General features: G+C 33.1%; 2 protein-coding genes across 3 annotated transcripts; both read left to right on the top strand.

The window, feature by feature from the left end:
* The first annotated feature begins 22,838 nt into the window (after positions 1 to 22,838).
* On the top strand, positions 22,839 to 27,470 carry LOC102586714 (stem-specific protein TSJT1-like). Of its 2 annotated transcripts, NM_001288092.1 has the most exon segments (6): positions 22,909 to 23,170; positions 25,370 to 25,610; positions 25,714 to 25,834; positions 25,996 to 26,044; positions 26,046 to 26,105; positions 27,143 to 27,454. In NM_001288092.1, coding segments are annotated over 6 exon segments (759 nt in total). In that variant the 5' UTR covers positions 22,909 to 22,967; the 3' UTR covers positions 27,228 to 27,454.
* A 980-nt stretch (positions 27,471 to 28,450) lies between these two features.
* On the top strand, positions 28,451 to 29,612 carry LOC107060915 (uncharacterized). Its single transcript, XM_015309478.1, has 3 exons — positions 28,451 to 28,792; positions 29,244 to 29,306; positions 29,421 to 29,612. Exons 1-3 carry the CDS (start codon positions 28,451 to 28,453, stop codon positions 29,610 to 29,612), a joined length of 597 nt encoding a protein of 198 aa, XP_015164964.1.
* Positions 29,613 to 59,602: the final 29,990 nt, after the last annotated feature.

The following is a 59,602-nucleotide window of genomic DNA, read 5'->3' as shown; positions in this document are numbered from 1 at the left end:
AAATAAATCTAGATACTTCTATGATACATATGGATGTACATGTATGATGCTCATGTATCTAAGTGTTTAGTTGATTGGATACATCATATATTTATATTTGATAATAGATACATCAAATTGATGGATTCATTATTTTAAGAGTAATAAAATGAAATTAATCAAATTAAATGACTAATATATAAATGTTTTTTTAATCTTTTATTAATAATATTAATAAATTTATTATTTTAAAAAATAATAAAATTAAATTAATTAAACATACCTTGATTTCCGCCTTACATTAAGGGATTTGATTAATTTAAATTTTCAAAAATAATTGTCCATGTATTCTGAAAATCCTTAATTACTTCTATAATTAAGGAAATCAGTTACAACCAATTAATTTAAACAAATAAAATACGTATCTCAGCTTTAAATTTTGACAGATACATGTATCTCACGGATTTCAACTCGTGTATCCTGCATGAAATATGGTAGAGGAAGTAATATTTGAAACTATTGGGAGTCTTAGTAATTAGGACCTAAACTAGTGAGATTTATGTAGTTTGCCCAATAAAAAACAGTGATGGCAAAAACAAATACTAACAATTAATTTCTTTTCTTTTAATTTAGGCTGAACCCATCGATGGCCCCCTAAAGTTGGCATCAACTTTTACCTAGACACTTTAATTGAGCTTTTTTCATTTTAGACACCTTATGGCATGTCCCACTGTCTCATTTTGACACTTCTTTAACAATCAGCAAAAGTTAAAAAATGTGTGTTATCCACTCACGGATGACATGGCATGATGACAAATTAATAGAAGACGTGTCAATTTGGTTAAAAAAGTAAAAATTTAAATTATAAGAAGAAGAAAGAAATACCATTTAAACTTATATTTTAAAAATATTTCAATAAGAAAAGACTTCATTTTCTAGGAAGTCATTTCAATGACTCATATCTAAAAAAATTCGCCGTAAATTGGAGTTTCGCTGGAAAAATTGAGGAGATTTAGATCTAATTTTTTTCAATGACGTCTCATATTTTCTTTTATAACTAATAATTCTAATTCTAAATAAAATATGTTTAAGCAGAAGAGAGGGAAAGAGAGAGAAAGATAGTAACAAAAATGGTGGATCTCCATCTTTTCCGGTGAGGTAGTGATGTTATTTTTTAGCTTTTATTTTATTTTATTTTTAAATAGCTTTTGTAAGTTATTTCAATCAGTTTATGATTCTTTTTTAATCTTTTTCAATGAGTATATGATTCTTTTTGTTTTACTCAAAATCAGTACATACATAATGATGGTGAAAGGTGGAAGGAGAAAGAGGGAAGAAGATGAAGAGAAAAAATATTTTTTTTCACAAAAAAAACTTTCTAAGTGCTTAAAATCAGTGCAACACACGCACTTTGTCAATTTAGTAAAAAGTGTCAAAATGACACAACGAGATATGACATGAGATGTCTAAAATGAACAAAACTTAGTTAAGGTGTCTAAGTGAAAGTTGGTGCCAACTTTAGAAGGCCATCGATGGGTTCAGCCTTAATTTATTTAGATTATTGAGAATTGCAGCACCTTACATCATCATCAGAGTGATAAAAACTAAAAGGAAATAGGAAATTAAAATAAGGAATAGGGATAATTTATTTTTCTACTAATAGAGAATTAAAGTTTGAATATTACAAAATCGAAAAGATAAATCTCAGCATGGTCCCATTTCCCACAATTATTGACATTATGGACCACTTTTGCACAAGAAAAAGCATATTGAATTTTGAGGATATTTCTACATCCATATCCCAATTGTCAATGAAAAAAAATTAAACAAACAAATATTGTGGCTGTCAATTGCCTAACATTATTTATATATTTTAATATAAACATTATTAGTTTTCCCGGTCTCAATCATATCATTGTAATCAGGGCCGGCTCTACGCTTTAAAAAACAAGTCCTTTGCCTTAGGCCCCCAAATTTCGGGGCCCCCAAATATAGAAAAATTAATTATTTATGATAAAAAATATAATTTTTTTAAAAATAACATCTTTTGTGCTTTGTTAAAAATAAGAATTAATAGTGAAAAGTGTTGAACAAAATGAATTACAAATTCTTTTTTATTTCTTTTTAAATTTTAGTTTCAAGCATTACTCTAAGCATATTAAAATGAGGTAAATCAAGTCATCAACTTTTTGAGTCAAATTCTATGGTTCTAACTCTTATCTTTATTTAATATTTATCAACTTATTACTTATATCATTATGTTAACAATACATATAATAATCATCTCACTTAAAGGATGTTTTTTAATGTTGAGTTGATAAAATCTTATCTAAAACTAGTAACTGAAAAAAGAGTATTAAGTACTAATAATTTCATCTAAATAGTGCTATTTTTTATTTTTTTTGAATAAATATGTATATGGAGTGTATTTATATTTGAATTAAAATTTCGCTTTAGGCCCCCAATTACGTTGAGCCGTCCCTGATTGTAATTTTCTATGCCTAAATTCATACTAGAAGCCAATAAGATTTAGACAAGTCCTAGAATTGAGACTTGAGGATTAAGGTAGAGAATATAGGACGTATTGTGAAATGTCAAATCAAATTTGTAAGGTAATGAATGCAGTGGCTCAAGATAATTTTATTATTTTTTTATTTATTTTACAATTGATGAAGGACAAAAATAACATTCTAACACCAAAGAAGGTCCACGAATTAATTAAGTTTAAAAAAAAGAAGTTCAGAGCGATAAAACATAAAAAAAAAAAAAAAAAAAAAAAAAAAATGGGTTGTGTAAAACGGACTTATCAAAGTTTGGCACGTGAGTGTGATGTGAAAGAGTACAAATATCTAACCCAAAAATTATAAGGCAATGCATATAGTAGGCAAAGACGTTCAGAGTGATAGAAAATAAAAAGAGAAAAATAATTATGCAAAATAGACTTATCAAAGTTTGGTACGTGAGTGTGATGTAAAACAGTACGAATATCTAAACCAAAAATTATAAGACAATGCATATAGACGATATAAAATCATTCAAAAACCTTATACAATCTATGAAAGATAAATATAAATTCTCTAACATGTACCCCTGTATTTCAAAATAATTGGGGATTCAGATTACGAGAATAAATACATATAGTTTTTTTTTGTATGTATACAGATATCAATATAAATGTACATGTCTCTTATTTTTGGACGGTTATTATCTTTTGTGTTGCATTATTAATTTAAATAAAATATTTATTTTTATTGTCATTAAAATTTTATTGTATTGTGTAAATTCATCATTAGATAAAAATGAAAAGTCTCATTTTTTGTAACGATCGATCTAGTGTTATTGTGTCGTTTTCTTAAATTTTTCTTTTCACTTTGTCTTTATTATTATTTAATATTAATCCTATTTTTCTCTATCCTACTTTCTTATGATAGCTCTACCTCATACTTTATTTTTCTTGTAAATTTATCCTTCAAATTAATGATGTATAATATTATATAACGACAAAGAATAATATAATATATTCAAACATTTTATTCATTAAATAAAACAATATATATAACACTATACAATATATTCAGAGGTGTATCCAGGATTTTGAGATGATGAGTGCACTGTTATAAAAATGTTGATCTATGATATAAATTTGTTCGGTTCGACATTTAGAATTTTACTACTGAAAATCGTTAAAATTTTAAAATTATAGGTCTAAAATTAATTCTTATATATACCAATTACCACTTAGAGAAGTGTGTTATCTAATTTTAGAAAGAAAAATAAAACAAGATAAATATAAAATTCAAATTTCTAACCTCGCGGACAGAGGTGCACCCAGTCATAATCGCATTATGTGATACTTCAAGTGTGGGTTCACACATTTATATTTCAATATTTTAAAATAAATATAACACTACTATATATGATCTCGGGAGGGGACCATGATTTCACGTGAACCAAGTGACCCCCCTTAGATATGCCACTGAATATATTATGATACATTATAAAATAGAGTAAATTTTAGGAATAACAAATATAATAATCATATTAGTGCTCTATAGCTACAATTTTGCTATTTGCACTCCATAACAAATTATGTTTGCTATGGAACATCTGATTTGTATAAATCGAGCGATAATTCGTCTGTGTCTATGAAAATTGTGTTTGTATATGTATATGTTCTATGTGTTAGGTTTGTCAATTGTATACATAAGTATATGTGGAATCTTTATATAAATTTGAGAGTGGCGAGCGAAATTGGGAGAGAGAGGCGAGCGAGAGAGGGCAGAGAGTGGAGAGATGTGAATTGTATATGTATAGTGGTTAGATAATTGTATATATATAACTACTATGTATATGTATCAGTGATTGTGTTTGTATATCTGCATAAAATTTGAATTCGTATACAACTTAATCGAGTTAAAACATTTGTATTTGTTTATCAAATCTCTCTCTCGCTTTATACAAACACAAATTATATATTCTATTTGTACAAAGTGAGAGAGAGAAAGGCAAAAGAGAATTGGGTAGGGAAAGATTTGTATTTGTTTAATTATAAGTGTATATGACGGAGATATATGTATTTGTATGTATATACATTTATGCTTGTATAAAGTGAGAGAGAGATTGACATAAGAGAATCGAGAGAGAGGCTGGACAAGGAGAGGAGAGAGGCAAGGGATAGATGACTAAAAGAAAGGAGAGTGGCGAGCGAGATTCCCTAGAGATGGGAGAGAGGCGAATGGCAAGAACATCCGAATGACAAGAAAAGTGAAATGTTTGCTGCGAATTGGAATTAAATGAAACTATAGCTCTAACATTTATTTTGAATTAATAATTTGCTATAATGCACAATTTTCCCTATAAAATAATACTCATTTTGTCCATTTTTCCTTGTCCACTATACTATTTTGGAATGTCCAATGACACTTGTCATGTTTATAAAATTAATGAATTACTATTTTGTATCTATTTTACCCTTGCTATTAAATACTATTTATTTTATAATGTTTAGATGACTTATATTTAATAAGGATAATTTGATAAAATTATTCCTATTATTTTATTGTCTCTTATCTCTATATCAAATCAATAGGGAACAACTATTATCGGCGATAACAATATGTAACAATCATCCGAACGTAGTGTAAATTGATTATTACAAAAAGATTGGAGAATATAAAATGGCTTTGGCCATCTTTTTAATTATTATTTTTTTAAAAAGACAAATAGGAGAGAGCACTCAAAATAACCTTGGGCTGTCTCCAAAACCATGGGCGTCTCCCTCACCAACTTGCAAAACAATTTTATTTATTTTTATAGGTAAATAAATTATATCTTACGTAATGAAATTGCACTTTCATCTACTCTATCTCTGTCTACTTTATATTTAATTGCTATTTAATAGTAGTGATTTTTATTGGTAAATTCTATCTCAGATAATGGAATCGCACTTTCATCTTATACTCTGTCTTTGTCAACTTTTTATTTAATTGTATTTAATTAGGTGAATAATGAAAATACAATGTATTACGGTACATAACAATGCTCTCAGATTCTGTGCTTACTTTCCTACTCCATTCTTTGTTCTGCCTTTTCTTTTTAAATAATAATAAATAATATATACCACAAATAAAGAAAGTGTATTACCGTCTGACTTCTCTCCAATAATTATTTTTTTTAATAATATTTTATGATAATAATCATATTTTTTATAAAATAAAATTATTTCATATTACATTACATATTTTATAGCATTTTGTTATGACAGTTGAAAAATATCAAAACAAATAGTAACACGATATTATAGAGAGATATGAATTTGACGAGTCTGACACAAAAACTGACATTTTTTGAACTAAAACACCAAAAGGGACCCTTCCTAAACACATCAAAATGGACAATTAACTCATTTATAGGCGAACTCCTACTACAATCTTTTAACGTCGTAGTTCCCATTAACTCCAAATTTATCCAAATTAATGTTACATAAATTTTAAAGGTAGTTCGCCCACAAATGGGCAAACTACAATTCTTTTTGTTAACTCCTCATCTGAATATATATATATATATATATCTTTCTCAATTTTAAGTGTATTGTAAAACCTTTTTGATTCATTAAATCATGACTTTTTTCAATAATAAAAGCATAAAAACTAGAGTAATTTTATTTATTTGCTTACAACAATACTAAAAAACTACTAAGATCGACGGGGACAACGATTCCTCTTATGACCATTTTCCCAACATAAACTACATTGTTGTGTCATATGATCTGGAGCAATATCCAATTCATTTCTACGATGCCTAGTACTGTTGACTCATAAGTTCTCAAACATGTTCATTTTGTTTTTCTTCTAATACTTTTAGCAATTTCCTTAGAAGATTATCTTTCTTCTACAAATTTCATAGTAATGTGTGAAGTCGTTGTATCACCGTCGAAAGAGGGTCTCCTCACCCGTAAAAGAATGGTGTTAGTTTCATTTATGAGCATGTTTTCTGTCCACCAAAAATAATTCATCCATCATTTTTCTGAAATAACAAAACAAGAAATCAAGTGAATATCCAAATATTTTGAAGTGGACAACTTAATTTTTTTTACCTTTGAATGTGCACAACTCCAAAACTTAAGATCAGAATTTCTTGGAGTCCTCGATGTTTACATTTTACAATACTCTTTACAGTTACAAACATCTAGTTCAACTAAATATACAAACTTTCCGGATTGTTGAGACATGACTATCAAATTTCAAAAATCAAAATATTAAGTATGAAAAAGTAAACGATGAATGAAAAATGTGGAGTGAGTAACTCATATTTATTGTTGAAGAAAGATATATATATATAGATTCACGTGAGTGGAGTTAACAAAAAGAATTATAGTTCTCCCATTTGTGAGCGAACTACTATTAAGATTTGTATAATATTGATTTGGATGAATTTGGAGTTAAAGGAGACTACGACGTAAAAGATGATAATTATAGTTCGCCATAAATGGGCTAACTGTCCGTTTTAGTGTGTTTTTAGAGAGGGTCTCTTTTGATGCTTAAAGTTTAAAAAGTGTCTATTTTAATGTCGAACTCTAAATTTGACTCTCTATATATAGATGTATATATTATTTGAACGATTTGGTAATTCTTTCAAAACGACTATATATAAAAATTGTGTTAGGCCTAGGAAACCAAAAGAAAGCATAAGTTAAAAATGAAAGGAAAAGAAGAAAATGTGTGTGCACTTGTTAAAAATAAAGTGATCAAATAAAAGAGATAATGAATGTCCTAGGTCTAGACTCGCACAACTTATAATTTAAAATGGGATCATGACAATATTGTTTACTTATATACATAATATTTTTTTTGTATTTTATAAAGTGGAACTTCTTATCTTAAATTGTGGTATCAAAAAGTCACTATCAACTTTCACCATAACTTAATACTTTATCATCATCAATTAATCAAATGACCCAAGTTGAATTAGCCAAATAATTAAAGAAAAAGTCGAGGCACTGTATTTTCACTTGTCGTGTGGATTGCAGCAAATAAATCCAAATCCATATAATTGAATCTTTAATTTAAAGAATATTTTACCTGCATCCTAAATCTATGGTATCGTGTAATTAACAAATAATATAACTTGTAATTGTGTTTTCTCATGAATAAGATTGATACTAAGATTAGATTCTACGTCACACTTATAAATGATAAACAACAATACCGACAAAACATAGTTACTACTCTATTTATCAGTTTGTCAGAGTTATTATTACAAGTGTCTAGAATAAACCTTAAAATGTTAATTTAGAATAATTTAGGTTAAATTAAAGTCTCACATGAACTTATTAGTGATTTTTCTATTTTATAGTTGCCAAATTTTAGTTTGAACACTTAAAACCTTGGGTTCATCCAAAGTTTTGAAGGATTAGAAAATTGGAATTTTCTTGGCCGCTAGACAAATGGAATAAAAGAAAAATGCTGAAAAAGACCTATTTTATGGAATAAAATTATTTCTTCAATTTTTTCTGATTTTTTTTATTTAAAATCTTTAAGAGCTAACTAAGAGATTATCGATAATAGATTCAACCCCACAAGTTAGTGGCAAGAAAGATTTCAAATATTCTTTAGTAATAAAACTCTCATGAACCGTAGTTAAAAAAATAAGAAAAATATTATAATTACTTTTTTTATTAGGTAGAAAGTCAAAAAAGACTGATTATTTGTTTTTTCAGTAACCAATAGGGGTGTACAAAATCTAACCGAAAATCGAATTAAACCGCAAATTGAGTCAAATTGGAAAAAAAACTCGACTAGTGATTTGGTTTGACTTGGTTTGGGATTGGAAAAAAAAACCCGACTATATTTGGGTTGGTTTGGTTTTAACTAAAAAAAGTCAACCGGGACCAAACCAACCCGACATTATATATGTAATTTTAAAATTTTATTTTATACATAAAAATATTTACTTTAATATAATTTTAAAATATTTCTTATACTATTTCATAGTTTTTATCTTTTAATATATTATTTCAAGTTTAACACTTAGAATTCGGACTGGTCCAATAAAGATTATAGTTCATAGATGTTGATAATTATAATGAAACTTAAATCAAAATCAAATTAATACTAATGCTAAAAAGAAAATCAATTCAACACTAAAAATGACAATAATATTAAATATTTTTTCTTTAGTTTTACTATTGGTTTAGACAATTAAAATGCATAATCTAATTTTAATTTTTCTTAACTATTTAGTAATGTAACTAATACTTGTTAAACTTATTTTAGCATGATTTAGTACTTTTAAATTATGATCATTTTCATTATGACTTTGCAATATTTATTTTATATGATGATTTCAATATTATTTTTTATTGAATATTTTAGTGTCATCAGTACTCATATCATATTTTGTGTTATTTTCTTAAGAAACACCATAGATAATTGTATTCGGTTGGACTAAAGAAATATTTGAAGCACAAGCTAATTATATGTTTGTATGCAAACTTTATCGTAAAAATTCAAAAATCTGAAAAAATCCGAGGTTTATTAGTTTGGTTTGATTTATAAATTTAATAAAAATTCGACACAATGATTTGGTTTGGTACTTGAAAAACCCGAACCAACCCGAGGTTGATAAACTCGAAAAAATCCGAATTTTATTAGTTTGGTTTGGTTTATAAATTAAATTTTTTTATACAAATGATTTGGTTTGATATTTAAAAAACCCGAACTAACCCGGTCATGTACACCCCTAGTAACCGATATGTAAGTTTTCCACAAGAAAAAAGTTTTCTTAAAGAAGCAAAAACGTATAATAGTTTGTTTTGCCTTTGATTTAAGAAAAATAGTGGATGCTTTTAGGCAAGGTTGAACACATTTTTCGAAAATTCCTCCAAGAGAGTGGACTCCTCTAGATGCTCCAAGAAATCACCACAATTATATTTAACTAGTTAACATGTTCGCACGATCATAACAACGATTTTTAAGACAAAAAAATCTTATAAATTAGCATATACTAAAAAAGAAGAAATATGATCAATACTTAGATCAAAATTTAAAATGTTTATCATATATAATTGTTTCCATTTTTAAGATACAATTTTCTTATTATTTTGTTGGGGGTGAAAAGAACATGTTTTTTATTTTGAAAAAAAAATACTAACTTAATTTTCTGCTTAATTTTCTATTTGCCGTTGATCATCAAATAAAACATAAATAATCAGTCCTCCTCATTTTTTAAAAGAATGGATGCTTATTTAAATGAGAAACTACTGAACATAGACCTTTTATAATATCATTCCTCAATATGATTTTTTTAACAAAAAATCATACTTGTTATGTACGTCTGTATGTAATCTTTTTTAAAAAGTCTTTTATTTTTTTTAAAAAAATTTGTGTAAGTTAAAATATGAAAATTAACAAAAAAGCATGTCAATAGTAATACAAAGGAAAGAACAACTAACTATTTTCTAATCAAATGAAAGAAAAATATATAAAATCGTAATGATAAAATTGAAAAGCAATTAATATTAATGTTTCAATAAACAACTCGAAACAAAATTATATCGTTATTTTTATTTGTTTTAATTATCAAAGAATAATTATACAAATAATATATATATATATATATTTCTCAATTTTAAGTGTATTGTAAAACCTTTTTGATTCATTAAATCATGACTTTTTTCAATAATAAAAGCATAAAAAACTAGAGAATTTTTATTTATTTGCTTACAACAATACTAAAAAACTACTAAGGTCAATGGGGACAACAATTCCTCTTATGACCATTTTTCCAACATAAACTATATTGTTGTGTCATACAATCTGGAGCAATATCCATTTCATTTCTACACCTAGCACTGTTGACTCGTAAGTTCTCAAACATGCTCATTTTGTTTTTCTTCTAATTCTTTTAGCAATTTCCTTAGAAGATTATCTTTCTTCTACAAATTACACATTAATGTGTGAAGTCGTTGTATCACCGTCGAAAGAGGGTCTCCTCACCCGTAAAAGAATGGTGTTAGTTTCATTTATGAGCATGTTTTCTGTCCACCAAAAATAATCCATCCATCATTTTTCTGAAATAACAAAACAAGAAATCAAGTGAATATCCAAATATTTTGTCACGCCCCGAGCCTACACCCTGGATGTGGCCGCCACTCGAGAACCATTGTTGGCCCCAAGTGAAACCTTGGCCTGACTTACTTACTCAATGGAAGACTTTACTCAAGATAAATACTTTTAAAACAAGTAAACTGGACTGCTCAAAATATAACTTAGAATGTATTATAATAACATTCACTACCCAAGTGGTAACTCAAGTCTCAACTTAACTGAAAAGGAAAAGAAAAGACTCATGAACTAACATCACTGACTCTGTCTATAAAGCCTCTAAACAATTGAGATGGACGTCGGGACTAGATCCATGACATCCTAATGAACAAAAATACTAAAAGCAATAAAAGGAACCTCCGGAAAGCTAGGAGACTCACCAACTGACTCTGAGTGCTCAACCTAATCAACGAGGCACTGGATGCTGATCTTGGTTACCTGCGTCTGCATCATAATAAGATGCAGGCCAACTGGCATCAGTACCTTGAATGCACGAGTATGCGAGTTGGAATGCTAAACATAACATAGGCTTGAAAAGATTCTAAAAGAAACACTTACCTTGGCTCTTCTCAACTCAAGTCAACATAACTGAACTCATTTCAATATAAAACAGTTTAAAAACAAGTGCATTATAAGGAAAAGTTGTTTAAAACATGATGTCAACTCTGTGTATTAGAATACAATAATAACTATGTATGTATGCAAAGATACAATATGAACTCTGTTTGTATATAAAAATACAAAATACTGATGTGGGAGTTTCTCTAACCGACAACCATCACTTAAGAGCTATAGTGATGATACAACGTTTTACCTCACGCTGCCAAGGACCGTCCTATACATTGTCGGGGGTATAAAACCTAACTCACTAAATGGATCCACTAGTCTATGCTAAAAGTCACTAAAGGAATCATCTAAAAAGTATGACCATTTTCTACCCATGGTGGCTACATAGTTTATGGGGGGCTGTGAGTTGTCTGAACTCTCCCCCATATCAGTGCTCAATACTACTCCCAAAATATTATATTAGCTCTTATGTTTGAAAACATACTCCTTTCTGTGATTTGAGATTAGTGCTCCAAATTTTACCTTTAAGGCTATCTTGGAAATCAAAGTTTCCTCTCTTGCTTCATTTAGAAAGCGATTACTCTTTACTGAAAACTAGCCCGAAGGCTCCTTGGAAATCGAGGTTTTCTTTCTTGTCTAAATGCAAAAACATTTTAAACCCTTTGGGAATACATAACCTCCATATACTTTGGAAGAAATGAACTTCAACTTTACTCTTTACTGAACTCAAAACTTAAGTCTTAAAACAAAGTTAAAACGTTTGCAAAAGACTTTTGGAAAACTTTATGAACTTCTCTTAACTTGACTCTTGACTTCTCTTGACTTGACTCTTAACTTTTCTTGAATTGAATTTATGGATTCAATGATCGTGATTTGTGATAGGAAAGATCTCATGATGTTTAGGAATGATTTTAGATAGTTAAACATGAGAAAAGACCAAAAATCAATATCTGAGGGTGGGTCCGCGACGCGGAGAAGCATTTAAATATTGATTTTGAAAATAAATTTTGAGCCAGAATGGTCTGTGACTGCTCCGCAATGTGAAATGACTTTTCCCAAATCTGGGGACTAGCTCCACGATGCGGAGGCACTGCTAAATTTCGTCGGATTTCGACCGACGAAATTTCTTCTTCGTTTTCCAGCTCTAAACCCTCTAAACTCCATGGGTTCTTTCCCCAAACACTTAGAATCGATTATATGCTCAAAGTACATCAGATTGTACTCAAAATCAAACCTAAAATCACGGATTCGGATCAAACAACTCCTCAACGATTTCAACGAATCAAGAATTTAATAGAACTTTAACAAACCCACTCAATTTCTAAGCTTTCAAGAACTTAAATTCGCTGAAATAAATCATGATTGGCGCATGGGTGAACTAACCCAACGCTATGTGATCTCACATACCTTGTAGGGATAACCCCCGACGAAATCCACAAGCTAATCTCGACGAATTTTGAACGAATCTTGAACGTTCTTCTCCTTTCTCCAAGCCCTAGCGTAATTTGGTAAAAGCGTAAACTGATCTAATTCTGTTTAGACCCTAACTTAATTACCAAAAACGAAATAAAATAATTGGGCAAGGAAAAGACCAAACTACCCTTTAAAAATCCAGATTGAACTTTCCTTATTCCAACATCCCAACTTCCAAAGGACATATCTTACTCATATGAACTCGGAATCGCGCAAACTCAACGACATTGGAAAGATAATTCCAAGAGATTTCCTACCATAACTAGAAGTGCTCCTAACTCATCCTGAGCTAGAAGTTATGTCCATTTGAAGTTGACTAAAAACTCACTTTTTTCCTAACTTAACAAAATTTCCAGATTTTCCTTCTTCCCAAAAATGACTATTTCAAATTCTTAGCTTCTTCCTAGTTATTTCAAATTGCGAGATTGAAGTGGACAACTTCATTTTTTTTACCTTTGAATGTGCACAACTCCAAAACTTAAGATCAGAATTTCTTGGAGTCCTCGATGTTTACATTTTACAATACTCTTTACAGTTACAAACATCTAGTTCAACTAAATATACAAACTTTCCGGATTGTTGAGACATGACTATCAAATTTCAAAAATCAAAATATTAAGTATGAAAAACTATAAGATGAATGAAAAAATGTGGAGTGAATAACTCATATTTATTGTTGAAGAAAGAGATATAGATTCACATGAGTGGAGTTAACAAAAGGAATTATAGTTTGCCCATTTGTGGGCGAATACTATTAAGATTTGTATATTATTGGTTTGGATGAATTTGGAGTTAAAGGAGACTACGACGTAAAAGATGGTAGTTATAGTTCGCCATGAACTGTCCGTTTTAGTGTGTGTTTTTAGAGAGGGTCTCTTTTGATGCTTAAAGTTTAAAAAGTGTCTATTTTAATATCGAACTCTAAATTTGACTCTATATATATAGATGTATATATTATTTGAACGATTTGGTAATTCTTTCAAAACGACTATATATAAAAATTGTGTTAGGCCTAGGAAACCAAAAGAAAGCATGACTTAAAAATGAAAGGAAAAGAAGAAGATGTGCGTGCACTTGTTAAAAGTAAAGTGATCAAATAAAAGAGATAATGAATGTCCTAGGCCTAGTCTCGCACAACTTATAATTTAAAATGGGGTCATGGCAATATTGTTTACTTATATACGCAATATCTTTTTTATATTTTATAAAATGGAACTTCTTATTTTAAGTTGTGGTATTAAATAGTCGATATCAACTTTCACCATAACTTAATACTTTATCATCATCAATTAATCAAATGACCCAAGTTGAATTAGCCAAATAATTAAAGAAAAAGTCGAGGCACTGTATCTTCACTTGTCGTGTGGCTTGCGGCAAATAAATCCAAATCCATATAATTGAATCTTTAATTTAAAGAATATTTTACCTGCATCCTAAATCTATGGTATCGTGTAATTAACAAAAAATATAACTTGTAATTGTGTTTTCTCATGAATAAGATTGATACTAAAATTAGATTCTACGTCACACTTATAAATGATAAATAACAATATCGACAAAACATAGTTACTACTCTATTTATCAATTTGTCAGAGTTATTATTACAAGTGTCTAGAATAAACCTTAAAATGTTAATTTAGAATAATTTAGGTTAAATTAAAGTCTCACATGAACTTAGTGATTTTTCTATTTTTTATTTGTCAAATTTTAGTTTGAACACTTAAAACCTTGGGTTCATCCACAGTTTTGAAGGATTAGAAAATTGGAATTTTCTTGGCCGCTAGACAAATGGAATAAAAAGAAAATGCTGAAAAAGACCTATTTTATGGAATAAAATTATTTCTTCAATTTTTTCTGATTTTTTTAATTTAAAATCTTTAAGAGCTGACTAAGAGATTATCGATAATAGATTCAATCCGGCAAGTTAGTGGCAAGAAAGATTTCAAATATTCTTTAGTAATAAAACTCTCATGAACCGTAAGTTAAAAAATAAGAAAAATATTATAATTACTTTTTTATTAGGTAGAAAGTCAAAAAAGACTGATTATTTGTTTTTTCAGTAACCAATATGTAAGTTTTCCACAACAAAAAAAGTTTTCTTAAAGAAGCAAAAACGTATAATAGTTTGTTTTGCCTTTGATTTAAGAAAAATAGTGGATGCTTTTAGGCAAGGTTGAACTCATTTTTAGAAAATTCCTCCAAGAGAGTGGACTCCTCTAGATGCACCAAGAAATCACCACAATTATATTTAATTTGAATAATAATGTAGCAAACCTAAAAGAAATGGAGGAAGAGAAAAATAAATTATCTAGGCTTAATTTCATGTATGATAACTATTTTTTATTTATTTACCCATTATATCAATAAAATCACTAAATTTTATTCAATAACAATAACCAAGACAAAAATAGGTTCATGAAAGAAAGCATCTTTCAAATAACATGACATCTTATTTACACTTAACGAATGAGAAGCGCCTTTAACCATTATTGAATTTATAATATTTATATATATATATATATATATTATTTTATTTTGCCATGATGAGATTAGTTTATAAGTGATGGAGTTCACTTTCTTGCAACAATAAGATTTCAAGTGTGATTTAGACAAGACAATCTACCAATCAACCATTGTAGCAATAATACAATTTGGAATGGTTCCTTTCCCAAATCAAAGCCATACAATTAAGGGGTCATTTAGTAGAGTGTACGTCAATAATTTTGTATAAAATTATGCTGAAGTTATTTCTTATGTATTGTTGGTGTGTTAAAATAACATATATTATATAGTTTTTAAGAAAATTATTTGTTTATAAAAATATCCTCCATTAAATACAATGAAAAAAATATGAAATTTTTTTTGAGGGACAATTGTATCTTAAACAACAGTGATAATACATTCATTAATAAAAACAGATGAGGAAATCTGGAATGCACTAAATTCTATTGGAGATGATAAAGCAACTGGAGTAGATGAATATAATGCTTATTTTTATAAGAAGACTTGAAGTATCACCAGTTATGACATGCTCAGGGCTATCAAAAAGTTTTTTCAGTCTGGAAAATTTTATAGACCAGTTAATTGCACTGTGATCACATTGGTCCCTTAAAATTTCAATCCTGTGAATATAAAAGAGCATAGACCCATAGCTTGTTGCACTACCCTTTACAAAATCATTGCCAAAGTCCTAGCTGCTAGGATGCAGAAAATTATGGCACATATTATCAGTGAAGCTCAATCATGATTCATCCCAAGGAGAAAGATTGTTGATAACATCATCCTTGCCACTAAGCTGGTTAAAACATACTCTAGGCGATACATTTCTCTAAGATATATGTTAAAAATTGACCTACAAAAGGCTTATGATTCTGTGGAGTGGTCTTTTTTAGAACAGGTGCTGGAGAACCTATGTTTTCCTCAGAAATTCATCTAATGGATCCCGGACTGTGTGCATACTGTGAATTATATAATCACGATAAATGGAGATACCACACCCCCTTTTTAATGTTGCAAGAGGGCTTAGACAAGGAGACCCTATCTCTTCATACTTATTTGCTATATTAATGGAATATCTAAATAGATGCCTTGCTGAAATTAGAGAAATCTAAGGGTTCAAGTTTCATCCTAAATGTGGCAGATTGAATATAACTCATTTATGTTTTGCAGATGACTTTTTACTTTTTAGTAGAAGGGATCAAAAATCTGTAAAGATCATTTATCAGTGTTTCCAAAAGTTTTCCCAAGCATCAGGACTGCAGGAAAGCATGAATAAAAGCTCCATATATTTTGGTGGTGTCCCTGAGCATGTAAAACTGAATATACTCTAGTAGAGTGGTTTTGGATTAAGTATCTTGGTGTTCCTCTATCTATTAAGAAACTAACTAATAAAATTATTGCTAAAATCTCCTCTTGGACTGCTAAGAGACTCTCATATGCAGGAAGAATTTAATTGGTTTAATCTGTACTCTTTGTTATCCAGGCCTATTGGTCTCAACTCTTCATCATTCCTGCAAAAGTCCTTAAGCTTATTGAGTCATATTGTAGAAGTTTCATTTGGTCAAGAACTAATACCATTAACAAGAGAGAATTGATAGCATGGGACAAAATTTGTCTACCTAAATCAGTTGGAGGCATGAATCTCATTAATATCAGACTGTGGAACCAAGTTGTTATTGCCAAGACCTGTTGGGATCTTGCTCACAAATCTGACAAGTTATGGATTAGATGGATCCATTCATTTTACATAAAGATTCAATATTTCTTTACTGCACCTATTCTAATGCAGGCTTCATGGATGATCAAGAAGATCCTTAATGCTTGATGTGCCGCAAAACCATGGCACATTTGACACTTAATAACTATGAACTAATACTGGAATTAAGTGAAATGTTGGATTATTTGATGGGTTTGTTAAATGTGTAGGCAGAATCTGGGTTGTATAAAAAAGTGGAAAAGAAGAAGAATTGATGTTGACCAAGTGAAGTTCAAGGCCAACTTCACGGACCGTGAACTTCATTACGATCCGTGGTTGAGCTCGTGAACGTGAGGCAGTGCTGGGCCTTGAGAAGATGAAGAGCAGGAATAACCAAGTGAAGACCACGGAGGGTTCTACGGGCCGTAATCCTCATCACGAACCGTGGTGGTGATCGTGATGCTGAACCAGAGAAGAGGTTAATAGATGTTGTTAAGAGATGGGGCAAAGTTAAAGTCATGGGCACCTTTACTGGCCGTGAAGGTCACTACGAACTGTGGTACCCGTCGTGATGATGAACCAGTGGATGGACTTCGAAATGCTGACAGAAGGTTGAAACCCAAGTGAAGACCACGGGCGACATCATGGGCCGTGGTTCTCACTACGGATCGTGGTAGCTCTCGTGGTGCATTTTCCAGTGAAGGAATTGAAGACTCAATCTTTGGAAAACTTGAAGGGAAGATCACAGAGGGCTTCACTGCCTGTGAAGCCCTCTACGAACCGTAAAAGTGGTTGTAGAGCCATCCGACACCTCAGTCCTTGTTTGATTAGGACTCATTTTAAACATTCTATTTTGAATTACTTTAGGTCATTTTTGGATCAGTATTCATTATCTTACGTTTTACGACCAAGAACACATTATTACTCTTAGCTTTTGATTTTTGGATTTTTGATTATTGTTATGAGTTGGACATTCAGATTCAGACTATCAGATTATCAAAGTGATTGTTGATTTGCTAATTATTTTCGCAAGTCTTTCTCAATATGTTTTCATCCCTAATTACTGATTGTTTATGTGAAAGCATGAGTGGCTAAATACCACGACTGGGGTTGTGGGATCTATGATGATATTCTAGTTGCGATTCCGTAAAAGGCAGTCTGTGTTTACAACCTGTAGTTTTTAGCTTTCTATATCATCTTAGTCTAGTGAGTGCACACATTAAACGAGCCTGTATCTGGTATTTGTTCGAGAGAAAAATACCAGTTAGGAAAAAGCTGAATTAAATTAACAAATTAGAGTTAAAGCTTGAGTTCGAGAGAAAAGATCATTAACACCATATCATTTCAAGTAAGGTTCAATGTTAGTAACACTCTAAGGTCGAGAGAACATGAGTGATCACTATCTTATTAGGCTGAGAAGCGTTAGATAAATTTAACTCGCAAGGATTCTCTAAACATTGATTTGCCTAACACCCAAATTACAGGAGAACACTAGAACCAATGTTATGGTGAACACAATCCTGATTTCTCTTAATTAATTGAATCAATCTTACAACGAAATAGTTTGTTAGTCTTGAGCCTGGATTTTGACTGTAGGTTTTGGTAATTATAACAATTCAACCATACCCAATTTACTTTCCATTGTTATTTGTCTAGGAGATAATAATAACATTCGAATAAACGCGACAATGAAACCTTATCTGTAAAGAAATTCTCTGTAGGATCGACCTCAACTCTAGTTGAGTTCTGTAAATTGACATCGACCGTTTACACTTCTAATTTGAAGTGTAAGTTTGGACGTATCAATGCTAGACTGACTTTAGAGCAAACATAAAAGAAAAATGATATGGTTACCATTGGCAGCCTCTACCTGAGTTTAGTTGGAAACAGACCTAGAGTGCCCTGGAAGTGTCTGATGTTTGCCAACTCTGCAAAACCAAAGGCCATTATTACAATGTTGCTCCAAGTACAAAACAAACTATCAACTAGTGATAGGTTGGCTTCACGGGGGATGGATAGAAACCAACAGTGCAAGTTGTGTCAAAATGGACTCGAAACTAGAGATCACTTGTTTGTCTACTACTATGAGTTTACAATAACTATTTGGAGAAAGTTGATGGCATGGATCAAATGGCCAGACTATACCTCAGATGCTTGGGACACACACTTGAAGTGGATCATAGAGAAAGCTAGAGGCAACACTCGATGCCCAGTTTTTCAGACTAATGTATGCAGAGTGTAGTCATGCAGTGTGGATAGAAAGGAATCACAGAATTTTCGAAGGAAAAAAATAGAAATCTTGAACACATTTCTAAAGAGATAGTTTATATGTGTAGTATGAGGGCTCCTAAGGCCATTCAGTGGCGGAGCCACCTTAGAATTAGGGGGTTCGTCCGAACCCCTTTCGACGAAAAATTATATGATTTATACATGGTTAAAATACTTTTTTAGGTATATATAGTAGATGTCGAACCTCCTTCGGCTACTTCGTGTGTCTATTTTTTCATATTTTGAATCCCCATATTGAAAATTCTGGCTTCGCCACTGGTTGCAATAACTTCTCGTTCTATGAAGTTGTGTCTCCTTTGAGTTTTATTTTTCTAGTTAACAAATTGTGATGTAGTTTGTTATGATTTGTAAATACCATTTGGTGATTAATGAAAATACAGTTAATTACCAAAAAAAATAGTTGTATTGTTAATATCATAGTTAGTCATTTATTAGTCATTCATAACATAACACCAAATAGAGTATGAGGGTGTTTGGATTGGCTTAAAAGTTGGTCAAACCTACTTTTAAGTTAGTTTTTTTGCTTCTGGAAGTGTTTGGCAAATATAAAAAATAACTTAAAATAAGTTACGAATAGAGCTATCAAAATGGGCTGGCCTAACCCAACCCAACCCTAACGGGCTAGAGAGTTAAATGGGTTGGGATGGGCTGACCCTTTTAATTAAAGGGCCTATTAAATAGCTGCCCAACCTAGCCCTAAGCGGGCCACAGGTTGGGACGGGTTGGCCCTTCAACCAAAAAATGAACAATATTACTCTCTTAGAAAGAGTATCTAAGAGTATCGAACGTTGACGTCTATGAACACGACATCAATACATACAAATTTTCATTTATGAATCACACACTTCGATGAATACTTACAAAAATACATTTATGAACCACACACTTCGGTGAGTACTTATACATAATAGTCAACATAAGATTTAGCGGAAAAATGTTGATCATTCCACCATATCTCCCACAAAAAACTAGCTAGTTTAAAAGACTTGATTTTTTATTTTTAAAAATATTTATTGATAAAAACTTTACAAATAAAACACTACTAAAATATATATAAAATATATTTTTAAATATTCATAGCCCACGGGCTGGCCTCTGAGACTTGTGGATTGGTCCTACGAGGCTAGCGGGCCAAATGAGGCTGGGCTAAAAAGCCTCGTTCCTAAATGGGCCAAAAAAATTAGGCCCAACCCCACTTAATTCAAGGGTTGGGTTGGGTCGGTCTAGCGGGCCAAGCCCATTTTGACAGCTCTAGTTACAAAGTGTTTGACAAAGTAAAAAATGACTTAAAATAAGTCAGAAACTAAAAGTAGGTCTCTTCCTACTTTTTATTTTTTGACTTAAAAGTCATTTCAGTTTGACTTTTTATTTTTGACTTAAAAACTACTTTTTTAAGTCAATCCAATCCAAACAGGCTCTATATATGCATAGAGGCGAAGATATCTTTTTAAATATATTCTAGAAAACAACCCCTAATTAGGGGATTGAGACAGACTTAAGGTAGGAGATATATAGATGTGTGAGATTCGGTAATAAAGCATAAAATCGATCCATATATTCTTGCAAGTTGTAATTTTGTTCCTTGATTCATGTTCAAGACTAGACTAGATATTTTCACCTTTCCACAAATATAGGAGCTTTATCTACATCTCATAGAGTATCAAAACAATATGCCACATGACATTTAATTTTAACTAGGTGTTGTAACTTGTAAATGGATGAATTGAGTTAAATTCGAACGGATTAAATTGAATCGAAATAATTATGACGTCAAGATTTAATTTATTTAAAATTTACTTGGATCAAGATGAGTTAAGCAATAAATCAGAACTCAATACATTGAATTTCATTCATTAATGTTTCACCACTTTGTAAAAATATCATAATTATTACGATCAACGTAATATGTTGATTATTCTTTGAACGAAGGACCTAATTTACATAGTACATTCCTTTAGGGTTCTAGTTCTAGTTTATATGCAACTATTGACTTTTAACTTCTTTTCCTTGTCCACATTCACACACTTTGAGAAAACATTTATTTTAAAAAAATTTACTTTACTTGTTTGGATTGGATTACATTTTGATTCGGTATGATCCGATTATTCTGATGAATTATTTTGAGGTCAATTCATTTGGTCAACTCAACAAACGGTCATGATTCAATACGTAAAAAAACTATATAAATTAGGCGGGTTAAAATTGACTTTGTCATCCCTAATTTGATTCAAGAAACAATTAAAAGCTCATACACCTTTATTTGAGTTTGTTTGTGACGTTAACTCAATTTTATTTTTGGTTTTAAAAAAATTGACCCATTCTTTTAATTAAATCAAACAAATTAATACATATTTAAAATATAATTTAACACTAAATGCTTTTCTTTTAAATCGATCGGATTCATGAAAATAACTTTTTTACCTCACAAAAATAAAACTAAAATCTGTGTGAATTCTGCACTTGTAAAATCTTAATGTGTATATTGTTATAATGTGTAGTACTCTAGATTCAATCTTAAAAAACAAGGCTATCCACTGATAAAGTTAGAATGAAATGATAGGCAATGTTCCGGGTTCAAAAAGTTGCAAAAGGTTCTGGTGATTTTATTCTATCTATATTATAGGTTTAAAAAGGCAAAGTTACTTAGATGCATATATAAATATTACCGGTGGAATAACAATAACATAAAAATATTTTCATACATATATGGGATACCTTATGTCAGAATCTTTAGTAGTCCCTCCGTCCCATTTAGCAAACATATAATAATATAAACTCGACAATTATAATTTTAATAATTGTGTTTTATAATTATAGTTTTATTTTCTATGAAGGTTACGGCTTGTGTATTTCTACCGGTTGATATATTGCGTTTGCGAATATACAAATATGATAAGTACATAAAAATTTCGTATTTATACATTGAGGAATTTTTCAGAACTCCGTTTGTATATTTCGTTTGCCAATATACAAATATGATAATTTATTATCATTTTTTCATAAGTCATATACAAATAGATAGCGTCATCATGTACAAAATTTTAGATTCATACAATCAGAAACCGAATTATATAAATTATGAATTCTTACAAATCATACAAATTTATACAAATCAGATGAATAGCAAGAATTGGGGTAACTATAGCTGCAAATTACAATTTTCTTAAACTGTAGCTATAGTACCTAATATAGGCTAAATATTTGTTATTCTGCATAATTTTCCCGTTTATATATGTTAGTTTGACTTGGTACGAATTTTATGAATGAAAAAAAGACTTTTAAATTTTTTGATCTAAATAAGTGACAAATACTTGTGTGGTTATAAATTATTTCGTTAAGGATAAAATTGACATTTTAAAGTTAAATTATTATTACTTGATATAGAAATATCAATTTATTTTAGACAAGGAATTATTATTTATTTATTAAGCAATAAATATCATCACTGTGGACGTGGCAGAATCTGCTTTACATCCATAACAGCTACTATGATGGACGCGAATCCACCATATCTTATCCCTCTTTCCTTCGCTTTCGTCTCCATTACTTACCACGTCAGCACATACATCCAAATTAGAGTTCCCTTGGGACCACACAAGGATTATTCCCTACAGAAATCATCGCCTCCTTTACGGGTCCCATTCCACGTATTATCTCATTATCAATTTACTCAATTACCCCAATATCACTTTAAATAACCAAACTATCCTCAGGATCTTGTTTATAAATTTCATCCCCCTCTCTTCATTACTATCTCGTGTTTTATCTTCTAATTCTCAATTTCACACACTTCTAGAGAGAAATAGAGTGATTCTGTAGTTTTTCTTCTCTTTTGTGGTCTATTTTTGATTTTTTGGAAAATGTTGGGTGTTTTTAGCAGTTCCATTGTTTCTCCGCCCGAAGAGCTCGTCGCCGCCGGTAGCCGGACTCCTTCACCTAAGATCACGTCGGATGCTCTGGTGAACCGGTTTGTTCAAAGAAATTCATCGGCGATTTCTATGCAGATCGGCGATTTTGTCCAACTCGCTTACTCTCACTCCAACGAGTCTGCTGTACTCCCCAGGTACAGCAACTAAGAACTAAAAGAAGTGATGTAACTGATTTATGAACTTAATTTTAGCTGCGTTTTAAGTTTAATTTCTAAATTGAAAAGTTGAACAGAAATTTGGTGAGGTAGAATTTCAGCTCTGGTAAAGTGATCTGAAACGTTGTTTATCTTGTGGGATATGTGATTGACGGTTCAGATTATTACACGATTTGATGGATGTGACATCATGGCTTAGGAATATCATGCATGATGCATGAATTTCCTAATTCATCCACTAAATAGAGTTATATTGCTCTGCTTTTCGTTTTGATTAATCGAAAACTTCACTCCAAGTCAAATTAGCAAGGAGTATCATGAGTCCTGTGACCTTTAATCTGTCTATGAGTAATATATTAAAATAAAAATGATAAAGCTAATACGATCTCATACACCGACTATTTTAATTAATTTGAATAGTATCACTTTTCCAGAAAAACCGAATACAGTATACTTTTAACAATCCAAACAATTTTTTTTAGCAAAGTGAGTGTCGTCAATTTGAAGTCAAATGGGAAAACTGGTTGTCCTCTTTTGGATGAATCCAACAGATGACGAAACAGATGAGAGAAGCAAAATAAACGGTTATTATTGCACAATAGTGGTATTATTACTATTATTATTAATCCTAAACTTTGTAGGTTGTTCTCGAAGTTCCTTTAGAGCTCATCTAGGTTTTAGATCCATAGACGTAGTCATATAGCACAAACGTCAATAATTAACATCGAGGGAAGATTTTTCCAACATCAAGCTCAAAGCTTATAACTTTGGGCCAACTGGTTAAAATTGTAATGGGGAAAACTGACACGTGTGATATGAACCTTGGCCGAATAAGTTCGCTAGGATGGTGCTCAGATTAACACAAATAAAAGAAGAAAAAAGCCCTATTGCCCTGATCATGCCTCGAAGAAGGAGTATGGGGAGATATAATATTTGAGTATACTAGTTTATTAGTGATATATTAAAATAATAATTTATCAGTTCAAGAACTTGCTGTTGGACACTGAATCCATCTATAGTTATGCTGCCTTGACAAGAGGCTCTTTTTATTCCTCCAGTTAATTTTGTTTCTCTTTTTTTTTTTCTTTTTTTTTTTCTTTTTTTTTTTTTGTGATGGGGTGGGAGGGGTATTTTTCTATTCCTTACTACCTAAAAAACACTAGAATTAGCTATGAGCTTTGTCGTTATTTCGTCGCTATTTTGTTCGTAGCTAACGAAAATCTGTGACTGATTTGTTGCTAAGTAGAATAGCGAAGAATTTTGTTGTTTAGCTACAAAATTTGTCTATCACTAAATTCAGTTTTTTTTAGTAGCTAGTTTATTTTTGTTTCTCCTTTCTTCTTTGTGGTTTGGAGGGGCTTGCTGATTTAGGTCCCTCCCCTCTCCCCACAACCAAATTGGTCAGTTGGATAGGAAAATCTTTGGAAAAGAGTAGTGGACCAGTAGTTGGGAAATGCTAGTCAATGTTCTGCTTACATAAAAATGAACTGGATTGTTGGCAATAAGTTAGGAATTGACTAGTACGAGAAGTTGTAAGGTTTTTTAAGAAGCAAATTGTAGAACACTTATTGGTGGAATTCATCCTCTATAAGTGCCTTCGAGAATTGCTGCAGGGGAGGGGATCTGGGTAGTTGGAGACTTTAAAATCTATTTACTATAATTAACACTAATTGCTTTCTCTGTACGGTGGTCCCTTTGGTGATTAAGCAAGTTTCCTAGCTAGTTGACAACATGGGTTGTGGTGCACTGGTGGGAGTGCTTCACCCTTAACCAGAGGTCTCGGGTTCAAGTTCTGAATATGGAGAAAATCTTGTTGGGAGCGCCACTCCCGAATGGGCCCTGCAGAGCGCGATCCAGATTTAGTTGGAGCTTCAATGTGGACTCCGGACACTGGTTTGGAAACCAAACCAAAAAAAGTTTCCTAGCTAGTTGTTAATTGAAAGGGAAGCCTTTTATCGGTATTTATTATTTTAATCACCCCTGAGTATGAAAAGTTTGCTTATTCCTACCACTTGAAATTAAAGAAGTTTGTATGCAGAGTCGTTTTATTTATCCCTTGATAAGGATCATATTTGAGTTACAACTGTAAACTTGTTTTGATAATAGTAATAGATTCTGTAGCGTAGATTTTGTGTTAAAGTATTGACTTGTAGGATTAACTTCTTGGGGAAATGGCAGGTCATTTGCTGTTAAGGATGACATATTTTGCTTGTTTGAGGGATCACTTGACAACTTAGGGAGTCTGAGGCAACAATATGGCCTTGCCAAGTCTGCAAATGAGGTGATGCTGGTGATTGAAGCATACAAGGCACTTCGGGACAGAGCACCTTACCCTCCAAATCATGTTGTTGGTCACCTTGAAGGCAATTTTGCTTTCATTGTTTTTGACAAGTCTACTTCCACCTTGTTTGTAGCTACCGTAAGTAATTTTTACCTACCCAAATTGCCTTGTTGTTGGAGTGGTTGAATTTCGATCCTTAGTTTCTTACCTATAATATTATATATTGGATTCTTGTAAACAGGATCAAGTTGGTAAGGTACCCCTCTACTGGGGAATCACTGCTGATGGGTATGTGGCCTTTGCCAATGATGCTGATTTGCTTAAAGGTGCTTGTGGCAAGTCACTTGCTTCTTTTCCTCAAGGTAGGTTTGACAAATTACTCTCCCTTTGGTGATCTGGGGATAACTATTGAAGTAATTATGACCAAATTAACATGTATGTAAATAAATAATTCAGTAAGTGACATTCACTGTCCAACCAGAACACTAACAAATAATTCAACATCTTTTGTTTGCTTTTTCAGGGTGTTTCTACTCTACAACAGTTGGTGGACTGAGAAGCTATGAGAACCCCAAAAACAAGATCACCGCCGTTCCTGCTACTGAGGAAGAAATATGGGGCGCTAAGTTTATGGTAGGTGATGTTTTAATAGCTTATCGACCTATTACTGTGAATAAAACTGTTCAAATAAAAATCCTTATTAGAACTTGATATGATGACCTTAAAGAGATGAGGACAACCAGACCTGTAAATTCTTCCTAAAAAATTTCAGTCTCCCTCATTCCACGCAATCTGATGCAAATTTTCAACATGATCAATAAGTTGGCATAACGGCAACGTTGACATCACTACCATCCATGGTGGATATATATTGAATTTTTGGCCATAAATTTAGTGTTTATCAAAAAACTAAAAATAATTTTTTCAAGTATTGAATTATTTCACAGTATGCTGAGGACAACCACATTTGATATTGAATGGACTTATTCGTCAACGATCATCACTAATTTAAAGCAAGTGTCTGTATCACGTTAATGAATTTCCATCTCTCACTCAATGCACCTGCCTATTGAGTGGCTTAGTTTTGTCAAATAAAACACAAACCTTCAGGAAGTGGACCCTAATTATGTGATGCAACTTGATAAGATAAAAACTTTTACTATATCTTTACTTAAGAAATATCAGAGCAAGTAAATTCAGATTGAGACATTTAACATCAATTATAGTACTAACTTTTTTACTGGTCCCAACTTGTAACATCTACCTATCCGTGAATAAAGTTGTTCATATCAATAATCTTATCGAAACTTGATGTAATAACCACAAAGAGAAAAGGACAACCAGACTTCTATTTATGGTTATTGGTGGAACCATGAAAGCCCACTAGCCTCTTTCTTTGCTATATACGCCCGCCCTAGCATGTAGTGGTTGTATATGAATACAATTCAACTTAGTGGTTGATATTCACATAGAACCACATATGAAATCGATGGTGGCAGATAGCGTATCTCTATTTGAACTATGCATATAAAACGTCAAATTTTTTCATCCAAAATGCATATATTTGTACGTATTTACATTATATCGTCCCACGCATGATCATTTCCGAACTACATGTTCTTGTATTCACTGGTGCTGATGTTAACGGGGGCCTACTGATGAAATTTCAGGTGGAAGGTTCAGCTGTTGTTGCAGCCACTGAATAGAAGATTTCGGTTTTCCTCTTTGAGCTCTGAGGGAAAAACAAGGCCGTGAGTATTAGTGGGGGAGCCATGTACATAAAGTGAACGACTACTGTTTTCTCTTCCTAGTAATTCTGAAGTTCTACTTTTGTGCTGCTTAGGGTAGAGTTAGGTTGAAAGTATGATGTTTGGTTTCTTCTAAGGTATTTTAACTACTAAAATCAATGTACACCTTTCTTTCAGCTCAATAATGTTTGTAATAGTATGTAAATATGAACAATGAAGAACCTGTTCATGCAATTTCTTTCTTTACTCACCCTTGATTGCAATTTCCAACAAATTCGAAAATGTGCGATTAAATTAAAATTTCTTACCCAAAATAACCAACTATTATATATATTACAAAAAAAATGGCCATTCGGTCTTTACTATTACACGCAAAGGGCAGACAAGCAGCTCCTTGTTTTATTGTTAAATTGGCAATTCATGAATATCTTCAACCTATTCATATCTGAAGTCTCTACAAGTGTACTCCCTTTTGATTCATGTTACCTACTTCTATACTCTAATAGTAGTACAATCTATAAACTTCTATTATTATATAACTAATCATCTTTTCTTACAAGTTTTTTTTAAAGATCTTAGAATTCATTTTGTTTCGAATTTCAAATTTCGACGTGTCGCCGGTGCGATTCGTTTTGAGTAAATAATATATCAAAAATTTAAAATATTGAGAGGAACTCATATCTAGATTTGGGACTGTCTTAGAGGAGATTTGAGTTGGTTGGAACTGGAAAAAAAAATTTGATTTGAAATGTATAAATAATGTATATACATCTCCTATATATAGTTAGTTATACATCATCTATATATAAGTATACACTATTTATATATATATATATATAGTCTTGGGTGCAGCTGGTAAAGACGTCGGTTTAACAACAAAATTAAGTACCCAATATCACACAATTTTTATTAGGAGAATAATTTTATGTGGTTTAAATTTGAGTGAGTAGTATATGGTGATAGAATAATAACAATAACCATTGTGTTTGCTAGCTCATTTCAGTCATCAAGATAGTTATATTTTAATTTATGTATGTATGAAACTAAAAATTGAAACACGCGAACTATAATAACCAGTCCAGTCGTTATGGGCGGTTAGAGCCATAGTCATACCTTTGCAGCTCTTGAACCTACAAAGACTATTCTTTATCAAATTGACGACTATTTTTCAATTTTTTTTGGGGAAAGAGAGACGGTAAGAACAAACATCATTGGTCTTCATGGAAAAATATGTGTTATCCTACTGAAGAAGGTGGTTTGGGCTTTAAAAGACTTTATGACATTTGCAAGGCCTTCAGTGCCAAGAGATGGTGGAGGATGAAGACCATGAATAACTTGTGGTCCAACTTTATGAAGGCCAAATATTGTCCTAGAACCAATATGGTGGCCAAAGTTATTAACTCAAAAAATTTCAATGCTTGGAGAAATTTGCTTTATATTAGGCCAATTGTGGAACAAAGTATCAAATGGAAAATCAACGAAGGTAGTGCATATTTCTGGTGGGATAACTGGCCTAATAAGGGTCCTTTAGCCAATAGAGTCCGATTACAAAGAAAACCTGGCAGCAACACGGTGAGACAATTTCTCCAAGGCAATCGATGAGATCGAGACTCTCTTAGGCTGTTTCTTCCTGAGAATCTGGCGCAAGAAGTGGTTCAGATTGATATTGGAGATATGAGAGATAGCGACAAGTGCATATGGACCCTAAATTCAACTGGAAATTTCTCATGCTCATCGACCTGAAACTTTATTAGACAGAAAAAACAAAAAGAACCTATGTATAATCAGATTTGGGGAAAAGAAATTCCATTTAAAGTTTCGTTCTTTATGTGGAGAGTTCTGAAAAGAAATCTTCCCATTGATAGTATTATCAAAAGTTTTGGTATTCAAATGGACACGAGGTGCTCCTGTTGTAGGGATACTCAACTAGAGACTCTTGATCACTACTAGTGATTTGGCCATTAAAGTCTGGAACTATGTGACTAGACCACTTGGTATTACTCATAATGCCCATATTGTGCAGGGGGTTCTTGATTATTGGTGGCAAACAAACGCTAGGAATGAAGTACACAAGATGCTCCTACACGTAACACCATTTTTTACCTTGTGGGAAATCTGAAAAACAAGGAATGCCAAGAGGTATGACGGTAAAAATATCTCTCTGTTCAGAATAATTAACCAAATTTTATTTAATGTGCAGGTGGCTATTTCCAAAAAATACAGCAAGATGGACAGTAAATGGGGATGGAGTACTATATGCTTGATTGCTGAAAATTATAAACCAAGAATCACTAGCATCGTGGTCTATTGGACAAGACCTCAAGGAAATATATGGAAATTGAATACAGATGATAGCTGGACAAAGATTGGCTGGAATAGGAGGAATCGTTAGGGAAAAAAATGGAAAGATGGTCATGGCTTTTGCTAAATCTACCCAATTTTCTACTAACAACTCTTGTGAATTGCAGGCAGCTTTACATGGGATTGAATGGTGCCATGACAACTCAAAATCTCACATAATTTTGGAGATGGATAGTCAAATAGCAGTGAATATGATTAAAGGATTGACTCCAACGCCTTGGACTCTAAGGAAAACAGTGAGAAAAATCCAAAAGAAGATACAAAATATGAATTGCGAGATCATCCATTGCTTCAGGGAGGCAAATTGTGTAGCTGACGCTCTTGCAAGACATGCCACTACGAGGGACATGGATTACATCTTCTCAAAGGAAGAAGACATGCCTGACTCAACTGTAAGACCAATGAGAATGGACAGACTCAATCTTGCTTCATCTAGGTTCAAAAAAGAAAAACACTCGGGGATGGCACTACGAACCACCTTGAATGATAGTAAGGGAAGGCATAATCCTATTTTGTTGATAGAAAATGCCTTCCCTTCAGGAAACTCTCATAGGAGAGTCTTTACTTTCTTTGAGTAGATTTCCTTTTTTGGTGTTATTTGGGATGAGGTTTAGGCGATATGTCCCCCTCTCTCTCTTGTAAGTGATCTTAGTAATAAAAAAAAGTGGTAATTATAGCAAATTATAACTATGATGATTAATTAAGTAGTATAAATTTGTTTAACAACGTAATTTTTAATTCTTTTTGTTGAAATGTATGCGTCCACTTATCAGTCAAGGATCAGGTCCCTTGACTCAGCAAGAACAGTAACTAAAAGTAAGCGTCCACTTGTTTCGATGGGACCAGGTCCTCAACACAGTTACAATAACAGACAGTTAAATAAGTGCTGAAAGTAAAGTGTCAACAAACAACTTTACGTGGAAACCTCCTTGCTCAAGAAAGTAAAACCACGACCTGGCCTGCCTGGACTTTTCAGCTGTTTTCACTAATCTTCCTTAAGCAAAAGCGAACAACAGTTACAACCAACGTGAGAAGAAGTTATTAATCTCACAACTAAGTAATAACTCTATTACTTAATGAGCCTAAGCAGATACTACACTGACCACTAAGCTATCACCACTAGACAACTTAGGATTTGACTAAGCAACACGCAAGTTGCCCACTAAACCACCACGCTCCGGATGACTTAGAATTTGACTAAGCAACAAACAATGTTACCCACTAAATCAGTTAGACTCAACTGATTTAGACTTTTACAACGAACACAAGATCTGAATCCTTTATAGATTAGGAACAAATTTACAATGAAAGTACAGAAGATATAATCCAAAGACAACTAGACAACTTCAGCTCTGTCAGGTCCTTATTGCTCTTGAGGATGATTCTTCACCTTTTGTTAGCCTTTGCAAGAGTTCTTGAGAATTTTCAAGTTGCAAAAACTTATAAAATGATAGACACAAAACTCAAACTCAACAAAGATGCTTCAGCACTTTATCAGATCCTTTTGTTGAGTATGAGTATTGTTCTATCTTGAAGATGACTTTTTTTCTTTTTAAGCTTGTGTGTTTTTGTTTGCCAAAATCTTGAGTTTGTGTATTTTGGAAAGAGATGATATAAATCAACACAAACTCGTTGAGACAATCCTATTGGCTGAGAGCCTGCTGGTCTGAAAAGTTATGCACCTACTAGCAGCTTTTTCCGACGGACTGTCTTGTCACCTTTTCATATCGCAGTCTTGCAGGGACCAGGTCCCTTGCAAACTTCTTTGTGAACTGTTGAAAAGGCTTGCTAGCTTTCTCTCTTCTTGAATGGATAATGTTGTTTGTTTATTGTTATATATATCAGTTACCAACACGGGTTTTAACCACTTAAACAAACAACTCCATCCGCCCTTCCAATTGGTGAAGTACGCTGCACATCTCACCAACCAACCTGACAAGACAACTGTAAAGATAGCTTTACAGCTATGCACCACTTTGAGTTTGGACGGAGGTACTCTTCCAAGGACCAGGTCCCTGAATTTGTGAGGATCATCAAAACACCTAGAATATAACATTTTCCCCTTTTTTGATGAACACACACAAATAATCCTCATGTTGAGTTTATTCATTCATTACCCCTTTCATCAGTCTCAATACCAGAGGACCCTTCTCCCTGGATCTAGTCCCTTGTTAGACTCTGCATTTGTGAGGATCATCAAAACAGCTAGAATATAACATTTTCCCCATTTTTGATGATGACACACAAATATTCCTCACACTGAGTTTATTCATTTATTTGCCCTGTCGTCAATCCTAATAACAAGGATCTGGTCCCTTGTTAGATCCCTCAGTCTTCTTCCCCCTTTCAACAGTTCCCTCTATCAGCATGCCTCTTGAGGTAAGTGGAGTGGTCCCTTTTTTGCATCATTCCCGAAGTTTGTCAAATCATCAAAACATCTTGATAGCATTTCCCCCCTTTTTGATGATGACAAACATCTTGTTCCTCCTATCGGGAGGACCAGGTCCTCTTCAAGTAGCTAGCATTTGTTCCCCCTATCGGCATGATCATGTCTCTCTACAAGTAGCTAGCATGTGTTCCCCCTAACATCATTGATCTCATACCTTAACAATTTTTCTCTCTTTTGACATCATAAAAAAAGGGTTAAAGCAGTAAACCAAGTTGACAGAGATGCAATTCAAGCAAATTCATGGCCACTTGGGCAACACTAAGCATGAGTAAAAAATGCATAAAGTAATGAGACAAGTCAGTAGAAACAAGACATTTTTCATCCATAAATAAAAGATCAGCCATCAAAGCATTGCAAATATGATTACAAATGAAAACCAGAACAATGCCCAGAAAAAGGGAATGAGGACTGACATAGAGAGTTAGGAAGAGATGGGATGACCTAGAGGCAAGGGATTAAAAGAAAGAATTAATAGAGCATATCCCTTAGCATGGTATTTGTAGAAGCCTCTCTTGAAGTTCACATTCTTTGTTGCCTAACCTTCATATTGAACCTTTGGGGCTGCCAGTTTTTTTTTTTTTAACAACCTGGGTCCCCTCTGATAGTGCTGTTTCAGAAGTTGAGTCTTTAGGCACACTATTTCAGTATCCTTGTTAGCAAGAGCAACTATCATAGTATCCAATGCAAGCCTGAGTTTCTCATGACAAACAGATTGATGAAGTCAAACTTACTCAAGGCCTTCGAGATGAATAGAACAATAATAGAGAAACCATTTTTTTCATTTTTTTTTATTATCAGACACCCTCTTATTCAGAATACTTTTAGTTCTCAGAATATCAACTTCTCCCTCTTTGAACATCTTCTTTTCCACTTCTTTCTTTTGCATTGTGGACCTGGTCCTCTTCACACTTAAAACATCTTCATCAGAAAATTTTCGAGTAAGAACAAAGAGTTTAACAATTGGAAGTGTTTTTGAGTGAGGAGAAAATAGGGTTTCGGGAAACTCTGATATTTGGAAGGGAAATTGATTATCTGTGGTATTTGGAAAGAAATATGGAATATAAAGAAAGTGAAATGATGTATTACATGAAAGAAAGTGTCATTTTGGTATTCAAAAGATGAGACAACGGTCAGATACCTGAATGACAGACTTGTGGCAATTGCAACGGTTCTCATGCATAATAACTACAATGTTAAGAGTGCTAACCTTCGAGAACGGACCAGGTCCCTCTCTTAGTTTGAATGTGATTGCCTAGATCTGTCTTGACCTCTCTTTTCCTTCAGCCCTTTTCCATGTGTGTATACCTACAAAAGGTATGAGACTGCATTTGCTAAAACATACATAACTGAAAAACAAGGATTCCTGCTCCCTTTGCATAGTCATGAGAGAGTTGATTTCTTTAGGCAGGATCCATTCAAGAAGGTTTCAGCATTCCCAATCATCAGTTTGATTATCTCAGCCAGGTCTTCTAAGAGCTTCAAGATGCTGCTTGATCCACAAACGTTGAACCCATCAAGCTGCACTTGCTACATCATTCTATACCTCAGTTGATGAAAGAGCAACTGAATCTTGCCTTTTAGTTCCCCATGAGCGAGAGATCAGCCTATAGCATAAGCCACTCCTGAGGCACTCTTTCCATCAACTTGATACCCAGCATAATCAGCATCACCATATATTCCAAATCAAAAAGTCTCCTGATGAGCAGAATAGAACCAGGTCCCTGTCTTCTTCAATTATCTTAGGATTCTCTGAGCAGCCTTCAAATGTGATTCCGTTGGATAATCTTGGAATCTTGAATAAATCCTAACACTTGACACTTGCATCATTTACATCTAGACCAGATCTATCCACATCCAACTTCGAGTTGGTCCCCATGAGAGTATCAATTGACTTGGCATCCATAATATGAAACTTCTTCAGTAACTTCTCTGAGCTGGTACCAGGTCCCTATCTTAGCAACCCTTTATGATGACATTACCCCTTTTTAGCATTGTCTTGACTTCAAGAACTTTAAGCCTTTGAACAGCTCCTTGATGAACTTTTCTTGACAAAAAAGGGTACCTTTAGAGGTTTGCTGAATTTGTAGCTCTAAGAAGAAATCTCCCATCATGCTCATTTAGAACTCACTCTTTTAAAGCCATTGTTGATGAGGAACTTGGACAACCTATCAGCTTGTTGGGAACCGAGTGTCATACTTTACTTCTTTCAAACTGAGCTTGATCAGCTTCTTCATTCTCACCTTCAGAATTCACATTATCAGTTTGAACTGCATCATCCTTGTTCAGCACTGCCTACAGGACCGGTTCCCTCATCAGGTTCATAATCTGCATCAGTTTCCTTGAGATTGCTGGATTCATGAAGAGGATATTCTTCAGCAAGCTCACTGTTTAGACCATCTCTCTGAATCTGAATCAACCCTTCCATCTCAGAATCATCTATCTTTTGCATCTTCTCAACTCTTCCACACTCATCAAAAATCACATGAGCAATCTTAGGATTCTCTGAGCAGCCTTCAAATGTGATTCCGTTGGATAATCTTGGAATCTTGAATAAATCCTAACACTTGACACTTGCATCATTTACATCTAGACCAGATCTATCCACATCCAACTTCGAGTTGGTCCCCATGAGAGTATCAATTGACTTGGCATCCATAATATGAAACTTCTTCAGTAACTTCTCTGAGCTGGTACCAGGTCCCTATCTTAGCAACCCTTTATGATGACATTACCCCTTTTTAGCATTGTCTTGACTTCAAGAACTTTAAGCCTTTGAACAGCTCCTTGATGAACTTTTCTTGACAAAAAAGGGTACCTTTAGAGGTTTGCTGAATTTGTAGCTCTAAGAAGAAATCTCCTATCATGCTCATTTAGAACTCACTCTTTTGAAGCCATTGTTGATGAGGAAGTTGGACAACCTTAGCTTGTTGGGAGCCGAGTGTCATACTTTGTTTCTTTCAAACTGAGCTTGATCAGCTTCTTCATTTTCACCTTCAGAATTCACATTATCAGTTTGAACTGCATCATCCTTGTTCAGCACTGCCTACAGGACCGGTTCCCTCATCAGGTTCATAATCTGCATCAGTTTCCTTGAGATTGCTGGATTCATGAAGAGGATATTCTTCAGCAAGCTCACTGTTTAGACCATCTCTCTGAATCTGAATCAACCCTTCCATCTCAGAATCATCTTTCTTTTGCAACTTCTCAACTCTTCCACACTTATCAAAAATCACATGAGCACCCTTTTATACAGCAAATAAGCCTTGTTGGAGGAAGAGTATACTGCAACTATTCTTTCATCAATATTGAGCTCAATATCATCCTTTTAGTCACACAACATGTAGTATTTACCACTTCAGCCGGAAGTTCTTTGGAAGATTAAAAGCCTGCTTATTCCACCTGAAGGATATTCTAATCTGCTTCTCTTTAATACCAGCGTTACAAACTTTGTCATCTGTAAATTTTATTTTGAGCAGATCGAGGACCAGGTCCCTTGACATAAGTTTGTGCAGTAGAGAAACATTCACAAGAGCCCGTTTCTTATGTCATACCTCAACATTCTCACTTTGAGCACTAAGGCAAGTGAGACTGTCACTATGAGCAGTATTCAGATCAACAATATACATGTTCTTACATCTCTTTTCAATCAAGATCATCACCCGAGAAAGCAAGTTTGTGACCACACATTTTATGATATGATTGCACCTTCATTTCATCCATCACATACATGTGAAACACTTAAAAGATTGTACTTCAACCATTGACATAGTACACAATTTTAATAGAGTGCTTCACAGATTTTCAAGTCCTGCCTACACCAAGAATGTACCGTTTCTTGCCATTGCCAAAAGAGACACCTTCACCTTGAAGTGCCTTGAGAGAGAGGAAGTTTTGTAATTTTCACATTCATGTGTTTTGAGCATCCACTTATTCATAAACCACACTGACTGATGCTACCTCCTCTCACTTGCATAGCAAATCACTTGTTAGCCTTGGGAACCCATTTGAGACGGAGTTCCCAATAAGCAGATAACAGAATGATAAGAAAATCTTTTGTCCAGTAAGGCAGATTGGCTTTCTTCAACTTGGGACCATGAGCAGCACCAGGTCCCTTCTTCAGTCTATTCCACTGTTTGGAATAGTTTGACGAACTTCCTCCATACTTTTTCAACACAGGACAATCTCTCATAAGATGTCCATCTCGACCACAATGCACACACAACAAATCATCAACATCAGAAATAGATTTTCTGTGAGGATTGTATGGGGGATCTATCTTTTCACAGCCCAACCCTCTTCTACTGTTGTTGCCTTGACCAATCAGATTTGTAAGAATCTTAGAGGAATTGGTCCATTTGAGGGATTTTTCCAGTTCCTCTTTCACATGGACCAAGTCCCTCTCCAACTCAAGATTTCTTTCCAAAGCCAATTTCATCTTCATTTCAGCAGTATGCAGCTTATTTTCAAGCTCCAACTGCATATTGTTGGCTTCGTTCTTTCCTTTAAAAACTGTAGTAGTCGCCCTTTTTATCTTTTCATTCAGTTCTAAAGTTTCAGCTTCTAGAACAACCATTTGACTTTCAATATTAGATATTTGGGCAACTGAAGCAATTTTTTCATCTTGAGAGATGTCTAGGCTATTGTTTACGAGATATTTCTCAGTTGTCAGCTCACTTATCAAATCAAGTAATACAACAACTAGCTTTCTCAATTTACTAGTAGAAAAGGTATTCAAGTTTTGCTTGAAATCTGATAGAGTTACCTTTTCATCAGCATCTTTCTCATATGACTTTTCCATGAAAGCATCATCTGAGAGTTCAGAATCATCTGAATCACTTGAGGAATTTTCCCATGTTGCCAGATCCTTCTTCACCGCCTGGAAAAAAACTTCTCTTCTGCTTATCTTGGGGCGGACCTCGTCCCATTATTTGTCTTTTACTTCCTTATGGTCAGCTTCATGCATAGGACAGTCTCTCATGGAGTGACTTTGTGACACCTTAGAAGCTAGCGATTCATCCCTTACTGCATCTCTCTTCTGATCAGCATCACCAGTCAGATCTGCCCCTATGTCTTCACCTTTGAAAATGAGACCCTTACCTTTTCTATGCATCTCATGAACTTGAAGATGATTAAATAGTGCATTTAGAGTCGCCTCTTCAGGATCCATTGTCTCATCAACAAACACAAATTCATTTGTCCAAGATCTGGGAAGAATTTCCAATATCTTAGAGACTTATTTGCACACCGGGACAGGTTCATCAAGAAGCATGAGCTCATTGGTGATAGTAGAGAATCTGGTATGCATTTCATGAATAGATTCACCTTTTTTTATGGTGAAGCTCTCATACTGAGTAGTAAAGAGATCTAACTTAGATTTATTTGTTTCCTCAGTATCCTCATAAGTTGTTCTCAACAGATCCCAGATTTCCTTGGTTGATTCACAAAATGAGATCAGATCGTATTCATTTACACTAAGGCCACACATCAGTAGCTTCCTTGCTTTGTGATTTTTCTGGACTAATGGTCTGTCAGAGTCATTATGTTATTATCGAGTTTTGGGAATGACTCTTGTGACCTCTCCATCTTTAACCTCCATAGTTGCCACATAAGGACCTTTACATATGACGTCCCATGCTTCTTTGTCCTCAACCATGAGATAGTCTCTCATCTGAATCCTCCAATATCTATAGAACTGACCATCAAGAAGAGAAGGTCTTGTGGAGGACTGACTTCTTTGCTGATTCTATGGTGACGTCATTCCTCGCATGAACTTCTCTCTTGGTGTTAACCAGATAGAGAGCTCAGGCTTTGATACCACTTGTTGGAATGTATGCATCCACTTATCAGTCAAGGATCAGGTCCCTTGACTCAGCAAGAACAGTAACTAAAAGTAAGCGTCCACTTGTTTCGATGGGACCATGTCCTCAGCACAGTTACAATAACAGACAGTTAAATAAGTGCTGAAAGTAAAGTGTCAACAAACAACTTTACGTGGAAACCTCCTTGCTCAAGGAAGTAAAACCACGACCTGACCTGCTAGGACTTTTCAACTGTTTTCACTAATCTTCCTTAAGCAAAAGCGAACAACAGTTACAACCAACGTGAGAAGAAGTTATTAATCTCACAACTAAGTAATAACTCTATTACTTAATGAGCCTAAGCAGATACTACACTGCCCACTAAGCTATCACCACTAGACAACTTAGGATTTGACTGCAACACGCAGGTTGCCCACTAAACCACCACGCTCCGGATGACTTAGAATTTGACTAAGCAACAAACAATGTTACCCACTAAATCAGTTAGACTCAACTGATTTAGACTTTTACAACGAACACAAGATCTGAATCCTTTATAGATTAGGAACAGATTTACAATGAAAGTACAAAAGATATAATCCTAAGACAACTTCAGCTCTGTCAGGTCCTTGTTGCTCTTGAGGATGATTCTTCACCTTTTGTTAGCCTTTGCAAGAGTTCTTGAGAATTTTCAAGTTGCAAAAACTTATAAAATGATAGACACAAAACTCAAACTCAACAAAGATGCTTCAGCACTTTATCAGATCCTTTTGTTGAGTATGAGTATTGTTCTATCTTGAAGATGGCTTTTTTTTCTTTTTAAGCTTGTGTGTTTTTGTTTGCCAAAATCTTGAGTTTGTGTATTTTGGAAAGAGATGATATAAATCAACACAAACTCGTTGAGACAATCCTATTGGCTGAGAGCCTGCTGGTGTGAAAAGTTGTGCACCTACCAGCAGCTTTTTCTGACGGACTGTCTTGTCACCTTTTCATATCGCAGTCTTGCAGGGACCAGGTCCCTTGCAAACTTCTTTGTGAACTGTTGAAAAGGCTTGCTAGCTTTCTCTCTTCTTGAATGGATAACGTTGTTTGTTTATTGTTGTATATATCAGTTACCAACACGGGTTTTAACCACTTAAACAAACAACTCCATCCGCCCTTCCTATTGGTGAAGTACGCTGCACATCTCACCAACCAATCTGACAAGACAACTGTAAAGATAGCTTTACAGCTATGCACCACTTTGAGTTTGGACGGAGGTACTCTTCCAAGGACCAGGTCACTGAATTTGCGAGGATCATCAAAACACCTAGAATATAACACTTTTCCTCGTAACCAAGAAAACATGATTCACATGTCTATGTAAGGTCTAAGGCTATTTTTGGTTTTCCAATATAAGTCTTCTCTGTCAATACTATCATCTATTGATCAACTAACATCCTAAAACTGAATGGGGTAGTCTAAATGGTGAATTATGGCTTAGAATCACTGAATTATGAATATGATAGGAAACATATAGGTTGATGTAATTAGCCTGCATTTTGATTCTATGTTGTTTAGTACACGCTTTTAGGAGGGAATTGATGGTCTAAGAAAAAACAATTTAATGGCTAGTTTTTCAAAATATTTAAATATATATTGAATATTAAATGGTGCTATGTATAAGATTCCTTTTTCACGTCTTATAGAAGCATATTATTATTTTTTCATATTTTAAAAGAAACTATATTTAGTAGAAATTTTGTGCTCCTTTCAAATATATTAAATACAAAATTCTTCATAAATTTGTTGTTATTATCCGATGCTTAGCAACCTGTCAATCGAGTCACAATGAAATTTTTTCAGAATTAATTGAGATAAATCAATTTGATATAATTATATAAAATATTGATAAATTTGTTTAGCGACATTGAATGTAGACATTGTAGACATGCAAGGCTAATTTGATCAATTTTGAATTTAGATGCTTAGAACATTGTCATATCACCATCCACACTCCCTGGACAATGTTGTCCCTTTAATTTATACTAATATATATTAATTAAATATTAATATAATGTTTTTTTATGTTACCCAAAAAAAAAAGATAGAAAAAGTGTATGTGGGGTTTTTTAATTGTACTTACTACCTAGTATATGTGTGGAACATCCACAGTGTGTGGTGGAGAATTATGAGATTTACAAAATCCTCCCTTAAAATTTCCTCAAAATTCAGGTTCTTGATCCATATCATAAGGCAAACAAAGAACAATTTTTTTGTAAGTTCAAGACTAAATTTGTGCGAACAAATTTTATTTAGACCGGACAACAATTGATACAATATAGAACTATTAATTGAAATCCTGAACTAAAAACATAACAAATTGATATAACCACCTAATCTCAACTTCTAATGGATGATCTTAATGCAACATGACTTGCATCAACGTTGGTCCCATCAGAGAAACTGTGGATGGAGCTACCAAAAGAATACCATTTCGTTTAAGCAATTCAAATACTCTATTCTTGATTTCTTTTGACCTATTTTCCTTCTTCTTAGTAGCTCAAGAGGATGAGAAATGTGTTTTTTTTCTGATGAGGATCAAACGGCTTTTGTGTTGTTGTGTGTGTTTCTTGCCTAGAATTGCACCCTATTATAGGAAAAATTTAGATTATCTAAATTTGTGAATAGTTGAATTAGCGAACTCTCAGTTGTCAATACCAATTATTTTTACATGAAACTAAATTAGGGTGTATTAAATACCAAGTTAGATATTATTATCTTTAAATATGTGTAGTTTTTGACTTTGACCTTATCTTGATCAATTTTTTTGGGTCAAACATTTCTAATTAGGAGAATAATTTAGTATGATTTAAATCTAGGTAAGTAGTATGCACAAAATATGGTCATAAAATAATAACAAAACTTATTTCAGTCATGAAGAAAGTTATTTTTGTTTGTATATTTAAATTTATCTATGCTAGAAATTAGAGATTGAAACAAATGAATATTTCAAATATTAACTAAAATTTTGAAATACTAATTTCGACAAATTTAAATATGCATAAGAATAATGGCTAGTTTCTCAAAAAATAAAAATATTTAATGAATATTAAATGGTGATATGTGTGTGATTATAGCTTTTCCTCTGCATGTAGAAGTGCATTATTAATTATACTCTCCTATTTTAAAAGAAACTATATTAGATAGAAATTTTATGCTGCTTTCAAACACATTAAATACAAAATCCTTCTTATTGTCTACTTAGCAACTTGTCACTTGACTCACATTTAAATCTTTTCTAAAGTAATTTTGAGATAAATCAATTTGATATAATTATACAAAATACTGGCAAAAACTGTGTTACACATAGTGGCGAAACAAAAAGAAAAAATATTATTAATTTTAAGAAAATTATGAAAGTAGACGAGGAATATGCAACATTGTCTTATTAATTTTTTATAAAATAATTTTTTACATTTAACTCTGATTATTCCTCCGTTTCTCATAACTAAGTTAAATATTAATCATTTTGAGATTCATATTTAAATTTATCTCTTTCTAGCTAACTTCTAAATGTAAAACCAAAGAAGAAAAAAGAACGACAATTCATTGAGTTTATGCTATATATTTTAGTTTTAACAGTTAAAAGGTCACAATATTTCTTTGATGTTTTCTTTCGTGACATTGAATACAAACATAGTAGAATCTACTTATGCAAACATTAGGATTAATTATAAGGGTTCCTGTCATCAGGAATACCATTTCGTTTCAACAATTCAAACATCCTATTCTTGATTTCTTTTGCTCTATTTTCCTTCATCTTAGTAGCTCAAGAGGAGGAGAAATGTTTTTTTTTTCTCTTTCTGATGAGGATCAAATGATTTTATAGTTGTTGTGTGTGTTTATTGCCTAGAATTGAGTCCTATTTATAGGAAAACTTTAGATTATCTAAATTTGTGAATAGATGAAATTAGTGAATTCTTAGTTGTCAATATCAACTATTTTGGCAAGAAACTAAATGAGGGTGTAGTAGATACCAAGTTAGATCTTATAAAAAAAATAAAAAAAATACCAAGTTAGATATTATCATCTTTAAATATATGTTGTTTTGAGCTTTGACCTTATCTTGACCAATTTTTTTGGTCAAACATTTCTAATTAGGAGAATAACTTGTATGATTTAAATCTGGGTATAAGTAGTATCCACAAAATATGATCATAAAATAATAATAACCATTGTGTCTGCTTGCTCATTTCACTCATGGAGAAAGATATTTTTTTTGTATATTTAAAATATGTATGCATGAAATTAGAAATTGAAACAAGCGAACATTTGAAATATTAACTGAAAAATTTGAAATATCAATTTCGAAAAATTTAAATATGCATCAGAAATATCAATTTAATGGCTAGATTTTCAAAAAATTAAAATATTTATGGAATATTAAATGGTGATATGTGTATGATTATAGCCTTTTCACTACTTATAGAAAAACATTATTAATTATATTCTCCTATTTTAAAAGAAACTATATTTAGTAGAAATTTTATGTTCCTTTCAAATACATTAATCTTAAATTTGTTATTATTTTCTACTTAGCAACCTGTCACTCGACTCACATTGAAATTTTTTCTAAATTAATTTTCAGATAAATCAATTTAATATAATTATACAATACACTGAAAAAAACTGTGTTTACACATAGTGGGGAAACAAAAAGAAAAATATTATTAATTTTAAGAAAATTGTTTAAGAAGAAGAGGAATTTGTTGCATATTGTCATATAAAGTTTTTATTATATGATATTTTACATTTAACACTGATGAGATTTACTCCATTTTTGATAACCAAGTTAAATTTTAATCATTTTGAAGTTTATATATATATTTATCTTGTCACGCCCCGAAGCTATCCCCAAGACGCGGACACGGACCTAGGATCACAAGTGACCCCAAGCTAACCCTGCTGGCATATCATAAGCATACTTAAATAAACTGAAGTAAAGAAATATTGTGCGGAAGCTAAATCATATGAAACAAAATCTGAATATATGAAACTAAGAGTCTAACAACAAAAGAAAAGTCAAACTCAAATACTAAAGCTAAAACTAACTATGTCTGACATAAAGCCTCTACTGACTAGAAATGTTAGGACATCCCCCAGCTAGATCTAGCAAAACTGAAACTAAAGCTAAAAGCAAGAAAGATAATCATGTCATTCGTCCTCGAAGAATGAGGACTCACCACTGATGGTGCTGAACTGAAGATGGGAAACCGATCTAAGCATGATCTAGAAGCTGAGAACCTGAACCTACATCACGAGAAGATGTAGCGCAGAGTATGCGTCAGTACTTGAAAGGTACTGAGCATGCAGGATAGAATAAAGTTGAATAACAATATAACTGAACAAAGCAATAAAGCAACGATATAATCTGAACATGATAGAAATGCTGAGTATACTGAACATGAACTAACTGAATGTAAATACCAAGTTTATAACATGCTGAGACTGAATACTGAACTCATAACATGGTCAATGCAATAGAGTCTGACTGAACTGTGGGAGCTCCTAATAACCGACATAAACCACATGAACTAAATGTGGAGTCCGATGTATACGCCCCATCGAGAGGACCCAATATACCCTGCCAAAGGTATAGAGGCATGACTGGCGTGATCACTAAAATGATGCCCACAGAAGGGACTTACAACCTATGGGGCACGTAGTTCTGGGACTTGCGGGTGACTGACCCTAGTCCACTCGGTATTAAGTCTACTCCCAACTGATTATGTAATTTAGCAATTTATAACTGAAATGATGTATATTCTGGATAGCTCAAATGCTGACATGCTAACTGAAAATGCGACATTAATGTATTGATAATGAACATTTATAATTGGAGCATGTATAACTGAATAATCACACTTAGCATGTGCAATTCATGAACTAAAAGAACTACATAACTAGGGTTCTGAAATTATGAAGGAATTTCTACTAAAACATGCTAAAATTCATAATAAACCGATTAGGAATAGTAAAGTAACTAATTCATGATAATCTACTTCAATTCTAGAAACCCTAGGTCTAGTTGATAATAACGAAATCAAGAATCTGACTGAAATCTAGGGACCCAATGGGCGAAAGGAACCCACTAGTGAAATCCCACATACCTGGTGAAGAATTCCACGGAGAAATCTTTCGATTTCGGGGCTGGAACTGATAGAACCTTGTTGCGTTCTTGAACTAGGGTTCTTGACTTCTTTCTCCTTTTACGTTCTAATTTTTCTAAGTTTTGATTCATGATCTGACTTAGGTAAGTTCTAGTTTGTTTACTAGGCTAAAACTAACCAAAACTACGTAGTTTAAGGGTTAAACGACGTAGTTTAGGTGTCCAACTCATCGGGAAAAAGATCAAACGACATCTAACTTTAAATCTGTTGAAGCCACATACGGACGGACCGACGGTCCATCGACTGATCCACGATCCGTCTTGTCAGTCCGTCGGTCGACTTTAGAGACCAGGTTCTGAGGGGTCCTGAGGGTCTTAACCTACTGACTGATCGACGATCCGTCCTGTCCGACCGTGGGTCATGCGTTAGAATGATTTTTGTTCGAGTTTCTGGGGAGAGTTGCATATGTGAACCACATACCACCAGCACGGGCCGTGGGTCACCCTACGATCTGTAGGTGGCAACTGTGGGTTGCACCTGCAACTTCTGGAAATCTGCACTAAGGTCTGTTTTCGGATACGGGGTGTTACATATCCGATTCGTTCTAGCTAATTTCTAAATGTATAACTAGAGAAGTAAAAGAGACGACAAATTCATTGAGTTTATGTCATATATTTTAGTGTTACCGGTTAAAAGGTTACAATATAAACATTATTAGTAAATTTTCTTTCTCCGAATCATTTTTTAATGTAAGTCATTCAAGTTTCTCTATCGAGAAAAGAAAAAGTCTTGAATTTTAAGTAAAGTTATTTAATTCACAAAATTTTATCTCGATCATTGTGTATGTATAATTAGTCTATTGTTAGAAAAGTGTAACGACTCGGAAAATGATAGAGTGAAACTAGAGCCTCACATGTGAGTTTGGAGTCGAGAACTTAATGAAATGATTATATTTGAATTTGACCCAAAAAGTTCTTAAAAATGTGCTTCGGAAGTTACCGGAAACTTGTTTAGCTGTATATAAAAAGATCCGTTTCGTTTTTCGAAAATCCGACTTCATATTCTTGTTTAGGGGGTCAAATTGAGTGGGAAATGGGTCTAACCCAAATTTTAGAGCAACCGTATCAAAATCCGAAATTTCCAAGTGAAGCCTTTTTCGAGGGTCTACTTTGAAGGGTCATATCTCCTAGCACACGAATTATTTGGGTGGCCAATAATATATCCATGGAAAGCCCTTTGAGTTAGCTACCTAACGCACTTCGTTTCACCTCATTCGGAGTTCGGACGAAGGAGTTATGCCCATTTTCGTAAAGTCTGTCCGGCAGAAAATGCAAATTCCAGTAGCCGAATTTACTGTTCATTACTGTTCACCCGCCCCATTATTTTTTCTAAGTGTTGGACTATTCTTCCAAATGACTTATATTATTTCCTAGGTACCATTAGTTCAATTCACTTCTCTAAAACATTTCCCTCACTTCTCAAATATTCTCTCCAACTCAAGAAGAAGAAGAAGTGGGAGCTAGGCTTTGGATTCAAGTTTTTCTTCATCAAATTTCTTGAGAGATCATAGCAAAGGTATGGTGGCTTTTCATCTATGGGTAGCTTTCACCCATAGAGTCCCTTCAAAACATGATTTCAAAGCTTCCAAGTTCTTCAAAACCTAGGGTTTTTATTCTAACTCATGGGTTCCTTCTTCAAACGTTTTCAAATGGTTATTAATGACTTATTATGATTGTATTAGTGTTTAAATGATGATTTATGATGAAAATACTCCATGAACCCATGATTTCTCTCTATTCCTAGTTTATGCCTTTATAAAGTGGGTTGCTTGATAATGAATGTATATGAATCGAACTTGTTTAAATGTCTTTAGATTGTTGAAGTATGTCATTACTCATGCTTAGTTTATGGTGTATTGTTGGTGTATTGGTATGAGAGGCTTATGGCCTTAAAGGCAAAGTATGAGAAATTGAAGTGTTATCATGACATTGTATGAATGAGAGTTCAATGAAGATAATGTGATCATGTTATGAATGTAAAGGTGTTGTTGTAGGTTGTTCACTGATTTGGTTGCATAATTACTACCCTATTTTCCATGCTCTTTGATTCCATTACATGCCTTCAAGGTGTTTGACAAAATGTCCAACTATGGAGAATTGATGAATCGATGCTTTAAAGCTTGAGTTATGAGATGTATGGAAATTCCATAGATGTGTTGATGACACTCATGAATGTTGATGATATAATATGAAGGATTCTTCAATATAAAGTATACCTTGAATTGGTAGGGCTTATGCATCATTTTCTTGTATAAATGATTATATTGTTGATTGTTGAATCCTTGGATCGGTAGGCTTATGGCACCCTTTCATGTGTTAAATAATGAACCTTGGAATCGGCAGGCTTATGGCACCCTTTCATGTGTTAAATAATGTACCTTGAATCGGTAGGCTTATGGCACCCTTTCATGTGTTAAATAATGTACCTTGAATCGGTAGGCTTATGGCACCCTTTCATGTGTTAAATAATGTACCTTGAATCGGTAGGCTTATGGCACCCTTTCATGTGTTAAATAATGTACCTTGAATCGGTAGGCTTATGGCACCCTTTCATGTGTTAAATAATGTACCTTGAATCGGTAGGCTTATGGCACCCTTTCATGTGTTAAATAATGTACCTTGAATCGGTAGGCTTATGGCACCCTTTCATGTGTTAAATAATGTACCTTGAATCGGTAGGCTTATGGCACCCTTTCATGTGTTAAATAATGTACCTTGAATCGGTAGGCTTATGGCACCCTTTCATGTGTTAAATAATGTACCTTGAATCGGTAGGCTTATGGCACCCTTTCATGTGTTAAATAATGTACCTTGAATCGGTAGGCTTATGGCACCCTTTCATGTGTTAAATAATGTACCTTGAATCGGTAGGCTTATGGCACCCTTTCATGTGTTAAATAATGTACCTTGAATCGGTAGGCTTATGGCACCCTTTCATGTGTTAAATAATGTACCTTGAATCGGTAGGCTTATGGCACCCTTTCATGTGTGATGATGTCAAAGTAATGAACTATTCTATGGGAATGTAGGCTAAGCACCGAGCGGATTTGGTTAGATGGAAACTCCCCCGACAGTTAGGCATGAGTTTCAATGATCGTCTACCTTATCCCATAAACTATGTGCCCGCATAGGAAGCTAGTGGATCCATTAAGCTATATATACCGGTCTTCCTTAGGCAAGTAGACCACCTCTTTTCGGTGTGGGGACTCATGACACCGGATTCCATGACAAGCTCTCATGGTCTATGTCGGTTAAATGCTTACTTCCCATCCTGTGAGATTTCATTATGGTTTCTTGACAGGTTCTACAAAGTGTAGGTAGTAGTATGGGATGCTACCTATACATTGCACGAGTAGGCTTGGAGAGGGTCATAGTGAGTTTCTCTAAATCCTAATGACTGTGACATGAATGTACCCTAAATGAGGTTATTAAAGAATGTTGGCTCTTAAATGCTTAATATGTTATGCATGTTATACTTGGGTTATATTACGAGTTATTTTCCCTTGTCATGTCTTAATTAATGATATACCTCTTATGTATGAATATTGTGCAAAGGTGAAAGAAAGGAATGATAAGTTACTTTAAGTGACCTAAATGTGGTGCCTTAGTATGGATGGTGGTATGGGACGCCATCCATACATTGCACGAGGTATAGCATAAGGGTTTCTTGAGGTGAAGGTCCAAGGTAAAGGTTTTCATGTTGATATTGTTTAAAGGTGATATTATGACTTACTTGATGTTATGCTTGTCTTGTATGTCTTTTATGCTATTGTTCATGATATTTCAAAAAGGTGGCATAATGCATGGTTTCTAACTAAAATGTCCCTTTTAAAGCATGTTTTGCATGGTCATCATACTTAGTACATTTTTGTGTACTAACCCATATTCTTCATGTTTTTACTACAAGTGTAGGTTCCGGCAAGTGATCCCTCTTAGCTAGTTTGAAGTGTTGGATTGCTTTCCTCCAAGACTTGGTATGTCCTCATGGATTCGAGGATAAGACTTTTAAGTTCTTTTGTTCATGTAATAGACACTTTTAGTTTTGTTTTGATTGTAAAGGGCCGTGTCCCTACTTATGTTTTTGTTTGTGTCTAAGATGGCCATGTGAGACTTAGACTTCCGCTGTGTGTTTTTAAAGTTGTTTTAAGAAGTTTAAATGTGTGGATGTAAATAAGTTTTTTTATTATTCCGCACTATTTTCATTATTGAATGCAATGAATGACTATGTGGCTTGTATAAGACCCCTTCGGGGTCGAGTACGCCTTGTTACGACTTGGGGGTGCTCCCGGGTCGTGACAAAAAGGTTGCAACACATTGGTCTAGTTGAGTCACATGGTGTTAGCTATACTATTTGGTAGGTCTAGTAACCCATGGAACTGGCTCCCAGAGGACCCAATTTTTTTTCTAAAAAATCTTGATGACGATCTCCGTAATGAGTTGGGGAATCATTACGTATACTAACATCATTTTTAACGCATATTTTCGCATTTACAGACCATTTTTTTGGAATTACTCAAATTTCTCAATTTTCATGCGTAATGAGTTGGGGAACCATCATATATACTCACACCATTTTTAATGCATATTTTTGCATTTATATGCCATTATTTAGGAATTACCCAAATTCCTCTATTTTTCGTGTGTTAGTCTATGGATCTAGCTCCTCGGATAACTCAATATTATTTTTTTTGAAAAAAATTTATGAGAATCTCCGTAATGGGTGGGATAACCATCACGTATACTCACATCATTTTATTATTGTATATTTTCGCATTTACAGGCCATTTTTGGGGAACTACCAAAAATTTCTAAGTTTTTTTATGTGTATTTGCCCATTCATCTAGCTCCCCGGAGCACCCTAAATTTTTTTATGAAAAAACTTTATGAGTACCTCTGTAATGAGTTGATGAACCATCACGTAACTCACACCATTTTTAACGCATATTTTTGTATTTACATTCCATTGTTTAGGAATTACCTAAATTCTTCAATTTTTCGTATGTAATGCCTATGGATCTGGCTCCTCGAAATATCCAAAAAAAAACTCTGAAAAAACTATGTGAACAACTCCGTAATGAGTTGGGGAACCATCACATAAGCTCACACCATTTTTAACGCATATTTTCGCATTTACATGCCACTTTTTAGGAATTATCCATATTTTTCAATTTTTCGTGTGTATTAACCTGTGGATCTGGCTCCCAGAGCACCCAAAAAAAAATTCTGAAAAAACTTTTTGAGGACCCCCGTGATGAGTTGGGGAACCATTACGTATATTCACACCATTTTTAACGCATATTTTCACATTTACAAGTCATTTTTAGGAATTACCCAAATTCCTACATTTTTCGTGTGTATTAGCTCATGGATATGGCTCTCCGGATCACCCAAAAAAAAATTCTGAAATTTTTTAAGAGGACCTCCATAATGAGTTAGGGAGCCATCAGGTATACTCAGACCATTTTTTTTAACGTATATTTTTGTAATTGTTGGCCAATTTTTTAGGTATTACCCAAATCTCTCGATTTTTGTGTGTATTAGCTCATGTATCTAGCTCCCCGAAGCATCCAAAAAAAAATTCTGAAAAAACTTTATAAGGACCTCCCTAATGTTGTGGAACCATCACGTATACTCACACCATTTTTTAACACATATTTTTGTATTAAATGCCATTTTTTAGGAATTACCCAAATTTCTCAGTTTTCATGTGTATTAGCCCATGGATCTGGCTCTCCGGAGCACCCAATTTTTTTTTTGAAAAAGTTTTATGAGTACCTTCGTAATGAGTTGGGGAACCATCTCGTATACTCTCACTATTTCTTTACAACGTATACTTGTATTTATATGACATTTTTTTAGGAATTACCCAAATTACTCAAAAAAAAATTGTGTATTAGGCCATATCCCTTTACTTTGCTTGAGCTGCCTTCAACTTGGTGCCAAGTTCTTGCACTTGGCTTTTGCAACTTTATGGGCTTCTTCATTATCAATGAGTGTTATATTTAAATCATTTATTTCGATCTTCAAAGTTTCTGTTTTCTTCTTCAAAGTTTCCGGTCTCATTTTAAAAGTTTTCAATTCCTCCTTGCTATCCTTCTTCTTTTCTAGAGTATGATTGGTAATCTCTTCAACATCATTTTTGATGAGTACAACATTTTTGTTATTTTTCTTCAATGCTATCAAAGATGACATGATTTTTTCTCTCTATATCTCTTGCAATTGAAGCACAAAGAAATATATTATGTGATATCTCTAAATCCTATAAGTTGCAATACAAATATTGGGGAAAAAAAAGAAAAAATGGTGCTTGAAAAATTCTAAATCTCAAGTTGTGTTAGAGAAGCAATTGAAGGGTGAAAATTAAGGAACACAAGAAGGGCTTTTATAGTTGATGTGAAATATTTTTACAGACTAAATATTTGAAAATCTTGTAAATAACTAGTCATTCTGTTTACTTTTATTTGTCATGTTGCGCTTTTTGAAAGTCAATTTGACTAATTTTCAAAGTTAAATTAGATTACATTAATTCAATATTTTAAACAAAAAAATTTAGATATTCAAAAATTATACAAAAAGTACTATAAGTTGCAATTTTTTGCATATTAATATGATAAAAAAAAATGTCTGAAATATATCTGAACTTTGACCGAAATTTCTATAACAATACCGAACTTTGAAAAGGTCCTTTTACCCCCTGCTTTTCTACAGTATGATTGGTAATCTCCTCAACATCATTTTTGATGAGTACAACATTTTTGTTATTTTCTTCAATGCTATCAAAGATGACATGATTTTTTCTCTCTATATCTCTTGCAATTGAAGCACAAAGAAATATATTATGTGATGTCGTCTCTAAATTCTATATGTTGCAATAGAAATATTGGGAAAAAAAGAAGAAAAAATGGTGCTTGAAAAATCCTAGATCTCAAGTTGTGTTAGAGAAGCAATTGAAGGGTGAAAATTAAGGAACAAAAGAAGGGCTTTTATAGTTGGTGTGAAATATTTTTACAGACTAAATATTTGAAAATCTTGTAAATAACTAGTTCATTTTGTTTACTTTTATTTGTCATGTTGCGCTTTTTAAAAGTCAATTTGACTAATTTTCAAAGTTAAATTAGATTACATTAATTCAATATTTTAAACAAAAAATTTAGATATTCAAAATCTATACAAAAAGTACTATAAGTTGCAATTTTTTGCATATCAATATGATGGAAAAACACATCATAAAATGTTAGTCAAAGTTTTATAGTTTGACTCTAAAAAAAGAAAATATGACAATTCTTGGTAAGACAAACAATATCATAAATAGGTAAATAAATTATTATCATTAATTCATTCTTTGTCTGTCAATCCAAAGTGAATAGAAAATCATACAAAATGATATGACTTATAAGTATTAGATTTACAATATTATCAAGAAATTCATTTCAAGTAATTGTCTATTAAAATAGTACTTCATAAGGAAATTGGAAAAGAAATTTTATGAATTTTATTTTTAAGTATCAAACTCAGTTAATAGATTTAGAGAAAAAAAATGTAATACAGAATAGGTTAAAAATAAATTTCATTTTTCTATGTAAGGTAGGGTGAATTAAAATCTTCATATCTTGAATGTTATCAAACCTTTTGACATCACTAGACACAGTTTTTCAAAACATCAACCTATAAATAAAAATGCCCATAGCTCAGGAAGAGATTTGAACAATTAATGTGAAAAAGTCTATGATTATCTAGGTAAAAAAGAAGTTTAATTACTATCACTTTTCAATTATTTATTTCTTGATAATATATATGTACAAGAGGGTAATCTTAATTCCTCCAACACTAACAAAGCTTCTCCAATAGTGACAAAGCTTTTGGATTGGAACTAAACTAGCCAATAAAAGAACTAATTTGTTACGATTCAAATCGTCGTGATCGACACCCACATTAATTTTCATATGAACAAACCAGAACATAACATCTATCACATGCAATATTTAAATCAACCATCATAATTCAATAAGCAAAATATGATGAAATAAAGTCTCTGGCTAAGTAAAAAATATAATGCAAAAGTCTGAAATAATACATCCCCCATAGTTCGAATGTCATCATATTAAAAGTACTATAGATAAAACCGTCCACGAATATCAAATGGATAAATAAATAAATTGTATTAATATCTAAAAGAAAAGAAGATTTGCGGCAGTCACACGGAAGATAGATCGGTGTTTATTAGCATACTTATCATAACTCTTGCACTTTTAGCTATATATTTAAAACATTTCAAATATTTTGTTTGAAAGCACGGCTAACAAAAGATAGGTCCTTGCTTAATATTCTTTACGTCTAAAAAAACTTGATAAAGACTTCTATAATGAGTTGGGGAACTATCACGTATACTCACACCATTTTAACGCATATTTTCACATTACAGGCCATTGTTTAGGAATTACTCAAATTTCTCGATTTTTCGTGTGTATTAGCTCATGGATGTGACTCCCCGAAGCACCCAAAAAAAATTATGAATTTTTATTTTGAGTACCTTCGCAATGAGTTGGGGAAATATCACTTATACTCACACCATTTTAACGCATATTTTTGTATTTACTTTCTATTTTTTTAGGTATTATCCAAATTTCTTGATTTTTTGTGTGTATTAGCTCATAGATCTGGCTCCCCGGAGCATCAAAAAAAATTATGAGGACCTCCATAATGAGTTGAGAACCATCGCGTATACTCACTATTTTTTTAACACATATTTTTGAATTTACATGCCATTTTATAGGAATTACCCAAATTTCTCGACTTTTGGTGTGTATTTGTCCATGGATCTGGCTCTTCAGAGCACCCAAAAAAAATTCTGAAAAAACTTTATGAGGACCTCTGTAATAAGTTGGGGGAACCATCACGTATATTCACACCATTTTTAATGCATATTTTTACATTTATAGGCCATTTTTTAGGAATTACCCAAATTTCTAAGTTTTTTGTGTGTAAGCCCATGAATCTGACTCCCCAGAGTACCCAAAAAAAAATTCTGAAAAAACTTTATGAAGACCATCGTAATGAGTTGGGGAATCATCTTGTATATTCACACTATTTTTTAACACATATAATTATATTTATATACCATTTTTTAGGAATTACCCAAAATCCTCAATATTTCTTGTGTATTAGGCCATGGGTATTTCATCATAAAAATAACTTTCCAAATACTATTAGCATCATATATATTTCATGAAAGTCCTACAACTTCTAAACAATTTGTGATTTAACACCTTAAATAAAATTATAGAACAAATTGAAGGAGTGCTTACATATATTTGGTTTCAATACTTGATTTTTCTTTCCATATATTTTCAATTCTTCTTTCCATATATTAATTCTCCTTTCCATAAATTTTAGAAGACTTTTCTAATTCTCCTTCCATATAATTTGGGAGTCTACATTAATTCTCCCGTCTTTTCCATGTACACAAGGAAAGTGAAAACTACATAAATACTACTTTCCATATATTTTAGGAGTTTAGTCAATATTATAAAATAATTAAATAATAATTTGAGAAAAATATTAAATAATAGTTTTGCCTATTATAAAGTCTTTTAATGAAAATATAGATATGAAATCTGAAAAATCAGAATATTTTGTGCATAAATTATCAATTGACAATGCTTAGCACAAAGTGCTCCATGGCTCCATGAATTGTAACATCATTAGAAGAACAACTTTTTGTGATATGTTTTCATAAATGATAGACAATAGACATTAAATTTAACTAACTTATTTTGAATTGGAATAGTTAAGCTAATCTAAAACCCTAACATTCAAGAAATTATTCACTATTCCTTGAAATGTATTTCCTCTTCTTTAATAGCGACATCATTAACGAAAAATCTTGCATACGCCCATTATTTATGTGCTCATCTCCCTTTGCTTTGTTTGAGTTGCCTTCAACTGGGTGTCAAGTTCTTGCACCTTGGCTTTTACAACTTTATGGGCCTCTTCATTATCAATGAGTGTTATCTTTAAATCATTTATTTGGATCTTCAGAGTTTCTGTTTTCTTGTTCAAAGTTTCCACTCTCATTTTCAAAGTTTTCAATTTCTCCTTCCTATCCTTCTGCTTTTCTAGAGTATGATTGGTAATTTCCTCAACATCATTTTTGATGAGTACAGCATTTTTGTTATTTTTCCTCAATGCTATCAAAGATGACATGATTGTTTCTCTATAAATCACTTGTAATTGCAGCAAGAAAAAAATATATTATGTGATGTCTCTAAATCCTATATGTTGAAATAGAAATATTGCGGAAAAAAGAAGAGAAAATGGTGCTTGAAAAATACTAGATCTGAAGTTGTTTTAGAGAAACAATTGAAAGGTGAAAGTTAAGGAACAAAAGAAGGGCTTTTATAGTTGGTGTGAAATATTTTACAGAGTAAATATTTGAAAATCTTGTAAATAATTAGTCTTTCTGTCTACTTTTATTTGTCATGTTGCGCTTTTCGAAAGTCAATTTGACTAATTTTCAAAGTTAAATTAGATTACATTAATTCGATAATTTAAACCAAAAATTTAGATATTCAAAAACTAAACAAAAAGTACTATAAGTTGTAATTTTTTGCTTATATAAAATTTTAGTCAATTTTTTATAGTTTGACTCTAAAAAGAAATTATGACAAGTAAAAGTGGACGGAGGTAGTATATATTGATTTACATTAGATTTTATCAGAAGTTTCATCATTCATCAATCTTAATAACCTACCAAAAATATAAGGGAAAAAGGATAAATATACTCCCGAACTATCGTAAATGGTATCTAAATATCCTTCGTTATACTTTTTAGACACTGATGTCCTTACCGTCCAAATTTTGGAACGTATATAACCTTTCTACTAACGGTGAACACGTGTTGCAATCTAAAACGTCTATCCAAAATTTATGAAATTTCAACCTATAAATAAAAGAACCGCCTGGATTAATTAGAAAGCCCACCTAAATTATAACCCAAAACTTCTCTAAGCACTAATCATCTTCTCCATCAAATTCAAATTAAAAAGCTTCAATTTTCTTCCCCACCAAAACCCTAGAACTCCCCATTCGCATTCCCAAACTCCACCACTACCCAGAAACTTTTGTTTGCCCTCTTGCCACCATTGAAGCACCAGAAAAGGTAGTCAAGCTTGGAGTTTCAGCCGCATCTTTGGATCCGCCACTGTCATCAACGCCCCTGGTCGAGCAGCAACAGATGCACCAGTTGTGGTTGAGGAAAAGAAATAATTTGACGTAGTATTCAATGAAATTTCTAGTAATGCTAAAAATGTGACTATTATATTTAGCTTTTAAAAAATAATTTAAAAGATTTAATAGTGGAGGTCAAAGAAATTTTTCTTCTCCTCAACCACAACCACAACTTTTATAAAATTATTTTATAGTGGACGTCAAAGAATTTGACGAAGTATTCAACTGGAGCATCTGTTGCTACCAAAGTTTTAGGAGAAAAAAATTGTTTATAGTGGAGTATCATAAATTATTTTTAAAATGCTAATATAACGAAAATTCATCTGACATTTGCTAACAAAAATTCTTCTAGGTATGTTTATAATTAATTGAGCATCAAAATGAGTTTATATGAAATTGCATTTGCAAACAAAAAATCATGTGGGTCCGTTTATAATGGAATTGAGAATTAAAATGTAACAATCCGAACCGTCGTTAATTAGGAGAAACAAAAATTTGGGGAATTCTGGGCCACTGTCCCGCCACAGCGGGCATGATGCTGTTAGGGCGGCGGCGCCAGGGTGGGATAAGTTGGCGTCATAGCGGGATAGGCGAGTCAGAACGTAAATGATGAGAAATCATATTTTCTCCATCTTCCTAAAATACCTAAATAAGTCGTAAAACAGCCTAAAAACCTCAGAAAAGCTGTTCTAAGCTTGGGAAGGAAGGAGAAGGAGATTTCTAGCGTGAGGATGGTGAAATCCTGCAGATTCTTGGCCAAATCTACCATCGCGAAGCCCGAAAAAATTGAAATCAAAGTCAAAACTCCCTGCAACTGCTTGGCGCCCAGGTAGGCTAGGTTTTATGAATTGAGTAGTTTAAATTTGTGCTCACTATGTAATATATGTAAAAAGATGGTAGGGTTCATGTGTAGATCTTTGTGCACCGAGTGAAGTCCATGGGTAATTCCTAGAATCAAAATAATTGGGTTTATGCCTTGGGAAGAGAAATCGATGCCTTGTTAGGGCTTCTAGTATTGCTATCTTGGATAAAATTGTTTGCAAGAATAAGAATATGAAATCATAATTGGGACTAGAATTATGAACGTATGCGAGACCACAAATTGGAGTGATTGATTGAAGATTTATGATGAATTGTGATTAAACCTAAAAAGAAGCATTAGATGATGAACTAGGGCTAAGTAAGACAAATTAGCGTATGTTGATAACATTGCATTGTTGATCACACTTGTTGTGAATAAGATGGGTGAATTATCATTGACATGAAATCATGACTTAAATGTATGATCTTGAGGATATACTTGTGTTTGTGATTGTGATGTGTTGAATGGATCGGTTGCCACGTTCCGACATAACTAACTTGGATCGGTTGCCACGTTTCGGCATAACTAACTTGGATCGACTGCCACGTTCTGGCATAACTATTGGATCGGTTGTCACGTTCCGACATAACTATGAGATTGATTGTCACATTCCGGCATAACTAACTGTTTGGGTTTGAGTTCCATGAGAAGATCAATGATGTGATATAAATTTTGAAATTGATCGTTGTTCGTAAATGTGGATGATATAGTATATGTTTGTTATACATATGATTAGTTTGATTACTGACTTATACATGTTGGACTTGTTAGGTGTAGTGGAAGGGTTAAGTGTTTAAGAAGCGAGTAATAGATAGTAGTGTTGTTCGTGTGCCTGTAATGGCGAGAAATAGAGGTAGAGTGTGTGATGAAATATGCTTAGGTGGATTTCACCTTAGTGATAAGGGAGCTTGATGTAATGTATTAAGTGACAACGGTTAGGTAATGTGACGAGGGAATAGAGGTGTGACGTGCAAGGTTAGTTGGGATGGTTTAGTTGTAATTGGGAAATTTTCTATGTGTTAGAATGGTTGGGCTATGATCAGGAACCTAGTAAGTAGGTTGGTTGGTAAAGTGGTTAGTAGTTGGAGTGCTAGTGGAATTTGGAGGAATTTTCGAGAGAAAGTAAAGGTGGAGAAGCGAGTGTTTATTTCATGATCTTATTAGTTGATTTCTTATATTATGTGGTGGGCGTCGGGTTGATCGATGATGCCTAACAGTACGCGTGTTTGTACTGATACTACTCTTGTTATGTCTTTGACATAGTCTGGATACAGGATTGGTGACGTTTCATTAGGTGAAGACAAAGACAATCTCCAGCAGCTTTTATCCTTCCTTCCGCATGGTGGGAACTGTGTCGGTTATTATATTGTCCAAATTGTACTCTTAGTAGCTCTTGTACATGTTTAGACTAGATTCTTGGGGGTGTTATTTACTTTACAAGTACTAATTAGTAATTATTTCAAGAGATTTTATTTAAAAAGGATGTGTTTCTCGTTTGATTTCGTATTTCGTAAACTTTCCGCACGTTTTAACTTTTGGGATATGAGGGTTCTCCTACTTAGGTGTTAGAGTGGGTACCCGCATGGCCTTGGGCCGTGACATAAAATGGGTGGATAAAAGAGTAGATGGTTTTGGGTTAAAATTTGTTTGTGGGTTTTATAAATTCGGGTGGGTTTTTGATAAATCTGGTGACTTTTGGGTAGACGTTTTTAGATTGTGACACGTGTCCCGCCGTTAGTAGAAAGGTTATATACGTCCCAAAATTTGAACGGTAAGGACATCAGTGTCTCAAAAGTATAACGAAGGGTATTTAGATATTATTTACGATAGTTCGGAGGTATATTTATCCTTTTTCCCAAAATATAATCTTAGTAAGACAAACAATATCATAAATAGGTAAATAAATTATTATCATTAATTCATTCTTTGTCAGTCAACGCAAAGTGAATAGAAAATCATACAAAATGATATGAATAATAAGTATTAGATTTACAAGATTACCAAGAAAAAAATTTCAAGTCATTATCTATTAAATTAGTATTACTTCATAAGAAAAATGAAAAAGAATATTTATGAATTTCATTTTTAAATATCAAACTCAGTTAATAGATTTAGAAAAAAAATATGTGGTGTAAAGTGGGTTGAAAATAAATTTCGTTTTTCTATATAGGATGGGGCGAATTAAAATCTTCATGACTTGAATGTAATCAAATCATTTGACATCGCTAGATATAGTTCTATAAATGTCAAAAATGCCCATAGCTCAGGGAGAGATTTGAACAATTAATGTGAAAAAGCCTACGGTTATCAAGGTACAAAAGAAGTCTAGCTAATATTATTTTTCAATTATTTAATTCCTGATAATATATATGTACAAGGGAGTAATCTTAATTCCTCCAACAACGACAAAGCTTCTCCAATAGTGACAAAGCTTTTGGATTGGAACTAAACTAGCCGATGGAAGAAGTAATTTGTCACGGTTCAAATCGTCGTGATTGACACCTATATCAATCTTCACGTGGCAACCAAAACATAACATCTATAATATGTAATATCCAAATCAACCATCATAATTCAATAAGCAATCCATGATAAAATAATACATCCCATAATTCGATTGTCATCAAAAGAAAGGAAGATTTGCGGCAGTCACATGGAAGATAGATCGATGTTTATTAGCATAGTTATCAGGGTAAAACTTACCCGCACCGGGTGTCTACACCAATCCAATACATGCATGCCATGTGTTTAAATTTATAGTTCATATTACTAAATCTTAATTAATTATCATGTGTTTTACTTCATTAAATCACATAATTAAAAAAATTGCATTAATTTTTTGATGTATACACCTTGTGCGGGTAAGTTTTTTCCTAGTTATCATAACTCTTGCACTTTTAGCTCTATTTAAAACATTTCAAATATTTTGTTCGAAAGCATGACTAACAAAAGATAGGTCCTTGTCTAGTACTCACTACGTCTTATATTAGTTGTCATATTTTGTCACGCCCCGAGCATTCACTCGGACGTGGCTAGCACTCGAGTACCATTGTTGACCCCAAGCGAACCCTTGACCTGGCTTACTTACTCAGCGGAAGACTCTATGCATATTACAATGATCAAATGCACTTACTCAATTGTTTAATAAAATAACTTAGAATGTTTAAAAGTCAACATTCAACTTGGTCAAAATGGCAACCTAAGTCTTAACATATGAAATGATCATGTAAAGACAACTGAACTACTAACTGTCTATGAAGCCTCTAAAACAAAGAGGGATGTTGGGACAAGACCCCCGATCATCCTAACAATGAAATACTGAAAGCAAATGATAAAAAAGAGTCCTTCAGAATGCAAGGAGGCTCACCAACAGACTCTGAGTGCTCACCTGGATCAACGAGGCACTGGATGCTGATCCTGGTTACCTGCGTCTGCATCATAAGACGATGCAGGCCAACTGGCATTAGTACATTGA

The sequence above is a fragment of the Solanum tuberosum genome, unplaced genomic scaffold (assembly GCF_000226075.1).
Source record: "Solanum tuberosum cultivar DM 1-3 516 R44 unplaced genomic scaffold, SolTub_3.0 scf00104, whole genome shotgun sequence".
In the NCBI taxonomy this organism is placed as follows: Eukaryota; Viridiplantae; Streptophyta; class Magnoliopsida; order Solanales; family Solanaceae; genus Solanum; species Solanum tuberosum.
This window is presented reverse-complemented; position numbering and strand designations above follow the sequence as displayed.

What these genes read in the sequence shown, in the direction of transcription:
- LOC102586714 (XM_006349174.2), top strand. Translation starts at nt 22,968, where the DNA reads ATGTTGGGTGTTTTTAGCAGTTCCATTGTTTCTCCGCCCGAAGAGCTC. An exon ending in GAGTCTGCTGTACTCCCCAG is followed by an intron (nt 23,171 to 25,369) that starts GTACAGCAACTA and finishes GGGAAATGGCAG; the next exon opens with GTCATTTGCTGTTAAGGATG. An exon ending in TATGGGGCGCTAAGTTTATG is followed by an intron (nt 26,106 to 27,142) that starts GTAGGTGATGTT and finishes ATGAAATTTCAG; the next exon opens with GTGGAAGGTTCAGCTGTTGT.
- LOC107060915 (XM_015309478.1), top strand. Translation starts at nt 28,451, where the DNA reads ATGTGTTATCCTACTGAAGAAGGTGGTTTGGGCTTTAAAAGACTTTAT. An exon ending in GAAAACCTGGCAGCAACACG is followed by an intron (nt 28,793 to 29,243) that starts GTGAGACAATTT and finishes CATATTGTGCAG; the next exon opens with GGGGTTCTTGATTATTGGTG. An exon ending in TACACAAGATGCTCCTACAC is followed by an intron (nt 29,307 to 29,420) that starts GTAACACCATTT and finishes TTTAATGTGCAG; the next exon opens with GTGGCTATTTCCAAAAAATA.